Source organism: Gorilla gorilla, chromosome 7 (genome assembly GCF_029281585.2).
Source record: "Gorilla gorilla gorilla isolate KB3781 chromosome 7, NHGRI_mGorGor1-v2.1_pri, whole genome shotgun sequence".
Classification (NCBI taxonomy): Eukaryota; Metazoa; Chordata; class Mammalia; order Primates; family Hominidae; genus Gorilla; species Gorilla gorilla.
The window spans coordinates 83,361,136-83,432,094 of record NC_073231.2 but is presented as its reverse complement, the minus strand read 5'-3'; the positions used below and the strand labels follow the sequence as shown (position 1 = coordinate 83,432,094).

The window sequence follows — 70,959 nt, the reverse complement described above, 5'->3', positions numbered from 1 at the left end:
TGTCCCAACATGGTTAACAAAGAGTAGGAAGTTAGGTCTTCCAATGCATACACTCTCTGTGTTCCTTATGGCATCAGCTAGAGGCCACTTTCCAAACTGCAGGTTAGAAGGCAAAGAATGGAGTGGACGGATTACACCTCCACATCAACATGACAGGACATTCCCACAGCTGGGTCCTCACCCCTGCTTACACAGTGGGGTCCGATCTTTTGGCTTCCTTGGACCACACTGGAAGAATTGTCTCGGGCTATGCATAAAATATACTAACACTGGCTAAGCGTGGTGGCTCAAGCCTGTAATCCCAGCATTTTGGGAGGCAGAGGTGGGTGGGTCACTTGAGGTCAGGAGTTAGAGACCAGCCTGGCCAACAAGGCAATATCCTGTCTCTACTAAAAATACAAAAATTAGCTGAGCGTGGTGGCGCGCACCTGTAATCCCAGCTACTCAAGAGGCTGAGGCAGAAGAATCGCTTGAACCTGGGAGGCAGAGGTTGTAGTGAGCCAAGATTGTGCCAGTGCACTCCAGTCTGGGCAACAGAGCAAGACTCCGTCTCAAAAAAAATAAAATAAAATAAAAATAAACAAAAATTTTTTAAAAATACACTAACACTAACGATAGCTGATGAGCTAAAAAAAAAAACCACAAAAAAACTCACAATGTTTTAAGAAAGTTTATAAATTTGTGGTGGGCCACGTTCAAAGCTGTCCTGGGCCACATGCAGCCCACAGGCTGCAGGTTGGACAAGCTTGGCTTACGGTGTAGGCCGACAGAATGTTCAGAGATGGATATATTATGTATATATCTGCACTGTCCAGTGAGATAGCCGCTAATCATGTGGGTATCGAACACTGGAAATATGAATAGTGCAACTAAGGAACTGAATTTTACATTTGATTTAATTATAATTAGGTTTTGTTTGTTTGTTTTGAGACAAGGTCTGGCTCTGTCACTCAGGGTGGAGTGCAGTGACATGACCTCAGCTCACTGCAACTTCCACCTCCCAGGCTCAAGTGATCCTCCCACCTCAGCCTCTAGAGTGGCTGGGACACAGGTGCATGCCACCATGCCTAGCTAATTTTTTATATTTTGTAGAGACAGGGTTTTGTCATGTTGCCCAGGCTGGTCTCAAACTCCTGAACTCAAGTGATCCGCCTCCTGCAGCCTCCCAAAGTACAGGATTACAGGCGTGAGCCACTGTGCCTGGCCTAATTTAATTACAATAAGTTTAAATATAAAAAACTGTAAGTGACTAGTGGTTACTGGATTAGAAAATGCAGGCTAGGAGAATCCCTGGAAGTGGTCATTGCACTCATAAACAAACCTAAAAAGCATATGAAAATCAGAATAAAGGCCAGGCGTGGTGGCTTACGCCTGTAATCCCAGCACTTTGGGAGGCCAAGGTGGGCGGATCACCTGAGGTCAGGAGCTCGAGACCAGCCTGGTCAACATGGTGAAACCACGTCTCAACTAAAAATACAAAAATTAGTTGGGCATGATGTCGGGTGCCTGTAATCCCAGCTACTCAGGAGGCTGAGGAGGGAGAATCATTTGAACCTCGGAGGCAGAGGTTGCAGTGATCTGAGATCACGCCACTGCATTCCAGCCTGGGCAACAAATCAAGACTCCGTCTCAAAAAAAAAAAAAAAAAAAAAAAAAAAAAAAAAAAAAAACAATAAAAATCTATAGTAAAGAAAAAAAAATCACTAAGACACAATAATTTGCTTAAAATTGAGCCAAGGTCAGGAGCAGTAGCTCATATCTGTAATCCTAACACTTTACGAGGCTGAGGCAGGAGAATCACTTGAAGCCAGGAGTTCAAGACCAGTCTGGGCAACATAGTGAGACCCCTATCTCTACAAAGAAAACAAAAAAAATTAAAAATTAGTTGGGTGTGGTGATGTGCACCTGTGGTCTTAGCTACTCAGGAGGCTGAGGTGGGAGGATTGCTTGAGCCCAGGAGTTCAAGGCTGCAGTGAGCCATGATTGTGCTACTGAAATCCAGACAGGTTGACAGAATACCCTGTCTCTAAAAAAAACAAACAAATTAAGATAAAATAAAATTGAGCCAAAAGCCTTCATCCTCAAATTTGCACCAATATGACAAAATGCTCTGGTTTCATTTTATTTGGACTCTGTGTGTGATAGTGTAAACGTATAGAGTGAATGAAAAGACAGACTGATGGACCAACTGTGAAATGAACTGGTTCTATTTAAAAGAAAAAAAGGTCGGGTATGGTGGCTCATGCCTGTAACCCCAGCACTTTAGGAGGCTGAGACAGGCAGATCACCTGAGTTGAGGAGTTCAAGACCAGCCTGGCCAACGTAGTGAAACCCCATCTCTACTAAAAATACAAAAATTAGCCTGGCATAGTGGCATATGCCTGTAATCCCGCTACTAGGGAGGCTGAGGCGGGAGAATTGCTTGAACCCTGGAGGCAGAGGTTGCAGTGAGCCGAGATCACGCCACTGCACTCCAGCCTGGGCGACAGAGCCAGATTCTGTCTAAAAAAAAAAATACGTATTCACAAATCAAACCCTACAGTCTCACCAAGAGTGCCACTAGAGGGAGCTGCGGCGCAGCGTTCACCCCATGGGAGCGCCCTGGGGCTCCCCCAGCACTTTCCACGCTCTGGGGTGGCTTTCGAGGACATTCCGGCTACCCCTTCCCATCACACCCCCATGTCTTTTGTTGACCCGCATGTTTTCTCATGTACGTGCCAACCCAGAGGTTAGGGACAGAGGCGAGTCCATGGGCAGAACTGGTCCCCAGTGCGCTGGGACACTTAATAAATGTCACATTTTGTGTCTCCAATAAAGGAAACTGAGGGCCTGCTGGCAGAAGCCCAGCCTGGGAACCAGGAGGCGGCTGCTCAACGGCGCTGGGCATTCCCTGTGAGTTCACCACGGTTCCCAACATGACGCCTTAGGTTTTACACGGGGAAGTAGTGCTTCCTCCATTTCACTCGTGGAAAAAAAAAAAATGGAATTTCAGAGTGATTTGTAAAGGGTGCATAGGAAGTTAGTGGACTTTGAACCCAGAACTTTTTATCCACAAAACTCATGGAATTAACACTGCACCATCGGCTTTGAGTTTTCAAATATGTCCATACTGAGAGGGTTGCTTTCTGTGAGATCCAGTGAGGCTAGAAGACTGAGTCCAGGGTTCCGTTGGAGTCCGCAGAAGGGAAAAGGAAGGCAGTTACCCTGGAGTCCTTCCCGGGGGCCGGAGGCCGGCCAGTGTCACCACTCCGAAGCGCAGTGTGGACCCACCCCAGGCAACAGTCCTCAAGGTTCCTGTCTGTAATGGATTGAATGTTCGTGGCTTCCCCAAATTCACGTGTTGAAGCCCTAACCCCAATGTAATGGGATTGGGAGGTAGGGCCTTTGGGAGGTAAGGAGGTTTAGATGAGATCATTAGGGTGGAGCGCTCATGATGGGATTAGTGTTCTTATGAGAAAAGACACCACAGGCTCTTGCGCTCTTGCAGGGGGTGCTGGGTTGTGCTCTCTCTCTCTCTCTCTTGCCCCCCTCCCCTTGCAGGCTCTCTCTCTCTCCCGCCCCCTTTCTCCCTTTCTCTCTCTCTCTCCTTCCCCCACTAATTCTCTCTCTCTTCTCCAGTTCTCTCTCTCTCCCTTTCTCCCTGTCTCTCCCTCTCTTCTCCCATCCTCTCCCTCTCTCTCCCTTTCTCCCTCTCTCTCCCTCTCTTCTCCCATCCTTTCCCTCTCTCTCCCTTTCTCCCTCCCTCTCTCTCTCCTCCTTTCTCTCTCCCCCCTTCTCTCCCATTCTCCCTCTGTCTCTCTCTCCCTCGCCCCCTTTTTCCCTTTCTCTCTCTCTCTCCCTCTACCACTTCTCTCTCTCCCTCTCCCCTTCCCCTCTCCTTGCCTGCTTCCCTTTCTCTTTCTCTCTCTCTCCTCCTTTCCCTCTCCCTTTTTCCCTCTCCCTTTCTCCCTATCTCCCTTTCTTTCTCTTCCTTTCCATCGCTCTCTCTCTGTCCTCTGAGTTCACAGTGAGAAGGCAGCAATCTACAAACCAAGCAGAGGGCCCTCGCCAGCAACCAAATCAGCCAGCACCTTAATCTTGGACTTCTAAACTCCAGAACTGTGAAAAATACATGTCTGTTGCCTAAGCCGCTGAGTTTATGCTATTTTGTTTGTTATAGCGGCCCAAGCAGACAAACACACTGTCCTCACCTCTTTCTTCTTTAAGATGGTTTTCCCCTTCTCCCAGTAAAACCTGCTCTCAGCTAAAGATTTCACCTATTTCACAAACTCCTCAGCTGATGTGATACACTCTGAAGTGCGGGAATCATTGGTAGAGTGGTTAAGTGTATGGGTTTTGGATTAAATACGTTATGCAAATACTTAAATTTGGAGCCTGGGCAACATAATGAGACGCAGTCTCTACAAGAAGTAAAATAAACAAACAAACAAACAAACGATGAGGTGGGCATGGTGGTGCACAACTGTAGTTGGCTACTCCAGAGGCTGAGGTGGCAGGATCACTTGAGCCCAGGAGTTGGAGGCTGCAGGGGGCTATCATTACACCACTGCACCCCAGCCTGGGCCATAGAGCAAGACCTTGTCTCAAAAAAAAAAAATGGGCTTTGGGTATGGGCAGGCTATCCCCCCACCCCCGCCGACCCCAAACCTCCTTTCCCTCTTGTGTGAAATGAAGATACTAATACTTTTCTTATAAGGTCGTGGGGACATTTCAGTGATTCCATCCATGTGCAACTTTGTGTAGTGCAGGCACTGGGTAAGAGCTCCATAACGTTTGTTTCCTCTCTTCCTTGTACAGTCTCGGATTCCAAGGACATGTTTACAGTTTTGCAGAAATTTTAGTGAAAAGAAAAAAGGAGCCAGGGCTGGGCGCTGCGGCTCACACCCATAATCCCAGCACTTTGGGAGACTGAGGCAGGTGGATCACGAGGTCAGGAGTTCAAGACCAGTCTGGCCAATATGGTGAAACCCCATCTCTACTAAAAATACAACAATTAGCCGGGCATGGTGGCAAGTGCCTATAGTCCCAGCTACTCAGGCGGCTGAGGCAGAAGAATTGCCTGAACCGGGGAGGCAGAGGTTGCAGTAAGCCAAGATAGCGCCACTGTACTCCAGCCTGGGCAACAGAGTGAGCCTCTGTCTCAAAAAAAGAAAGAAAGAAAAAAAGCAGCCAGGCTTAGTGGCTCACACCTGTAATTCCAGCACATTGAGAGGCCAAGGCAGGAGGATCACTTGAGCCCAGGAGTTCAAGGCCAGTCTGGGGAACACAGTGGGACCCCCATCTCTACAAAATTTAAAAAATTATCTGGGTGTGGTGGTATATGCCTGTGGTCCCAGCTTACTCTGGAGGCTGAGGTGGGAGGATGGCTTAAGCCTGGGATGTCAAGGCTGCAGTGAGAGTGAGCCATGGTCATGGCACTGCACTCCAGCTTGGGTGACAAGGCAAGACTCTGTCTCAAAAAAAAGAAAAAAGCTAAAATGGGAAAATTCTAGGCATCAACCTGTGAATGGAAGAAGTATTTGGGGTGGGGAGGAACATTTAGAGATTGTGGACCTTGAATCCTCACCCTGTGCACAACGGAATTGTGGACTTGGGTCCACAATTGGGGACTCGCCCCCAGTGCAAGAAGAGTGCATCATGATACTCCACACACACGCATCCACACGTACACACAGACACATACACACACAAACACACACACACACAGGCACAGGCACACACACACACACACATTTGTTCAGGATCAGGATTTGCTTTCTGGTTCTTGTTTTGGTTTGGTTTTTTTCGGTTTTGGTTTTTTGTTTTGTTGAGACAGAGCCTCACTATGTTGTCCAGGCTGGAGTGCAGTGGTACGATCTCAGCTCCCTGCAACCTCCGCCTCCCGGGTTCAAGCGATTCTCCTGCCTCAGCCTCCTGAGTAGCTGGGATTACAGGTGCCCGCCATCACGCCTGGCTAATTTTTGTATTTATAGTAGAGATGAGGCTTCGCCATGTTGGTCAGGCTGGTCTCAAACTCCTGACCTCGTGATCTGCCCGCCTCGGCCTCGTAAAGTGCTGGGATTACAGACATGAGCCACCGCACCCGACCGGGATTTGCTTTCTTGACTGCTCTGCACATCCCTTCCCTGTTTGTCCTCTACTCCACTGTGCTGGAATCTTCTGTTACCCTTTTGAGGTTTACTCTCCACTCTTTTCCACCCTGCTCTGAGCCCCAGGATGTTGACCTAAGGGACATGTCAATGGGCTCCCTTGTCCTTTGTCTCCCAGCTGGATTAGGGAACTGGCGGGATATCTGAGGGCAGGAGGCAGTGAGGTATGACGGCCTATGTCCCAGCTCCCTCCCTATACCCGGCCCAGGCCTGAAGGTGGTAGCCACTGTGTGGCTCCCTCACTCTCTGGATTCCAGTAATCACTTCCTTTCCCTTGCTGGGATTCTAGCCTGGCTGTTGCAGTTTCCCTTCTGTTTCCCCTATCTCCAGCCCACCCCATTGTAAATCATCCCTTAATTAAACTCTCCTTAGATGACCCAGTTTGGGTGACCCTGACTGATACATCCCTGAAGACCTCTAGGTCCACATGGCCAGTCCCCTCCTGGTCCCCCACTGTCACTGAAGACCACAGTGTCACTGTTCTTCAGCTGCAGCCAAGGGCTCTCCCTGCTATGTCAGCTCTCCTGCCCAACACACAATGTCTCTAAGCCTGAACCAGCTCAGAGGGACACACCCAAATCCATTGCAGGAGAAAAACCCCAGGCAGACCTCCCCGTGGCCACTTCCTCCACTCTCCAAAACCATGGTGTGGTTTTGTTAGGATGGCAAAACCAGGTATCCAAAGGCAAAAGTATCCAACCATGCCCAGGAAGGAAAGGAGTTGTTGCTTTGTAGAAGGGGTTGGGGTTTGAAAGATCAGCCAGGGAGAGCACGTGTGTTTTCATGAAGAATTATGGCAAGGTAGGTAACGGATGGAGAAGAAATTTGAGCTTTGGAGGGGGATACCTGATATCCCTTGGAGAATAAATATTGAAGGAGCAGGAGGGTGTCTTGTTGAGAAGATTCAAAGGAGGGGCTACAAAGTAGAAGGTCATCAATATATTGAATAAAGTGAGAAGCAGAGGGGTGGAAAGAAAGTAAATCATGAGAAAGAGCTTGGCTGAAGTAATGAGGTCTGTCCCTGAAACCTTGTGGCAGTACAGCCCAGGTAAGCTGCTAGGACTGATGGGTGTCCAGGTCACTCCAGGTAAAAGCAAAGAGAGGCTGGGACGAGGGGTGCAGGGGAATAGTGAAAAAAGCATCTTTAAGATCAAGAATGGAATAGTGAGTTGTGGAGGAAGGTATTGAGGACAAAAGAGTGTACGGGTTGGGCACTACAGGGTGGATAGGCAAAACAATTTGGTTGATAAGGCACAGATCCTGAACTAACCTGTAAGACTTGTCCGGTTTTTGGACAGGTAAAATGGGAGTTGTAAGGAGAGTTTATAGGCTTTAGAAGCCCATGCTGTAGCAGGCGAGTGATAACAGGCTTTAGTCCCCTTAAATCCTGTTGTGGGATGGGATACTGACATTGAGCCGGGTAAGGATGATTAGGTTTTAATGGGATAGTAATGGGCATGTGATCAGTTGCCAGGGAGGGAGTAGAGGTGTCCCATACTTGTGGGTTAAGTTGGGGGGGATACAAGAGGAAGACGTGAAGGAGGCTTTGGGTTGGGGAGAAGGGCAATAGTGAGATATGGCTGTAGTCCAGGAATAGTCAGGGTAGCAGATAATCTTGTTAAAACATCTCAACCTAATAGGGGAACTGGGCAGGTGGGGATAACTAAAAAGGGAGTGCGTAAAAGAATGTTGTCCAAGTTGGCACCAAAGTTGGAGAGTTTTGAGAGGTTTAGAAGCCTGGCCGTCAATACCCACAACAGTTATGGAGGCAAGGGAAACAGGCCCTTGAAAAGAAGGTAATGTGGAGTGAGTAGCCTCCATATTGATTAAGAAGGGGACGGACTTACCCTCCACTGTAAGAGTTACCAAAGCATCTGCGATGGTCCAGGAGGTTTCCATGGCAATCGAGCAGCATCAGTCTTCAGCCACTAAGCCGAGAAGATCTAGAAAGGAGTCAGTCAGAGAGCCTTGGGCCAGAGTTCCAGGGGCTCTGGGAGTGGCTGCCAGGCAAGTTTGGACAGTCTGACTTCCAGTGGGGCCCCGCACAGATGGGACACGGCTTAGGAGGAATCCCAGGCTGTGGGCATTTCTTGGCCCAGTGGCCAGATTTCCAGCACTTGAAGCAAGATCCTGGGAGAGGAGGTTCTGAAGGAACGCTTGACCGCTGAGGTTTAGGTGTTCTGAAGTTCTTTTGTGCTGGAGATGTGGCTGGGATTTCTCTCACAGCAGAGGCAAGTAATTGCAACTCAGAAATAAGTTGCTGCTTGGCTACCTCTTTTCTATTATTGTACACCTTGAAGACAAGGTTAATTAAGTCCTCTTGTAGAGTTTGAGGGCCGGAATCTGCTTTTTGGAGCTTTTCCTAATGTTGGGAGTGGATTGGGTAATAAAATATATAGAGAGAATAAGACGGCCTTCGGCCCCTCTGGGTCTAGGGCAGTCAAGTGTTAAGGGTTGTTGCCAAATGGGCCATGGACTGGGCTGGGTTTTTTTATTTGATGAAAAGGAGCCTAAACGCTAACTGATCTGGGAGAGGTCGGCTAAAGAAAGGGGAGCATTAACCTTGACTATGCCTTCAGCTCCAGCCACCTCTCTAGGAGGAAATTGTTGGGCAGGTGGGGGAGGGCTAGTCGTGGAATGAAACTGTAAGCTGGACCACGTGTGAGGAGGTGAGGTGATAGAAGGATTATGGGGTAGGGGAGTGAAGGCTAAGGAAGAATTGGGACCTGGCTCGGCCTGGTGAGGAGCAGCCTGGGGAGGAGGGGAAAGGTCAGATGGGTTCATAGAAAAGGAGAATTCAAAGGACTCAGAGCTTGGGGTGGAGACTAAAGGAACAGACAGGAGAGAAAGAAGAAAGATTTGAGATGAGCCGCACTGGGAGCAGAGACTAGGGAGGGACTGATGTGTAAAAGAATGCCTGGACGTCAGGCACCACAGACCATTTGCCCATTGTTCGACAAAAATTATCTAAATCTTGTAGGATAGAGAAATCAAAAATGCTGTTTTCTGGCCATTTAGAACCATTGTCAAGTTTGTATTGGGGCCAAGCGGTTTTGCAGAAGAAAATAAGATGCTTAGGTTTTAGGTCTGGCAAGAGTTGAAGAGGTTTTAAGTTTTTTAGAACACAGCCTAAGGGAGAAGAAGGAGGAATGGAGGGCGGAAGATTGCCCATAGTAAAAAGGTAAGTTTAGAGAAAAGAGAGGGTAGAGACACAGAGAGAGTTGGGGGGTGGTACTTGCCACCCAGGGGAGGTGGTACTTGCCACCAAGGTGAAAGATCAAGGCAGGCGTCCCCGCAGTGATCAGACACCTCTGAAATGTGGGTGAATAATCAGGCAGGCATCCCCACAGTAATTAGACACCAAGGGAAGACTGTCTTCCCGAGTCCATGACCGGCACCAGAGTTTTGAGTTCATGGATAAAACATGTCTCCTCCGTCTCTAACAAATAGGGAAATGAACCAAATTAAGGAAGGGAGAGATTGAAGGGTGGAGAAATAGCAAGAGAGGTTGGAGAAGAGAATAAAAAGAGGCTGCTTACCCAATTTAAAATTGGTGAGATGTTCCTTGGGTTGGTCTGAGGACCCAAGGTTGTAGGTGGATCTCCTCACGGAGTGAGGGCAAGGACAGGGGACCAGTCTCCCAAAGAAGTCCCCCTGTCCCGGGTCTTTGGCACCAAATGTCATGCGAGTCCATGTGAAGAGAGACCACCAACAGGCTCTGTGTGAGTAACAAGGCTGTTTATTCACCTGGGTGCAAGTGGGCTGAGTCTGAGAAAGGAGTCAGCAAAGGGAGATAGGGGTGGGGTAGTTTTATAGGATTTGGGTAGATAGTGGAAAATTACAGTTAAAGATGGTTATCTCTTGTGGGCAGGGGTGGGGATCACAAGGTGCAGGGTGGGGAGGTCATGAGACTCATTGTCCAGGAGAAGGAATGTCACAAGGCCAATTGATCAGTGGGGCAGGAACAAATCACAATGGTGGAATGTCATCAGTTAAGGCAGGAACCACTTCTTTTGTGGTTCTTCAGTTGCTTCAGGCCATCTGGATGTGTAAGTGCAGGTCACAGGGGATATGATGGCTTAGCTTGGGCTCAGAGGCCTGACACAGCCCAGGTGCGGTGAGTTACACCTGTAATCCCAGCAATTTGGGAGGCCGAGGTGGGCAGATCACTTGAGGTCAGGAATTTGAGACCAACCTAACCAACAGGATGAAAGTCTGTCTCTACTAAAAATACAAAAATTAGCCTGATGTGGTGGTGGGTGTCAGGCCTCTAAGCCCAAGCTAAGCCATCATATCCCCTGTGACCTGCACAAATCCATCCAGATGGCCTGAAGCAACTGAAGATCCACAAAAGAAGTGAAAATAGCCTTAACTGATGACATTCCACCATTGTGATGTTTCTGCCCCACCCTAACTCATCAATGTACTTTGTAATCTCTGCCACCCTTAAGAAGGTTCTTTGTAATTCTCCCCACCCTTGAGCATGTACTTTGTGAGATCCATCCCCTGCCCGCAAAACATTGCTCCTAACTCCACTGCCTATCCCAAAACCTATAAGAACTAATGACAATCAGACCACCCTTTGCTGACTCTCTTTTCAGACTCAGCCCGCCTGCACCCAGGTGAAATAAACAGCCTTGTTGTTCACACAAAGTCTGGTGGTCTCTTCACATGGACGCACATGAGACAGTGGGCACCTGTAATCCCAGCTGCTCGAGGGGCTGACACAGGAGAATAGCTTGAACCTGGGAGGTGGAGGCTGCAGTGAACCGAGATTGCACCACTGCACTCCTGGCTGGGCAACAGAGAAAGACTCTGTCTCCAGAAAAAAAAAAAAAGAATGGCTACTCCATCGACAGAGTGGCCCCAAGGGCTGCTGGTTGCCCACTTTTATGGTTATTTCTTGATGATATGCTAAACAAGGGGTGGGTTATTCATGCCTCCCCTTTTTAGGCCATATACAGTAACTTCCTGACATTGCCATGGCATTTGTAAACTGTCATGGCGCTGGTGGGAGTGTAGCAGTGAGGACGACCAGAGGTCACTCTCATCGCCATCTTGGTTTTGGTGGGTTTTGGCCAGCTTCTTTACAGCAAGCTGTTTTATCCGCAAGGTCTTTATGACCTGTATTTTGTGCCAACCTCCTATCTCATCCTGTGACTTAGAATGCCTTAACCATCTGGGAACGCAGCCCGGTAAGTCTCAGCCTCATTTTACCCAGCCCCTATTCAAGATGAGTTGCTGTGGTTCATACGCCTCTGACAAGACTCGCCTCTTTTTTTGTGTTTTATTTTACAAACATAGCCAGGTGCGGTGGCTCATGCCCATAATCCCAGTACTTTGGGAGGCCAAGGCTGGCCTCAAACTTGAGCCCCACTTGAACCCAGGAGCTCAAGCTCAGCCTGGGCAATATAGGGAGACCCTAATATGGTTTGACTCTGTGTCCCCACCCAAATCTCATATTGAATTGTAATTCCTAGTGTTGGAGGTGGAGCCTGGTGGGAGATGATTGGATCATGAGGGTGGTTTCTAATGGTTTCTAATGGTCTAGCACCATTCCCCCCGAGTGCTGTATCCTGATAGAGTTCTCATGAGATCTAGTTGTTTAAAAGTGTGTAGCGTCTCCCCCACCCTGCTCTCTCTTCCTCCTGCACCAGCCATGCAGGACATGCCTGCTTCCCCTTTGCCTTCCATCATGATTGTAAGTTTCCTGAGGCCTCCTCAGCCATGCTTCCTGTACAGCCTGCAGAACCATGAGCCAATTAAACCCTCTTTTCTTTTTTTTTTTTTTGAGACGGAGTCTTGCACTCTTGTTGCCCAGGCTGGAGTGCAGTGGCGCAATCTCAGCTCACTGCAACCTCTGCCTCCCTGGTTCAAGCAATTCTCCTGCCTCAGCCTCCCAAGTAGCTGGGATTACAGGCACCCGCCATCACCCCCAGCTAATTTTTTTTTTTTTTGGATTTTTAGTAGAGACGGGATTTCACCATTTTGGCCAGGCTGGTCTCGAACTCCTGACGTCATGTTTCGCCCGCCTTGGCCTCCCAAAGTGCTGGGTTAACAGGCATGAGCCACCACGCCCAGCCTAAACCCTCTTTTCTTTACACATTACCCAGTCTCTGGTAGTTCTTTATAGCAATGTGAGAACGAGCTAAACACAGACCCCATCTCTACCAAAAATAAAAAATTTAGCCAGGTGTGGTGGCACATGACTGTAGTCTCAGCTACTTGGGAGGCTGAGGCAGGAGGGTTGCTTGAGCCCAGGAGTTCGGGACCAGCCTGAGCAATACAGCAAGACCTTATCTCTTCAAAAAATAGAAAAAATTAGCCAGGCATGGTGGTGCGCACCCATAGTCCCAGATACTCAGGAGGTTGAGGTGGGAGGATCGCTTGAGCCTGGGAAGTCAAGGTTGCAGTGAGCTGTAATTGTGCTACTGCACTCCAGCCTGGGTGACAAAGCGAGACCCTGTAGCAAAAAAAAAAAAAAAAAAATCAGATACACGTTGGATACACACACACACATATACTTGAGACCAAGTCTCACTCTGTCACCCAGGCTAGAGTGCAGTGGCAGGATCTTGGCTCACTGCAACCTCTACCTCCCGAGTTCAAGCAATTTCTGTGCCTCAGCCTCCCAATCAGCTGGTATTACAGGCATGCACCACCATGCCTGGTTAATGTTTGTATTTTTAGTAGAGACAGGGTTTCACCATGTTGGCCAGGCTGGCCTCGAACTCCTAACCTTAGGTGATCTGCCCACCTCAGCCTCCCAAATTGCTGGGATTACAGGTGTCAGCCACCACGCCTGGCCTGGATCCATATATTAATGTGTGGCTGGGCAGATCCAAGGGTCTGGCTTCTCTTGTTTCTGCAACTCCATAGACTTGAGGTCTCATCCTGTGCCGATATTGCATATCATCTTGTTACACCACTCCGCTGATGACCATGAAGCAAAGAAAACTGTTTATGTGCAAACGCACTGCACACAAGAGCACAGTAAAGTTATTTAATATTTGCATGCATTCCAATGTTACAGTTAATTCCTGCAACAGGTATTGATTGAGCAGGTATGCTGATCTAAAGGAAGAAGACAAGGCACAAAACATAATTTTATAGAGCTTTCTTGGCCGGGCGTGGTGGTTCACACCTTTATTCCCAGCACTTTGGGAGGCCGAGGTGGGCGGATCATTTGAGGTCAGGAGTTTGAGACCAGCCTGGCCAAAATGGGGAAACTCCGTCTCTACTAAAAATACAAAAATTAGCCAGGCGTGGTGGTGAGCACCTGTATTCCAGCTACTCAGGAGGCTGAGGCAGAAGAATCACTTGAACCCGGGAGGCGGAGGTTGCAGTGAGCCGAGATCGAGCCATTGCACTCCAGCCTGGGTGACAGAGCAAGACGCTGTCTCAAAAAAAAAAAAAAAAAAAAAAAAGTTTTCTTGAGCCAAAGTGAGAACAGCTGCCCAGAAAACACTTCCAAGTTGCTTTAGGAAAGTGCTCTGTTTGGCTTTTGTTACAAGTAAGTTGTTGTTTTTGTTTTTTATTTTTATTAGACACAGGTCTCACTCTGTCACTCAGGCTGGACTGCAATGGTGGGATCATAGCTCACTGTGGTCTCCTGGACTCAAGTGATCCTCTTGGGCTTCAACCTCCCAAGCAGCTGGGATTACAGGCATGTGCCACCATGGCATGTGCTTTTTTTTTTTTTAGAGATGAGATCTTGCTATGTTGCACAGACTTGTCTCAAACTCCTGAGCTCAAGCGATCCTCCTGCTTCAGTCTCCCAAAGTGCTGGCATTACAGGTGTGAGCCACTGTGCCCAGCCACAAGTAGATTTTTAAAGTCAAAAGGGAAGGAGTGAGGCTGATACAGAGTTGTTTAACAGGAATTCTTATTTGTGTACAGAAATAACATTAGTTAGTGACTGGTTGTACATTGCGGAGCTATAGGGTATGTGTTAAGGTGTCCAGCATATGGCACTCTTAGGTTAATTTTATGGTTGCTTGGTGTCAGCCAGTCTAGAGCTCACATAGCCAGTGGCTCAAAGAGGTAGTTACTCAGCTCATGGGGTGGAGGGAGGCTGTTGTTGGATTTCAGTGCCTCTCTGGGCCTGATCATTTAAAGAGGCATTCCTCAAATTTAAAAAGTTTCTTTTCTTTCTTTCATTCTTTTTTTTTTTTTTTGACAGGGTCTCATTCTGTTGCCCAGGCTGGAATGCAGTGGCACAATGACAGCCTCGACCTCCTTGCGCTCAGGTGATCCTCCTGGCTCAGCCTCCTTAGTAGCTGGGACTACAGGCATGCACCACCATACCCACATAATTTTTTTGTAGTTTTTGTAGTGGCAGGATCTTACTATATTGCCCAGGCTGGTCTTGAACTCCAGGGCTCAAGCAATCTGCCCACCTCGGCCTCCCAAAGTGCTGGGATTACAGGCATGACCCACCGCGCCCAACCAAAAAGTTTCATTTATTTCTCAGGTACTATGTGCCAAGAGCTGTTCTACCCTTTGGAGATACAGAAGACAAAGTCCCTGCTCATGTGGAATGGGTCTTCTATTGGAGGAGATGAAAAAATTCCTAGAGTAGTTGGTAGTCGTCCAACCTATTGCAATGGGAAGGAGATGATTCAAAGAATATTAAAGGCCAGGTGTGGTGGCTCACCCCTGTAATCCCAGCACTTTGGGAGGCCGAGGCGGGTGGATCACCTGAAGTCAGGAGTTCGAGACCAGCCTGGTCAACATGGTGAAACCCCATCTCTACTAAAAATACAAAAAATTAGCCAGGTGTGGTGGTGGGTGCCTGTAGTCCCAGCTACTCAGGAGGCTGAGACAGGAGAATCACTTGTACCCAGGAGGCAGAGGTTGCAGTAAGCTGAGATTGTGTCATTGCACTCCAGCCTGGGCAACAAGGGTGAAACTCCATCTCAAAAAAAAAAAAAAAAAAAAAAAGAACATTAACCCTAGGATGTGGTAAAGATTGTAGACCCTGTTCTAAGCCACTAGGATTTTTATGTAAAGCTTTGAGCCCATGGAGCTGTTACAGGTAGTTAGACAGGCATGAGTGGGGCAGGAGAGGGCTCTCTCTTCTCCTACCCACTAGGAATGTCAGGTGATGGTTTGGCAATTATCACATTGCCTCTCTAGAGTGATAAATTGGCAGCCAGCAACAGGGAGAGGCCATTTCCTAATGGTCCACACCTGTGGCGCTAAAGTGTTACTCGAATGCAGACGCCAGGGAAAAGCAACTTCCTGGATATGCACATTAAGAGAAAAAAATGATGGAGTATGACCTTCTGGGGCACTCCACCAGAAAAGGGAAGAAAGCCTCAGATGGACATGTGTATAACTGCCTAAACACACTGCGCATGCTCACTTCCAAGGGTAAGGAAGGCACTGCGCATGCAGGCAGCCCACCGCAAGGGAAGAATCATGGGAAAGGGGCCAGCCTATAAAGTCCTAGGATCGATCAAGGTTAAACACCATGCTTGTTCTTCAAGTCACCCACCTGAGTCTCTCCCAAGCATACTTTCTTTCCTGTTCTAAAGCCGCTTTAAATAAACTTCCACTCCTGCTCTGAAACTTGCCTTGGTCTCTTTTTCTACCTTATGCCCCTCAGTCGAATTCTTTCCTTTTTTTTTATGACTTTATATCCCTTTTTTTTCAGCTTTGATTTTAAGTTCAGGGGTACATGAACAGGATGTGAAGTTTTGTTACATAGGTAAGCATGTGCCGTGGTGGTTTGCTACACAGGTCATCCCATCACCCAGGTACAAAGCCCAGCATCCATTAGGTATTCTTCTTGAATACCCCCTGAATTCCTTCTTCTGAGGAGTGTCTACTAAAAAATGCAAAAAATTAGCCGGGCATGGTGGCACATAATCTCAGCTACCCAGGAGGCTGAGGAATGAAGTTCGTGGTTGGTGTTCACTTATCGAGCAAAAAAATGTGGAGGTTGCAGTGAGCCAAGATCACCCCACTGCACTCCAGCCTGGGCGACAGAGCGAGACTCCATCTCAAAAAAAAAAAAAAAAAAAGAATTGTAATCCCCAATGCTGGAGGTGGAGCCTGGTGGGAGGTGACTGGATCATCGGGGTAGTTTCTCACGGTTTAACACCATTCCCCCTTGGTGCCATCATCGCAATAGGAAGTTTTCATGAGATCTGGTTGTCCAAAGGGGTATGGCCCCCCCTCTCTCTCTTCCTCCTGCTCCGGCCATGCAAAGTACTGGCTCACTCTTTGCTTCCACCATGATTGTAAGTTTCCTGAGGCCTCCACAGAAGCAGAAGCCATTATGCTTCCTGTATGGCCTGCAGAACCATGAGTCAATGAAACCTCTCTTCTTTATAAATTACTCAGACTCAGGTTTTTTGTTTTGTTTTGTTTCATTTTGAGATGGAGTCTCGCTCTGTCGCCCAAGCTGGAGTGCAGTGGTACAATCTCGGCTCACTGCAACCTCTACCTTCTGGGTTCAAGTGATTCTCCTGCCTCAGCCTCCCTAGAATAGCTTTGATTACAGGCACGTGACACCACACCCGGCTAATTTTTGTGTTTTAGTAGAGACGTGGCTTTGCCATGTTGGCCAGGCTGGTCTCGAGCTCCTAACCTCAAGTGATCCACCCACCTAGGCCTCCAAAAGTGCTAGGATTACAGGCGTGGGCCACCACACCCGACCTTCAGGTATTTCTTTATAGCACTATGCAAGATTAGGTGGAGAAAAGGCATACACATTCATTTCAGCATGCATAGCACCAGGGAATTGTAGGAGAGTTACCCAATAAGTCAATGGGGTACAGATAGTCATACAGCTTTTTTATTAGGGGAAAGGGAGGCGGGGAAGTGCAGATTATTTTAGGGGGGTTCTAAAAGATGTTTAAGAAAATTCAATGGACTTGAAGAACATACTGTGAAAGGAAAATAAAAAACATGAGACCCCAATTCACTATGCGAAAAGGAAAAAATTAAACCAAAAGCCGAATCATGCAAGAAGCTGCTTTGTTCCAGTCGGGCGCAGTGGCTCATGCCTGTAATCCCAGCACTTTGGGAGGCCGAGGTGGGTGGATCATGAGGTCAGGAGATCGATACCATCCTGGCTAACATGGTGAAACCCCATCTCTACTAAAAATACAAAAAATTAGCCGGGTGTGGTTGTGGGCACCTGTAGTCCCAGCTACTTGGGAGGCTGAGGCATGAGAATGGCGTGAACCCGGGAGGCGGAGCTTGCAGTGAGCCAAGATGGCACCACTGCACTCCAGCCTGGGCAACAGAGGGAGACTCCGTCTCAAAAAAAAAAAAAAAAAAAAAGAAGCTGCTTTGTTCCTAAGCAGATAGCTACTGATGAAAGGTTAAATATCTCCACAGGTAGCTACTCTATGTTCACCTTATGTAAAGTGCCAGTTTACTGAGCAGGAGACAAATCCATAACTGACTATTCCCTCCCTGCTCCTTTTCTCTTGTAATGTGGATGACCACACTCTCCCTCTTTCCCTGCCAGCCTGCTTTTCCCTTTAAATATTTTTTCTCATTTAATATATATATTTAGATATGATATATATTTTATATTTATATTATATATATATTTTTTTAATTTAGAGGGAGTCTCACTCTGTCACCCAGGCTGGAGTGCAGTAACAGATCTCCACTCACTGCAACCTCCACCTCCCGGGTTCAAGCCATTCTCCCTCCTCAGCCTCCTGAGTAGCTGGGATTATAGACATGCACCACCACGCCTGGATGACTTTTGTATTTTTAGTAGGGACAGGGTTTACACCATGTTGGCCAGGCTGGTCTCGAACTCTTGACCTCAGGTGATTCGTCCACCTCAGCCTCCCAAGTTCTGGGATTACAAGTGTGAGCCACTGTGCCCAGCTTTAGTTTTAATTTTTTTGAGACGGGGTCTCACCTTGTTGCCCAGGCTGGAGTGTAGTCGTACAATCTCGGCTCACTGCTGCTTCAACCTCCCCCTTTCAAGCGATTCTTGTGCCTCAGCTGCCCAAATAGCTGGGATTACAGGCGTGCGCCACCACAACTGGCTAATTTTTGTATTTTTAGTAGAGACTAGGTTTCCCCATGTTGCCCAGGCTGGCCTCAAACTCCTGGGCTCAAGCAATCCTCCTGCCTCAGCCTCCTAAAGGGCTAGGATTACAGGCATGAGTCACCGAGCCTGGCCTAGATATATATTTAAAAGGTCTTCATGCATTTTTTCTCTCCTAGGATCTTGTTTTTTGAGAAAAAAATGCTTTTTTTCTTCTCAGTGGACTGAATTCTATTGTCTCCATATACTTCTCTCTGTCTCTCCTTCCTCATGCCATCCTCTGCTGCATGAAGGACCTTAAATAATTTCTAACAGCCTGGGATTCCTTAAAGAAAACAGAGAAGGGCTGGGCGCGGTGGCTCACGCCTGTAATCCCAGCACTTTGGGAGGCCAAGGTGGGTGGATCACGAGGTCAGGAGATGGAGACCATCCTGGCTAACACGGTGAAACCCCGTCTCTACTAAAAATACAAAAAAAAAAATTAGCCTGGCGTGGTGGCGGGCGCCTACAGTCCCAGCTACTGGCGAGGCTGAGGCGAGAGAATGGCGTGAACCCGAGAGGCGGAGCTTGCAGTGAGCCAAGATCGCGCCACTGCACTCCAGCCTGGGCAACAGAGGGAGACTCCGTCTCAAAAAAAAACAAAGAAAGAAAGAAAACAGAGAAGACGCCAGACTCCTTTTTTGGGAGAAGCCCCTGTTTTTCCTTATGAAATCCCAAAGGGTAAACAGACAAGTTCCTCTCAGATCTTAATCTGCTGGCTTTTGTATTGAGTTACCTAATTTATTTTATTTTATTTTATTTTATTCTTCATCGAAATAGTTATTGCTACAGGGGCTACTCTTACGTGTTGAAGATAAGAACGGGTGTGGTTTAAACACTTAAAACACAATGTAATAGCTTTGTAACAAAGTGCACTGTAAAAGCATTACGTGGCCTACTCTCATGATGTCTCTCTTTCTGGAGACCCAGGATTCAGTGTGGGCTCTACCCAGAGCCCAGAAGTACAGTTAATAGAGACTAAATTTAAAATTATCTGTCTAGGCAGGGCGCGGTGGCTCGTGCCATTGGGGGATCAGGAAGACCAGAGAGAGATCTTGGGGTGTATACAGGATATCTTTATTGAGTGCACTCAGATGACCCAGCGGACATAATATCTAAAGTCTGGGCCCAGAACAAAGACAGCACTTGACTTTTACACACACTTCAAAAAGGGGGTGGGCTAGCTTGAAGCAGGCTTACAGTTACAGTGGCGTGAAAGCAAGGATATAGAGTCAGAACAGTTAATCAAATTGTGACAGGTTCATAACTCAGGACTACACATGACCATTGCCAAGCAACCTAGATGTCTGTTATCTAGGTTTTACTCTAAAGAGCCTTGCACTGGTTTATCTCATAACCTTTACTATGGTGCCCAGACAGCTGTAGTTCAGGCCTGCTCAGGCTTCTCATGACCTTTGCTGTACTTCTTAGATAAAACAGAATACTTGAAGTTACTAGTTACAGAGAACAAGAATCTATAAACTCATACCATAAAACAAAGGAAAATTTGTTTCTCTTCTCCCTATGTTGAGGAAGTGCTGGGAGAGCCTCCAGAGCACATTCCTTTGTGTCCTGGCTTCTTAGATAGTATTATCAAGGCTTTCCCTGGGTCTGCGCTGTGCCCATTGCTGCCTCTGGGACAAGTCAGCCTAATACAGGAAAGCTTATTTCTTTCTCCTTTTAATTTTATTTTTCTTTCTTTCTTTAATTTCCCGCCTCAATGCCTATAATCTCAACACTTTGGGAGGCCAGGGTGGGCGGATCACCTGAGTTCAGGAGTTCGAAACCAGCCTGGCCAACATGGTGAAACCCTGTCTCTACTAAAAATACAAAAATTAGCTGGGCATGTTGGCACACACCTGTAATCCCAGCTACTAGTGAGGCTGAGGCAGGAGAATCGCTTGAACCAGGGAGGTGGAGGTTGCAGTGAGCCAAGATCACGCCACTTCACTCCAGCCTGGATGACAGAGTGAGACTCCGTCTCAAAAAAAAAAAAAAAAAAAAAAAAAGGCAGTGGCTCACACCTGTAATCCCAGCACCAGCACTTTGGGAGGCCAAGGCAGGTGGATCACCAGGTCAGAAGTTCAAGACCAGCCTGGCCAACATGGTGAAACCCCATCTCTACTAAAGACACAAAAAATTAGCCAGGCGTGGTGGTACATGCCTATAATCCTAGCTACTCGAGAGGCTGAGGCAGGAAAATCACTTGAACCCGGGAGGCAGAGGTTGCAGTGAACCAAGGTCGTGCCATTGTACTCCAGCCTGGGCGACAGGGTGAAACTCTGTCTCAGAAAAAAAAAAAAAAAGTATCTAAATTATAAAATCCTGTGGTAGATTTTAACAATTATATGTTTGGCTTGGTATTCATTTTTAATCTCCATCTAACACACCCAGATTCTCTTTCTTTCTCCCTCTCTGTACTCTGAAAAGTAAATTTCACTCTCTGATTTTAATGTGAGTTGTTCCTTTACTATGCAAATTTAGGGCTATCAAGCTGACAATTGACTAAAGTAATGAAACAGGTTATCAATGTGAACCCAAAATACCTGAAACAGGTCTCAATCAATTTAGAAAGTTTACTTTGCCAAGGTTAAGGATGTGCCTGTGAAACAGCCTCAGGGGGTCCTGTCAACCATGTGCCCAAGGTGGTTGAGGTACAGCTGGATTTTACATATTTTAGGGAGACATGAGACATCAGTCAACATGGGTAAGACATACATTGGTTTGGTGCTGAAAGGCAGGACAACTCGAAGTGGAATGGAGGAGCTTCTAAGTCATAGGCAGATAAAAGACAAAAGGTTGTATTCTTTGGTTTGTTTGTTTTGAGACAGAGTCTCACTCTGTCGCCCAGGCTGGAGTGCAGTAGCTCAATCTAGGTTCACTGCAACCTCCGCCTCCCAGGTTCAAGCAATTCTTCTGCATCAGCCTCCTGAGTAGCTGGGATTATAGGTGCCCACCATCATGCATAGCTAATCTTTGTATTTTTAGTAGAGATGGGGTTTCACCATGTTGACCAGGCTGGTCTCGAACTCCTGACCTCAAGTAGTCCGCCCACCTCAGCCTCCCAAAGTGCTGGGATTACAGGCATGAGCCACCACACTCAGCCTGTTTGTTTGTTTTTTGAGATAGGGTCTCACTCTTGTCTCCCAGGCAAGTGGAGTGCAGTGGCACCATCATCACAGCTCACTGCAGCCCCGAACTCTTAGGCTCAAGCGATCCTCAGACCTCAGCCTCCCAAGTAACTGGGACTACAGGTGTGCACCACCACACCCAGCTAATTTTTGTATTTTTTGTAGCGACGTAGTTTTGCCATGTTGCTCAGTCTGGTCTCCAACTCCTGGGCTCAAACAATCCACCCACCTAGGCCTCCGAAAATGCTGGGATTACAGGTGTAAGCCAGCGTGCCCAGCCTGGTTGCATTCTTTTGAGTCCTTGACCAGTCTTTCACTGAATACACAATTTAGTCTGACTCAGTGAATCTGCGTTTTTACTTAAACATAGAGCAGAGGAAGCAATCAGATATGCATTTGTCTCAAGTGAGGAAAGGGATGACTTTCTGTTCTGCACCTGGGAAGATAAGCTATCAGTTTACAATGCCAGGGTGAAAGTCAACAGAACTGTTTTAAGGTAAAGATCTTGGGGCCCACAAGCAAATTGTGAGGGAGGTATGTAGCTTTCTTTTTACTTTTGAAACAGAGTTTTGCTCCTGTTGTCCAGGCTGGAGTGCAATGGCACAATCTCAGCTCACTGCAACCTCCCCCTGCCAGGTTCCAGTATTTCTCCTGTCAAGTAGCTGGGATTACAGGCATGCACCATCACACCCGGGTAATTTTGTATTTTTAGTAGAGACAGGATTTCACCATGTTGGCCAGGCTGGTCTCAAACTCCTGACCTCCGGTGATACACCCACCTTCGCCTCCCAAAGTGCTGGGATTACAGGCGTGTAAAATTTAAGTAAAATTTACTTAAATTAAACACTTTATAGAAAAGTAGAAACTTTAAGCCTAATTGCCTTTTTAAGTTCGTGTGACAAGTAAATCTTTAATAAATAACCTGGTTTTAAAAGTATTTGTAAAATAAAATTAGAAATGTCTTCAGAATTGTCAACATACATTATTGTTTAGATTTATTAGTCAAGTGGTTTTATATTATCTCTGCTAGATATTATAAGTTGTCAAAATGTGGCATGAGGGTTATAAAGCTATAAATGTAGCCCAAAAGAGAATTATCATTGTTTGTGTAATTTTTAAATAAATAAGGTATTTAATGTTGGCTTAATGGAAACAGCTAAATCCTGAGTTATTGGCAAAATAAAATAAAACAAAACAAACATTTATTTAACCTTAAGTTTCTTACTTTGGTAAACATCTGAAATTCATAAGATATAAAAATGTTTAACAGGAAAATAACTTTAAATGATGACTATCACAGTTTTCATAAGCTATCTAGGTAAACTATCTTTAAAAAATTAATTAGGCTGGGAGTGGTGGCTCATGCCTGTAATCCCAGCACTTTGGGAGGCTGAGGTGGGCGGATCACCTGAGGTCAAGAGTTCGAGACCACCCTGGCCAACATGATGGAACCAGGTCTCTACTAAAAACACAAAAAAATTAGCAAGGCATGGTGGTGGGTGACTATAATCCCAGCTACTCGGGAGGCTGAGGCAGGAGAATCACTTGAACCCGGGAAGAGGAGGTTGCAGTGAGCCAAGATCACGCCACTGCACTCCAGCCTGGGCAACAAGAGCAAAACTCCCTCAAAAAAAAAAAAAATTGATTAACTAGGTAAATTTAATAAAACAAATGCTTGTAAATAAACTTATATAATTTAGAATCTAAAGTTATATTAAATTGGCCAGGCGCAGTAGTTCACGCCTATAATCCCAGCACTTTGGGAGGCCAAGACAGGTGGATCACCTGAGGTCGGGAGTTCGAGACCACCCTGGCCAACATGGTGAAACCCTGACTCTACTGAAAATACAAAAATTAGCTGGGCATGGTGGTGCATGCCTGTAATTCGAGCTACTTGAGGGATTGAGGCAGGAGCATCACTTGAACCTGGGAGGTGGAGGTTGCAGTTTGCTGGATTGCGCCACTGCACTTCAACCTGGGCAACAGAATGAGACTGTGTAAAAAATAAAAATAAAAATAGAGCACTTATATGGCAAATAATTATTCTTGTTGCATTTATGCAAATAATCAAGCCAACTATAATAAGACTAAAACTTATTTTACAAATAAATTGATCCTACTATGATTTCGTCTTTAATAAAACTGAGGAGTTGGAGAGAGAAAAATTGTTTCACAATAAACTATAGTACACCAGTTATTAGCTTCTAGCCTTGTCCAATGCTTTTCCATTTTATTATGTCTTAAAATTTGAACTGAATCCTGAAATGTTTCCTGGCTACAAGTCTCCAAAATAATGTTTGCAGCTTTTTTCTTCTTTTTCTTTTCCCCCCATTTATCCTGATTTGAAATCCCTAAAAATTAAGCTATGCTTTTCTTAAAGTGCTGTGAACTGAAGCTAGACAACTTAAATTTCAGATGAAAATAAGAGAAACCTGTCTATATACATAAACCTTTGGTTTTTTATTTTATTGAGACGGAGTTTCCTTTTGTTGTCCAGGGTGGAATGCAGTGGCATGACCGCCACTCACTGCATCCTCCACCTCCCAGGCTAAAGCAATTCTCCCTCCTCAGCCACCTGAGTAGCTGGGACTACAGGCGTGCACTACCACACCCGGCTAATTTTTGTGTTTTTAGTAGAGATGGGGTTTTGCCATGTTGGCGAGGCTGGTCTTGAACTCCTGCCCTCAAATGATAGAAATCCTTGGCCTCCCAAAGTGGTGGGATTACAGGCATGAGCCACTGTGCCCAGTCCATAAACCATTTTTATACCTGCCTGCTGATGCATGGACTTCAGAGTCTTATGGCCTATATTGGTTTTCCAGGATTGCTCTCCCTTTTTTCTTTGTTTGCTATTTCTTCCTTTTCTTCCTCTGTTTTCCTTCTTTCTTCCTTTCCCTATTTTTAATTCGTGGGACATGATACTTCACAAACTACTGAAAATGGGCTTTTCTAACAGCATGGGACCTATCTAGGAATAAACCATCCTAACCATGACAGATCAAACAAACCAAAAACCAGAGACTCCTTTTCTTCTTAAATGCTTTCTCTTGGCCTGCCTTGGTGGCTCATGCCTGTAATCTCAGCACGTTGGGAGGCCAAGGCAGGCAGATCACCTGAGGTCAGGAGTTCAAGACCAACCTCGCCAACATGGCAAAATCCTAGCCCTACTAAAAATATAAAAATTAGCTGTGTGTGGTGGTGCACACCTGTAATCCCAGCTATTAGGGAGTCTGAGGCAGGAGAATAGCTTGAACCCGGGAGGTGGAGGTTGCAGTCAGTGGGATTGTGCCACTGCACTCCAGCCTGGGCAACAGAGCGAGACCGTCTCAAAAAAAAAAAAAAAAGTTTTGTTTGTTTGTTTTGTTTTTAGATGTCGCTCTGTCACCCAGTCTGGATTGCAGTGGCACAATCTCAGCTCACTGCAACCTCCGCCTCCCAGGTTCAAGCAATTCTCCTGCCTCAGCCTCCCAAGTAGCTGGGACTACAGGTGCCTGCCACCAAGCCCGGCTAATTTTGTTTTGTATTTTAGTAGAGACGGGCTTTCACCATGTTGCCCAGGCTAGTCTCAAACTCCTGACCTCAGGCAATCCACCTACCTTGGCCTCCAAAAGTGCTAGGATTACAGGTGTGAGCCACCGCGCCCGGCAAAGATTTTCAAAAGAAAAGGAGGGATAAATGTCAAAAGAAAATAAAACCTCGGGACCCCAACTCAAAATATCAAAAGGAAAAACCCCCTTAAGCTGAACACTGAATCATACAAGAAGCTGGCTTTCCTTTTGTTCCTAAGACATCTACTGATATAAAGTTAAACAGGCCCACAAGTAGCCGTGCTATGTTCACCTTATCTTATATAAAGTGCCAGTTTACTGAGCACCAGACAAATTTATAACTGACTGTTCCCTACCTGCTCTTTCTCTCTTTCTCTTGTAATGTGAATGACCACACCCTCCCTCTATCCCCACCCGCCTGCTTTTCCCCTTTAAATACTGAAGCCTCAGAATCTTCTTTGGAGAGAGGCACAGATCACAGACTGTTTCTGTGATTCTGTGTTCTTTTCTCCTGGGCATGTCCTTAATCCTGGCAAAATAACTTCTAAATTGATAGAATCCTGCCTCAAATACTTTTTGGTTTACAATACAATGGCCTAGGACAAAGTCTGTTGGTGTTGTAGAGCAGACAATGGTTTGTGACAAAATTCTGTCCAAGTGTGTTGACAAACTTCAGTCTTTCATCCTGTGGTCAGAGTTCCATTAATGAGAACGCATGGAAGGGACCAGAGGTGATTGTTTTCTTCTTTGGCAGATGTGGACTTTAGGGAGATAAGGAAACTTCAGAGAACTACTTCATCCTGTGCTTTGGGAGAGACAGAGGATTGAGAGATAGGGGGCCCAGGAAGTCAGAAAGACCTTGAGGCTTCTTCAGTTCAGCACATCAAAGTGCCATATTGGTTTCTGAGCTCCAGCGCTGGGATACCATGAATCTATCTGGAATGGAAACAGAGCTTTCTGAAGAAAGGCTGAATTTATATCTGGGGAAGGAAATTGAGAAGAGGCACTCTTGATGAAGAGTCAAACTCTGAAAAACATCTGAAGAGATTTATTCTGAGCCAAATATGAGGGACCAGTGGCCCATGACACAATCTTCAGGAGATCTTGAGAACATGTGACTGTGGTGGTTGGGCCACAATTTGGTTTTATATACTTTAGGGAGACATAAGGCATCAATGTATCCATGTAAGATGTACATTGGTTTGGTCTAGAAAGGCAGCACAACAGGAAAAATGGTGGGGGGGGGGCCTTCCAGGTCATAGGTGGATTCAAAGATTTTCTGATTGGCAATTGGTTGAAAGAGTTAAGTTATTGTCTAAAGACATAGAATCAATAGAACAGAATGTCTGGGTTAAGATAAGGGATTGTGGAGACCTAGGTTCTGATGCATATCAGCCTCCAGGTAGCAGGCTTCAGATAGAATAGATTGTAAATGTTTCAATTTTTTTTTTTCTTTGAGACATAGTCTCACTCTGTCACCCATGCTGGAGTGCAGTGGTGTGATCTTGGCTCACTGCAACCTCCACCTCCCAGGTTAAAATGATTCTCCTGTCTCAGTTTCCTGAGTAGCTGGGATTACAGGCATGTGCCACCATGCCTGACTAATTTTTGTATTTGTAGTACAGACCAGGTTTCACCATGTTGGCTGGGCTGGTCTTGAACTCCTGACCTCGTGATCTGCCCATCTCGGCCTCCCAAAGTGCTGGGATTACATGCGTGAGCCACTGTGCCTGGCCTGTAAATGTTTCTTATCAGACTTAGAGTCTCTTCTATCAGCAATTTTAAAAGGGACGAGGGTATAATAAGGCATATCCAGCTCCCCTTTCCCATCATAGCCTGAACTAGTTTTTCAGGTTAACTTTGGAATGCCCTTGGCCTAGAGGAGGGGTCCATTCAGATGACTGAGGGGCTTAGAATTTTATTTTTGGTTTACAAAGCCCAGAATCCCTTATTGTACAAGAAATAACAGGAGCCACGAAAGATCACTGGGGCCATGACAACAGGACAAGAAAGGATTCCCAGTGGTGAAGCAGGGAATGTCTTCAGTATCAAATAGTATTTGCATTAGACCAGGCGTGGTGACTCACAGAGGTTAGAAGTTCAAAACCAGTGTAGCCAACATGGTGAAACCTTGTCTGTACTAAAAATACAAAAATTAGCCAGGTATAGTGGCACATGCCTGTAATCCCAGCTGCTCGGGAGGCTGAGGCAGGAGAATTGCTTGAACACAGGAGGCAGAGGTTGCAGTGAGCCATGATTGTGCCGCTGCACTCCAGCCCGGGTGACAGAGAGAGACACCATTAAAAAAAAAATTTGCAATGGAGACACACACACACACACACACACACACACACACACACCCAGGACACTTCTCTCCCACTGTCTCCCAAGTCCCTTTCTAGCTTGAGCGGCTTCAGAAGTCAGCTCCACTACAGGTTTCTTTTTGCTTTTGTTTTTGAAGACAGAGTCTCACTCTGTTGCCCAGGCTGGAGTGCAGTGGCACAATCATGGCTCACTGCAGCCTCCTCAGCTTCAGCAATCCTGCCACCTCAGCCTCCTGAGTAGTTGGGACTACAGGCACATGCCACCACATCTGGCTAATTTTTCTATTTTTTGTAGAGACAGGGTTTCATCATGTTGCTCAAGCTGAGCGCAATATCCTAGGCTCAAGCAATCCTCCTGCCTTGGCCTCCCAAAATGCTGCAATTACAGGTGTGAACCACCACACCTGGCCTCCACTACAGTTTCCATTCAGCGAACTGGAAGCATCTCACTCTTGCAGCTCTTGCTGCTTCCTGGGACCATTCCTGGGGGCCCTCTCTTGACACGCCTGCCCCAGCTGGTCCAGATCAGCAGAGCCATGTTGAGATGAACACTGGAGGGTGCTGGTGCCTGCTCAGGGCTGTCCTTAATTTTCCATCAATATAATTTATGAACCTCAAAAAGCATTTCAAACCAGAAGGATGGGGCCATTGTGCCTGTTTAGGTTACCAAGATGAATTCCACCCACTTAAAGTAACATCTGTCCCTGCCCCTCCCTGCCTGTTGGTCAAGTAGAGCAAGGTGTGATGGAACCTCTTCTCGGACCCTGCATCCCTCACCCTATCTTTCTTTCTTCCTTTTTTTTTTTTTAAATATGGAGGCTTGCTCTGTTGCCCAGGCTGGAGTGCAGTGGCACAATCTCAGCTCACTGTAGCCTCCGCCTCCCAGGTTCAAGCAATTTTCCCGCTTCAGCCTCCTGAGTAGCTGGGATTACAAGTGCACCCACTACACCCAGCTATTTTTTTTGTATTTTCAGTGGAAACAGGGTTTCACTGTGTTGGTCAGGCTGGTCTCAAACTCCTGACCTCAAGTGATTCACCCACCTCGGCCTCCCAAAGTGCTGGGATTACAGGCATGAGCCGCTATTGGGCAAACCCGCCCCCAGTAGTTCAACGTAGGTTCTTTCTATTTTCCATAAGTGTCGGCCAGTCTGAGAAATAAACAGAAACAGTACAAAGAGAGGAATTTTACAGCTGGGCCTCTGGGGGTGACATCACATATCGGTAGGACCGTGATGCCCACCTGAGCCTTAAAGCCAGCAAGTTTTATTAAGGATTTCAAAAGGGGAGGGGGTGCAAGGACAGGGAGTAGGTCATAAGATAACGTGCTTCAAAGGGCAAAAAGGAGAATAAAGATCACATGCTTCTGAGCAAACAGGACAAGGGCAAATTCAGAACTATTGATAAGGGTCTATGTTCAGCTGTGCACGTATTGTCTTGATAAACATCTTAAACAACAAAAAACAGGGTTCGAGAGCAGAGAACTGGTCTGACCTCAAATTTACCAGGGTGGGGTTTCCCAATCCTAGTCAGCCTGAAGGTACTGCAGGAGACCAGGGCGTACGTATTTCAGTCCTTATCTCAACCGCATAAGACAGACACTCCCAGAGCGGCCATTTATAGACCTCCCCCCAGGAATGCATTCCTTTCCCAGGGTCTTAATTATTAATATTCCTTGCTAGGAAAAGAATTTAGCAATATCTTCTTTATTTGCAAGTCCGTTTATACGCTCTCTGCAAGAAGAAAAATATGGCTCTACTCTGCCTGACCCTGCAGGCAGTCAGACCTTATGGTTGTCTTCCCTTGTTCCCTGAAAATCGCTGCTATTCTGTTCTTTTTCAAGGTGCACTGGTTTCATATTGTTCAAACACACGTTTTACAATCAATTTGTACAGTTAACACAATAGTGGTCCTGAGGTGACGTACATTCTCAGTTTACGAAGAAAATAGGATTAAGAGATTAAAGTAAACACAGGCATAAGAAATTATAAAAGTATTAATTTGGGAACTGATAAATGTCCATATTAAAATGAAATCTTCACAATTTGTGTTCAGAGATTGAAGTAAAGACATAAAGACAGATGTAAGAAATTATAAAAGTATTATTTGAGAACTGATATATGTCCATATTAAAATGAAATCTTCACAATTTATGTTCCTCTGCCGCAACTCCAACTGGTCCCTCCGTTTGGGGTCCCTGACTTCCCGCAACAAGCCACTGTGCCCAGCCTCCCACCCTAACTTTCTTTACTGGTTCTAGAAAACATTCCTCAGCTCGTTCCAACTTTTTTTGTTTTTTGTTTTGAGACAGCATCTCACTCTGTTGCCCAGGCCAAAGTGCAGTGGCACCAACACAGCTCACTGTAACCTTGACCTCCCAGGCTTGAGCAATCCTCCCACCTCAACCTCCCAAGTAGCTGGGACTACAGGCATATACCACACCCCACTAAGTTTTGTTGTGGTGGTGATTAATATAGGGGTCTCCCTATGTTGCCCAGGCTGGTCACAAACTCCTGGGCTTAAGCCATCCTCTCACCTTGGCCTCCCAAAGTACTAGGATTAGAGGCATGAGCCACCATGCCTGGCCCTCCTTTTCTTTGACCTCCAGCTGTAACAGTTGTGAGCTTAAGTAATAGACTTAAATGAGCCTGGAAGAAAAGTCAGAAACAAGTTTGGCTTTTGGCAGCAGCAGCACCCAAAAGTATTATCAGTGGCCTCTCTTGGGTAAGTGCTGAGGAGAGTGAGAGTAAGTAAACACATGGCCCCTGCCCTGTGTTGATACTCTGTGACAACATGGATGTCCATATGACAGGAGCTGATACTCTGTGACATGGTGAAATATTCGGCCCTCCATATCCAAGGGCTGCTCATCTGTGGACTTAACCAAGCTTGCATAGAAAAATATTTAGAAAGGCTGGGTGTGGTGGCTTATGCCTGTAATCCCAGCATTTTGGGAGGCCGAGGCTGGTGGATCACAAGGTCAGGAGTTCAAGACCAGCCCAGCCAACATGATGAAACCCTGTCTCTACTAAAAATACAAAAATTAGCTGGGCGTAGTGGCATATGCCTGTAATCCCAGCTGCTTGGGAGGCTGAGGCAGGAGAATCACTTGAACCCAGGAGGCAGAGGTGGCAGTGAGCCGAGATTGCACCACTGCACTCCAGTCTGGGTGACAAAGCGAGACTCTGTCTCACAAAAAAAGAAAAAGTATTCAGAAAAAAGAATTGCATCTGTACTGAACATGTACACCATAGATGTCCAACCTTTGGCCTCCCTGGGCCACACTGGAAGAATTGTCTTAGGCCACACATAAAATACACTAATGACAACTGATGAGCTAAACAACAACAACTAAAAAGGTCCATGTACAACTTTTGTGATATCTGCCACCACAGATAAGCAAAAAAGTCCTCACATTTAAAGGGTTGGACACAGCTGATGTACTTTTTTTTTCTTGTCATTATTCTCTAAACAATACAACAACTATTTAAATAGCATTTATATTGTATTAGGTATTATAAATAATCTAGGGATGATTTAAACTATACTGGAAGATGTGCATAGGTTATATGTGTAAACCAAAAATAAAAGTCTAAGTCCCCCCACAACCATCTGAATGGACCCCTCCTCTAGGCCAAGAGCATTCCAATGTTAACCTGAAAAACTAGTTTGGGGCCATGATGGGAAGGGGGAGCCAGAAATGCCTCATTATACCTTCCTCCTTTTTGAATTGCTGATAGAAGAGACTCTTTAAGTCTGATAAGTAACATTTACAATCTATTCTCTGTAAAGCCTGCTACCCGGAGGCTTCATCTACATGATAAAAATCTTGGTCTCCAAAACCCCTTATCTTAACCCAAACATTCCTTTCTATTGAAAATAACTCTTTCAACCAATTGACAATCAGAAAATCTTTAAATCTGCCCATTACTTGGAAGCTCCCACTTCCAGCTGTCCCACCTTTTGGGACCAAACCAATGTACATCTTACATGTATTGATTGATGTCTCATGTCTCCCTAAAATGTATAAAACCAAGCTCTACCCCAACCACCTTGGGCACATGTCCTCAGGATCTCCTGAGGATGCGTCATGAGCCATTGGTCACTCATATTTGGCTCAGAATACATCTCTTTAGATATTTTACAGAGTTTGACTCTTTTGTCGACATATGCAAATACTACCCATTTTATATCAGGGACTTGAGGATATCCTCAAGAGGTCCTGGAGCCACTCCTCCGCAGATACCGAGGGAGGGCTATATTTGGTCTTCATCCTGTTTCCTGACACAGAGCTCCTAAAACACTTAGAATCTCCAGAGAGATAACAGCATCTTTTGTGTGCTCTTGAACTCAAGAGGTAGAGGTTGCAGTGAGCTGAGATCAAGCCACTGTACTCCAACCTGAGCAACACAGTGAGAATGTGTCTCAAACAATAATAATAATAATAATTTAAAAATCGCTAGATTATTTATTTATACTTAGAGATGAAGCCTCACTATGTTGCCCAGGCTGGCCTCAAACTCCTGAGCTCAAGTGATTCTCCCACCTCAGCCTCTCGAATAGCTAGGACTACAGGTGCGTACGTGCCTGTGCCTTGCTTCTTTGTAATATTCTTTATAAAATACCGGGAAACCTACGTGTTTCCCTGAGTTTTGTGAGCCACTCTAGCAAATGAATCAAACCCAAGGCCTGGGTTGTCAGAAGCACAGACCACAGGCTGTACTTTTGACTGACATCTCAAGTGGGGGGCAGTCTTGTAGGACTGAGCCCTTAACCTGTGGGATCTTGCACTATCTCCAGGCAGACAGTGTCAGAATTCGACTGAATTAGAGGACATCGAGCTGGTGTCCCCTGGAGAATCTACCTTGGCCAAATTGCTCGGTTGCTGTGTAGGGAGGAAACCTCACCCAGCTGGTGTCTGAGTGTGGAGTTGGACATGTGAGAAGAGGAAGAAGAATTTGGGTTTTTTTCCTATGTCCTTTTCTACTCAATTACAAGACTTGATATTGTCAACCTAAGGAAGAAGCTGAGGCAAAATTAATATAAGTAGGGAGTTTATTTGGGCTAAACTTGAGGACTGCAACCCAGGAGCATAGATTCATGTCCTGAATATACACTCCAATTAACAGGAATTACAAGTTTACAAGTTACAAGTTTAAGGCAGTAGGTTCTGATACAAAGTGGTCTGTCAAGAAATCTCATTGGTTTACAGAAATAGTATCAATTAATGATTCTCTATACATTGATTTTTAATTTTTAATTTTATTTTATTTTTGAGATGAGGCACTCTGTCACCTAGGCTGGAGTGCAGTGGCGTGATCTTGGCTCAGTGCAACCTCTGCCACCCAGGTTCAAGCGATTCTCCTGTCTCAGCTTCCCTAGTAGCTGGGACTACAGGCGCATACCACCACACCTGGCTACTTTTTGCATTTTTAGTAGAGACGGGGTTTCACCATGTTGGCCAGACTGGTCTCAAACTCCTGACCTCAGGTGATCCACCTGCCTTGGCCTCGCAAAGTGCTAGGATTATAGGCGTGAGCTACAACTCCCGGCCACATTTTAAAAATTTTTTTGTAGAGATGAAGGGGGAGGGTCTCTCTGTTGCCCAGGCTGGTCTCAAACTCCTGGCCTCAAGCCATCCTCTCACCTTGGCTTGCCAAAGTGTGGAAATCACAGGAGTAAGCCACTGCACCCAGCCTTGGCTATACACTGTTAAGTTATAGGGTCCACACCCTATATAGTCTTTAGTGCAGCATTATTATTAATAGGTTAATTTATGGCTACTTGTGACGATAGCAAGCAGTTTCAAGAGATGAATACATAGCTCAAAAGGGGGTAGTGGGACGTGATTGCTGTCTCATTTTAATGTCTAGGTCTGATAATTTAAAAGGATTCCCATTCCTCAGATAAAAGCTGTTTTTTCCATATGAAGAGTTCCTGCTCTAGAAAAAGGTAGAGGGGCCAGTCACAGTGGCTCATGCCTGTAATCCCAAAACTTTAAGAGGCTGAGGAGGGAAGATCACTTGAGGCCAGGAGTTTGAGACCAACCTGGGTAACATAGCAAGATCTCATTTCTACAAATTTTTTTTTTTTTTTTTTTTTTTGAGATGGAGTCTTGCTGTTGCCCAGGCTGAAGTGTAGTGGCAGGATCTTGGCTCACTGCAACCTATGCCTCCTGGGTTCAAGTGATTCTCCTGCCTCAGCCTCCTGAGTAGCTGGGATTACAGGCACACACCACCATGCCTGGCTAATTTTTGTATTTTCAGTAGAGACAGGGTTTCACCATGTTGGCCAGGTGGTCTCCTGACCTCAGGTGATCTGTCTGCCTCGGCTTCCCAAAGTGCTGGTTTTACAGGCATGAGCCACCTCGCCCGGCCAAAAAATTCTTTTCTTTAATTAGCCAAGTGCAGTGGCACGCACCTGTAATCCCAGCCACTGGGGAGGCTGAGGTGGGAGGATGGCTTGAGCCCAGGAGTTGGAAGCTGCACTGAGTTATGATTGTGCCTATAATTAACCACTGCACTCCAGCCCAGGCAACAGAGTGAAACTCTCTCTTTTTTTTTTGAGATGGAGTCTCGCTCTGTCACTCAGGATGGGTGCAGCGGCGCGATCTCAGCCCACTGCAACTTCTGCCTCCCAGTTTCAACCGATTATCCTGCCTTAGCCTCCCGAGTAGCTGGGACTACAAGCGTCTGCCATCATGCCCGGGTAATTTTTTTCTTCGTATTTTTAGTAGAGACGGGGTTTCACCGTGTTAGCCAGGATGGTCTCGATCTCCTGACCTCGTGATCTGCCCCCCTCGGCCTCCCAAAGTGTTGGGATTACAGGCATGAGCCACCACACCCAGCCTGAAACTCTCTCTTTTTTGAAGTAAGGTCTTACTATGTTGCCCAGGCTGGTCTCTGAACTCCCGGCCTCAAGCAATCCTCTGGCCTTGTAATCCCAGCTAGGGCTGGGATTACAAGTGCACATCGCTGCAACCAGCAAGGCCTGGTCTATTTTTATCTTATATTATTTATTTATTTTTTGAGCCCCGGCTGGAGTGCAGTGGTGCAATCTTGGCTCATGGCAACCTCCACCTCTGGGGCTCAGGTCATCTTCCTACCTCATCCTTGAAAGTAGCTGGGACCACAGGTGTGAGCCACAACACTGGGCTAATTTTTAAATTTTTTTGTAGAGACAGAGTTTCACCATGTTGCCCAGGCTTGTCTCAAACTCCTGAGCCCAAGCAGTCTGCTCACCTCGGCCTCCAAATGTGCTGGTATTACAGGTGTGATCCACAGCACCTGGACGAAATTAAATTTTTTTTTTTTTTTTTGAGACGGACTCTCACTCTGTCACCCAGGCTGGAGTGCAGTGGCAGATCTCGGCTCACTACAACCTCTGCCTCCCAGGTTCAAGCAATTCTCCACCTCAGCCTCCCGAGTAGCTGGGATTACAGGCGCCTGCCACCGTGCCCGGTCTGTTTTTTTTGTTTGTTTGTTTTGTTTTTATGTATTTTTAGTAGAGACAGGGTTTCACCATCTTGGCCAGGCTGGTCTTGAACTCCTGACCTCATGATCCACCCGCCTAGGCCTCCCAAAGTGGTGGGATTACAGGCGTGAGCCACTGCACCCAGCCGAAATTTATTTTTTTTTCTTTTGAGACAGAGTCTTGCTCTGACGCCAGGCTGGAGTGCAGTGACATGATTTCGGCTCACTGCAACCTCTGCCTCCCAGGTTCAAGCGATTCTCCTGCCTCAGCCTCCCGAGTAGCTGGGACTACAGGCATGCGCCACCATGCCCAGCTAATTTTTTTTGTATTTTTAGTAGAGACAGGGTTTCACCATGTTGTCCAGGATGGTCTCGATCTCTTGACCTCGTGATCCGCCTGCCTCAGCCTCCCAACGTGTTGGGATTACAGGCGTGAGCCACTGCGCCTGGCCCAAAATCAATTTTTATAATGTATTTTTCTTAACCCAGTATACTCAAAATATTATCGGTTCAACATACAATCAATATAGAAACAAATTATTCAGGTATTTTACATGATTTTTTTCACACTAAGTCTTTGAAATATGGTGTGTATGTCAAACTTGTGACAGTTTGGACTGGTCACATTTGGAGTGCTCAATGTGCACCTGTAGCTGGTGGCTACTGTCTTAGCCACTGTAGGCCTAAAGTTTCCCTCAAAAGTGAGACCAAACTCAACAGGTCTCCCTATCTCAGGCCTTGCCCTCCTTGGCCCATTCTGAAACTCCACTGGCTACTAGTTATCCTTCCAAAAAACAAATCATGTCATCCCCCTGCTTAAAAGATCTCTGATATCTCCTGCCCTTCTAAGACAAAGTCCAAGCACTTTGGCATAATTTGAAAAACTCAATGACCTGACCCCAATTTCTTTTTTAAAAAATTATTATATATTTTTTTAGAGATAGGGTCTCTGTCACAAACGGTGGAGTGCAGTGGTGTGATCACAGCTCACTGGAGCCTCAAACCCCTGGGCTCAAGCATCCTCCAACCTCAGCTTCCCGAGTAGCTGGGATTACAGGTGCACCACCCAATTTCCCTTTTAAACTGCCCTCCCCTCTTCACCCTCTTCCCCACAATATGTGCCCATAATGCTAAGAACTTCTCAAACCCAACAAGCTTTTCCATCCTCCGTCCTTCTTGCATTTTTCTCTCTCCCCTTGAACATCCATCCATCCATCCATCCATCCATCCATCCATCCAAGGAGTACCTACTAAACCTCAGGTGGACGTTGGACTCAATTCAGGGGCTATCGGGAAACCTCTTCGACAAACTCTTACTCCTCCCCTACGCCCTTCCCCACCCCCCACCTCCGCGCCCCCAGCTCTAAATTTAGCTCCCAGGGCGCCGCTGGTTGGTTCACTCCTCCCACACCCTCTCTAAAGGCCGGGAACGGAATTGTTAGCCCCTCCACCCCCACCCCCATCAAGGTCAAGAAATTGAAGCGGGGCGGGGGGCGGTGAGCATAACTACTCAATCCCCATTTTCTCATCTGAGGAACTAAGGCACGAAACAGGGAGTGCCGAAGGGTACACCAGGCCTGATGTCCTAATGCAGAAACCAGGCCTTCCTGCAGTGGGCCGGGTCAGCTCGGATCTCCGCGCGGTCCTGAGTCGCCGCCCCCAACCCAGCCAAGGATTAATTTAGGCGAGCTATCCCGCCCGCCATCCCCATATCCGTCCCTGCCAGCGTGGCGGGGAGGGACCCCGGACGGAGGGGCAGTCGCTGCGGGGCGGCGCCAGCGCCCGTGCGGAAGAGCCCGGTGAGCAGACGGGAGTGGGTCGGGGGGCGGCGGGGGATCCCACGAGGAAGCAGCGTCCTGGAGCTGGGTGGGGCTGCGGCGCGGACTACAAATCCCAGGGGCGTGGGGCGGGAGAGGCGGAAGGGGCGTCCTGGGGCGGGGCGGGGCGAGGCGGAGCGAGGCTGGAGGCGCGGGAGGGCAGCGAGAGGTTCGCGGGTGCAGCGCACAGGAGACCATGTCCGGGGGCAGCAGCTGCAGCCAGACCCCAAGCCGGGCCATCCCCGCCACTCGCCGGGTGGTGCTCGGCGACGGCGTGCAGCTCCCGCCCGGGGACTACAGCACGACCCCCGGCGGCACGCTCTTCAGCACCACCCCGGGAGGTAGGCGCGGGCTTGGCGACGCCGCTTGCCGGCTCCTGGGCGGGCGGGAGGATCGGGAATCGCGGATTGGACCGGGTGTCCAGGCTCAAGGGCGCCGTGATTGGAAAGAACGGAAAAGGGGCATCGGAGAGACAGCGAGGGTCATGGAAGTGGCCGCCCGCTTCCCCTCTGAGTGGGTCTTCCAGACCCGAGTTACAAACTGCCCCGTTTGTTTCCTCTTTCTGTTAGGTGTCAGACAGCTGACACCTAACAAACACGCACGCCTCCAGGACAGCCACATGCCGAGCTGTGCTGCCCCTTGTGGGTGTTGGGGGCGCTCCCGAAGCGGGAGAGGGCGGAGTTAGGGTGGCCCACGATCCAGGAGAGGCCTGGCCTGGTGTTTTTATGGGATGGGTATTATCTGTTGGGATAAACAATTCCTGCAGGGCCCTTTTTCCTTCCCGAAGCACGCCTAGTTTTGTGTTGGACTCGCGCGCTGTGGCGGATGTTCGGATCTGGGGGTGCTCGCCTGCTCCAGCAGCGCCTCCCGGGCACCTGTGGCACGTTCCCCATTTACGCGAGTGGGATCTCCGCGGGGGGACCCTGGCGCCACGGGCAGGGCTGTGCAGAAAAACACGTTCTTCTGTCCGGGGAGAGGAGGAGGCACCGTGTGACCTCCCTGGGAGAGGATGAGGAAGAGGAAGCTGAGCTGGCACGGGTGGGGGGGCCAGCCTCGGGCTGCCCTCAGGAACCTGGCATTCCCTCCCAGCCCCGGAGCCCCAGCGCACAGACGCTGATGAAACCTACGCGCCTGTTTGCATGATGAAATAAATCCTCGTGGCTCTCCACTCCCCTCCCCTTGTCGCACTGCCCCCACCCCTTTTTGCTCCTCTCCCTTCATCCTCCTCCACGCTGCTTTCCATACTACTAGAAAACGCGACAGATCCTGGCGCTTGGCTCGGTGGCGGGCGGGGGCCACATGCTTATTTTCTCAGGCAGCTGTCCCGCCAGCAGTGAGCGCCGCCAGATCCGAGGTCCTCTGCTGTTTGATCCAAAACATACACTGTTAGAACGGTTAGGGATCTTGTCCAGCCCTGCCGTCTTATTCTACAGAGCCCGGCATTGAGGCCCCAGAGCTTGAACACGTGTCTGTTGCCCATTGTCACACCGTTTTCCCAGATTGGACAAGAAATAGCAACCAGGCAGAGAAGGGAGAAATGCTTCCTTTTCTATTAGAAATGAGCCAAGGAAAAGCTCGCAGGGGCTCTTGTTGCCACTCCCGACTCATCCTCTTTCCCCTGCTGGGTCTTTTGTAGTCCATGCTGTTCTCCTTTGTCTCTGTCACAGTGGTCTACCAGGACAATTCCTGACAATTTTGGAGTTCTTTCAAATGAGGGTGTAAGTGTCTGCTGGATTTGTTCAGGGTGGGCCCTGAGGCCGGCCTGAAGGCACAGGTAGCCCTTTTTTGCACCCTTTATTGCTGGATTGTTGGGTCAAATTGGAAGCCACGGAGTGTTTATAGTGTTTATAGGCACTTCTGGCCCGGGTACCAAGGTTCACACCTGTAATCCCAGCATTTTGGGGAGCCGAGGCAGGAGAATTGCTTGAGGCCAGGAGTTCAAGACCAGCCTGGGCAACATAGTGAGACTCCATCTCTACAAAGAAACAAACAAAACAACAACAACAACAACAAAATGTTGTCCTAGCTACTACAGAGGCTGAGGCCAGAGGATCGCTTGAGCCCAGGAGTTGGAGGCTGTAGTGAGCTATGATTGACCACTGCACTCCAGCCTGGGTGACAGAGCGAGACCCTATGTCTAAAATAAATAATAAATATAAAATATAGGAACTTCAAATCCACTTTTCACTTTGGGTTGGGAAGTGGGGAGTGGGCAGGGGGCTGACAGACCACAGCAAATCCCCCTCCCTTTGAAGGTCTTTAGCAGTAGGGGGAGTGGGGAAGGGACTTCTGCATCAGGGCATAGCATATGTTTCTGAGATCACTGGAAGCAGCTAGCAGTGCCAGGAGCCTAAAGCCAGCTCACTGTTTGGTCGTCCAGTGGAGCAGGTACAGCTCACAGTCCCTAAGCCAGGGAAACCTGGCTGACTTCCACTAAAGTCAAGCAAGCCTGGTTGGCCTCGATTAGCCAAGGTGTGGACTCTTCCTCCAAAGCCCACCTCAGCCCACCTCTGCCAGGGCAGAGAAGCCGAAATGGTCACATCGCAGCCGAAATGGTCACACCGTTTTGCTCCAGAGCAGAATACTGCCTCTCAGTCTTCCAGGTGCTTGAGGATAACTGGGGGCTTCATTTAAGTGCATATTCTGATTCTGTAGGTGGGGGTGGGAACTAGATTCAGCATTTCGTTTTTTTTCTTTCTTTTTTTTCTTTTCTTTTTTTTTTTTTTGAGACAGGGTCTCACTCTATCACCCAGGCTGGAGTGCAGTGGCGCAATCTCAGCTCACAGCAACCTCCACCTCCTGGGTTCAAGCAATCCTCCCACCCCAGCCTCCCCAATAACTGGGACAACAGGCATGCACCACCCATGCCCAGCTGATTTTTGTATTTTTTGGTAGAGACGGGGGTTTCACCATGTTGGCCAGGCTGGTCTCAAACTCCTGGCCTCAAGTGATCTGCCTGCCTCGCTCGGCCTTCCAGAATGCTGGGATTACAGGCGTGAGTCACCATGCCCAGCCTAGATTCAGCATTTCTAACTAGCTCTGACTGATTGGTGCACATACCACACTCTGAGTACTCAGGAATTAGTGAAACATAACTTCCCTCACCTTTCAGATCTCTGGAGTCTAGCAAAAAAAAAAAAAGATGGCTCCATCCAGGTAAACTTTGATCTCTAAATCGTGGTGTGGAGAGCCAGGCTTTTGATAGAGTGTCTGCATGGCTGTCTGCACCTGCTTACTTATAGGGACTGTCAGCTTCTCAGGAAAAACCACTGGAGTAAGTACCCCCCAGTCACTCCTGCTGGGAATGGCCCTCAAGTGATTGTCCCTGGAGGGAAAGAAGCAGTGGTTGGGTTGCACTATCTCCATTCCTATGACTCCAGTTTGCTTTCCTTTTTTTTTTTTTTTTTTTTTGGGACGGAGTTTCCCTCTGTCGCCCAAGCTGGAGTGCAATGGTGAGATCTTGGCTCACTGCAAGCTCTGCCTCCCGGGTTCACGCCATTCTCTTGCCTCAGCCTCCCGAGTAGCTGGGGCTACAGGCGCCCGCGACCACGCCTGGCTAATTTTTTGTGTTTTTAGTAGAGACGGGGTTTCACCGTGTTAGCCAGGATGGTCTCGATCTCCTGACCTCATGATCCGCCTGCCTTGGCCTCCCAAAGTACTGGGATTACAGGCGTGAGCCACTGCACCCGGCCCTTTTTTTTTTTTTTTTTTTCCTGAGACAGGGTCTCATGGTGTCACCCAGGCTGGAGTACAGTGGCACAAACATAGCTCACTGCAGTCTCAAACTCCTGGGCTCAAGTGATCCTCCTGCCTCAGCCTTGCAAGTAGCTGGGACTATAGGCACGTGCCACCATGCCCTGCTAATTTTTTTTATTTTTTTGTAGAGGCAGGGTCTCTATGTATTACCCAGGCTGGCCTCAAACTCCTGGGTTCAAGCAGTCCTCCCACCTCGGCCTCCCAAACTGCTGGGATTGTAGGCATGAGTCACCTCACCTGGCCTCCAGTTTGCTTTCCATGGTCATTAACCATTTGCACACTGAGGCTCTGCTCTGAGGTTAGCTGTCCAGAGTACTTAAGATAATTTAATTTAATTGCCGAAGGGAGTGTCGTGTATGAATATTTGAGTCTGTGGAGTCTTAAAAATATCCAGCGACACCATAAACAGCTCATTAGCCAGCAGAACCTTTGAGTGGGTCAGAAAGAAACTTTCCCTCATCAATCTCCACATTCCCAGCTCCGTGTTGCATGTTTGACTCTGAAGCCTATATACAGGCTTGGATGGCAGTTGTGCCAAAGACCCGTACCTGGATAAGGTAAATCCGAGGTGAGCAGGTAGGGCTGCAGGTGTTAATGGCACCCTGTTTGGTTAAGCAAACAAGGTCTGTGCCCAGGAAGCTTACCTTGGAGCAGCTCCCAAGTCTTTGGACATGAAACAGGCAGTGCTGGGAAGAAGGGGACGTAGGCTGGGCACCAAAGCCAGAGCACAGCCCATGTCCTGAGGCCTTAGTCACATGGAGGGAAGAAATTATTAAGGATGGGTTAAAAGAGCTTGGACATTAATGCAGTGAGGGAGAAACAGTGGACCTTCTTCTCACATTTACTTGAGCTTCCTTTTAAAGTGTTTGAAGGAGCTGGGTGCGGTGGCTCACTCCTGTAATCCCAGCTATTAGGAAGGCTGAGACAGGAAAATTACTTGAGGCCAGGAGTTCAAGACCAGCCTGAGCAACATAGTGAGACTCTGTCGGTATAAATTAAATAAATAAAATTTTTTAAAGTGTTGGAAGCATTCCACACTGTGTCCCTTATTAAAGATTTGGTGGGGGGTTCCTGGTGTAGAGCACTCCAAAATCCCTCCAATCCCCAGACTCCTTTTTATTATTATTATTATTTTGAGACGGAGTTTCGCTCTTGTTGCCCAGGCTGGAGTGCAGTGGTGCGATCTTGGCTCACTGCAGCCTACGCCTCCTGGGTTCAAGCGATTCTCCTGCCTCAGCCTCCCAAGTAGCTGGGATTACAGGCATGTGCCACCACACCCGGCTAATTTTTGTATTTTTATTCGAGACAGGGTTTCACCATGTTAGGCTGGTCTCAAACTCCTGACCTCAGGTGATCCACCCGCCTCAGCCTCCCAAAGTGCTGGGATTACAGGCATGAGCCACCACACCCGGCCTTATTATTTTATTTTATTTTATTTTATTTTTGAGGCAGTCTAACTCTGTCGCCCAGGCTAGAGTGCAGTGGCATGATCTCAGCTCACTGCAGCCTCCACCTGCCAGGTTCAGGCTGAGACAGGAGAATCCCGGGTAGCTGGGATGACAGGCACGCACCACCATGCCCAGCTAATTGTTTATTTATTTATTTATTTATTATTATTTTCCTCAAGATGGAGCCTTGCTCTGTCGCCCAGGCTGGAGTGCAACGGTGCGATCTCGGCTCACTGCAACCTCCGCCTCCTGGGTTCAAGCAATTCTCCTGCCTCAGCCTCCCGAATAGCTGGGTTTACAGGCGCGCTACCACGCCCGGCTAATTTTTTGTATTTTTAGTAGAGACGGGGTTTCACCACGTTGGCCAGGCTGGTCTCGAACTCCTGACCTCTTGATCCGCCCGCCTCAGCCTCCCAAAGTGCTGACATTACAGCCATGAGTCACCGCGCCCGGCCTATTTTATTTTATTTTTGAGGCAGAGTCTCATTCTGTCACCCAGGCTGGAGTGCAGTGGCACCGTCTCAGCTCACTGCAGCATCCGCCTCCTGAGTTGAAGCAATTCTCCTGCCTCGGCCTCCCGAGTAGCTGGGACCACAAACCCGACTATTTATTTTTGTAGAGACAGGGTCATGCTTTGTTTCTGAGTCTGACCCTCTAGTTTTTTACTATTTGAAAGGAGAGGCCAGGTGCGATGGCTCACACCTGTAATCCCAGCACTTTGGGAGGCTAAGCAGATCACCTGAGGTCAGGAGTTCAAGACCAGCTTGGCCAACATGGTGAAACCCCATCTCTAATAAAAATACAAAAAAAAATTAGCCGGGCCTGGTGGCAGGCGCCTGTAATCCCAGCTACACAGGAGGCTGAGGCACGAGACTCACTCGAACGATTCTGGGTGACAAGAGTGAAACTCCGTCTCAAAGAAAAAAGAGAGAGAGTTTGATTTTTTTTCTTCCTAAAAGAGCAAAAAAGTCCTTCATTGCCAAATCTGAGGAAAAAGGGTCAGCAGAGCAATACCATATTTATCCATTGACATAAAGTAGCAAGGCATTTTCTCATATAGACCTTTATTTTCATGTTCTGGAAGATGAGTTAGGAAGGCACAGCAATATTGTTTCTTCTTTTTTTTTTTTTTCTTTTTTTTTTAATTTGAAACAGGGTCTCACTTTGTCACCCAGGCTGGAGTGCAGTTGCAGCCTCAACGTCCTGGGCTCAAGCAATCCTCCCATCTCAGCCTCCCAAGTAGCTGGGACTACAGGCATGCACCACCACGACCGGCTAATTTTTGTATTTTTTGGTAGAGATGAGGTTTCGCCGTGTTGCCCAGGCTGGCCTCAAACTCCTGAGCTCAAGTAATCCACCTGCCTTGACCTCCCAAAGTTCTGGGATTAGAGGCATGCTCCACTGTGCCTGGCCTGGGAAGGCACAGCAATATTGAAAAAAAGGAACATTGCTTTCTAAGGTGAGTTTTTAAAAAAAAAAAAATTCAGTTGTGCACATAGATTCTTGCCTGTGCCAACAAACCCATGAAAAACCTGTTTCTTTCTGGTCTGACTTAGACCCATGCCTGGGGTCTCTCTCCATTATGATTCATAGCGAATGAATCACACGTTTTTGTTTACGTGTTTGTTCCCTAGGTTAGCCAGGAAATTTTTTCTGAGCAGTCTTACTAATCTTTGTATCCACATGACCTAATGCCAGGTCTAGTGTCTGGAAGGTGAAGAGTTGAAAAGAATGCTGGAATGAAAGCGTTCCCCTCAGGATAACCTAGTTTTCTTATTTTATTTATTTATTTATTTTTGAGACTGAGTCTTGCTCTGTCGCCCAGGCTGGAGTGCAGTGGCACGATCTCAGCTCACTGCAACCTCCACCTCCCTGGTTCAAGTGACTCTCCTGCCTCGCCTCCTGAGTAGCTGGGATTACAGGCACGCACCACCACACCCAGCTAATTTTTGTATTTTCAGTAGAGACGGGGTTTACCATGTTGGCCAGGATGGTCTCAATCTCCTGACCTTGTGATCCGCCCGCCTCGACCTCCCAAAGTGCTGGGATTACAGGCGTGAGCTACCGTGCCTGGTCAGGATAACCTAGTTTTCTTACTATCAGGCCTGAGTCTCTGCTGGCTTAATGATGACGTTTAAATTTCCTTTTCTGTCCTTTCAGTTGCAGGGTATAAGTGTTTATCTCAGAATGTCCCAGGGGCAGAAACTAACTTTTTCTGTTTTGATGATGTTGTCTGTTTTTTGTTTGTTTGTTTGTTTTTTGAGACAAAGTCTTACTCTGTTGCAGGTTGGAGTACAGTGGCACGATCATGCCTCGCTGCAGTCTCGACCCCCTGAGCTCAGGTGATCCTTTTGCCTCAGCCTCCCCAGTAGCTGGGACTACAGGCACACACCACCACGCCTGGCTAAGCTAATCTTTAAATTTTTAGTAGTGACAGAGTTTTGTCATGTTGCCCAGGCTGGTCTGGAACTCCTGGGCTCAAGAGATCCACCACCTCAGTCTCCCAAAACACTGGGATTACAGGCGTGAGCCACTGGACCGGCCAGAGAATAACCTTCTCTGAACCCTCCTACTTATCCTCATACAGATAGTCCCCGATTATGATGGTGTGACTACAATTTTTGACTTTACGATGGTATGAAAGTGATATGTGTTCAGTAGGAATTGTACTTTTAAAAATTGTTTTAAGACAGATTCTTGGCCGGGCACGGTGGCTCATGCCTGTAATCCCAGCACTTTGGGAGACTGAGGCGGGTGGATCACGAGGTCAAGAGATAGAGACCATCCTGGCTAACATGGTGAAACCCCGTCTCTACTAAAAGTACAAAAAATTAGCCAGGTGTGGTGGCACACGCCTGTACTCCCAGCTACTCAGGAGGCTGAGGCAGAAGAATCGCTTGAACCCGGGAGACAGAGGTTGCAGTGAGCCGAGATCACGCCACTGCACTCCAGCCTGGGAGACAGAGCAAGACTCCATCTCAAAAAAAAAAAAAAAAAAGGCAGAGTCTTGTTCTATTACCCACGTTAGAGTGCATTGGCATGATATCGGCTCACTGCAACCTCCGCCTCTTGGGCTCAAGCAATCCTCCCACCTCAGTCTCTCAAGTAGCTGGGATTACAGGTGTGCGCCACCACGCCCAGCCTAGAAATTGTACATTGAATTGTGAATTTTGATCTGTTTCTGGGCCAGTGATACGAGGTACATGCTCTCAAGACGCTCAGCAGGGACAGTGAGCTGCAGCTCCCATTTAGCCCCACAAACATGAGGACAAATGGCCAGTCACAAGCTTGTCCAACCCGAGCCCCTCAGGCCACATGCACTCTGGACAGCTTTGAATGAGGCCCAATACAAGTCCGTAAACTTCCTTAAAACATTATGAAATTTCTTTCTTTTTTTTTTTTTAAGCTCAGCTGGAGTGCAATGGCACAATCTCGGCTCACTGCAACCTCTGCCTCCCGGGTTCAAGTGATTCTCCTGCCTCAGCCTACTGAGTAGCTGGGATTACAGGCATGCGCAGCCACACCCAGCTAATTTTGTATTTTTAGTAGAAATGGTGTTTCTCTATATTGGTCAGGCTGGTCACGAACTCCCAAGCTCTGGTGATCCACCCACCTCGTCCTCCCAAAGTGTTGTGATTACAGGCGTGAGCCACCGCACCCAGCCAGTGTTAGTGTATTTTATGTGTAGTCCAAGATAATTCTTCTTCCAGTGTGGCCCAGGGAAGCCAGAAGATTGGACAGCCCACTATAGAGTCTATAGTGTGCTGCGTTGCCAGGTGGTTTTGTCCAACTGTAGGCTAATGTAAGTGTTCTGAGCACATTTAAAGTAGGGAAGGCTAAGCTATAATGTTCAGTAGGTTAGGTGTACTAAATGCTTTTTTTTTTTGAGTTGGAGTGTTGCTCTATCGCCCAGGCTGGAGTGCAGTGGTGCAATCTCTACTCACTACAGCCTCTGCCTCCCAGGTTCAAGCCATTCTCCTGCCTCAGCCTCTTGAGTAGCTGGGATTATAGGCATGTGCCACCACACCCAGCTAATTTGTATTTTTAGTAGAGATGGGGTTTCACCATGTTGGCCAGGCTGGTCTCAAACTCCTGACCTCAAGTGATCTGCCCGCCTCAGCCTCCCAAAGTGCTGGAATTACAGACGTGAGCCACCGCACCTGGCCCTAAATGCATTTTTGACTTAAGATATTTTCTATGTATGGTGGATTTATTGGGACATACTTCATTTTAAGTCAAGGAACATTTGTATTAAACAGTATTGCTGGTATTTCTTGTCCCAATATTACCGAACAGGGAGTGGATGTGACTTTTTCTTTTCTTTTTTTTAAAAAGCAAAAACAAAAAACTTTTAACAGATAGGGCCTCACCTCTGTGGCCCAGGCTGGAGTGTCTATGGGCTGAAGTACAGTGGCGTGATCACCACTCACTGTAACTTTGAGCTCCTGGGCTCAAGCAATCTTCTGCCTCAGCTTCCCGAGTAGCTGGGACCACAGGCACACGCTACCACACCTGGCTAATTTTTATTTTTTGTAGAGATGAGGTCTATGTTGCCCAGGCTGGTCTTGAACTCCTGGCCTCAGGCAATCCTCCTGCCTCAACCTCCCAAAGCATTGGGATTACAGATGTGAGCCACTGCACCTGGCAACTTTTTCTTACACTGAACAAGCCAGTATTGGGGCCAGGGTCTCAGACACTGTGACTGATGCTCTTTATTTACCTGTTTGCATCCAGCATTGCTGACAAGGCAAGAGTAGGTAACTGCTGCTCACTGGCATTTGGGCATGCACAGCAAAGGGCTCCATGTAATCTGATGGTTATGCCCATGAAAGCTCATTAAGAGAGCTCAGATACTAGGCCCAGAGGATCAGGGCTTCTTAGGTGTGCAGGGACACTTGGTGAAAATGGTTGTATCAGTTAGCTATTGCTGTATAACAAGCCATCCCCAAACAGTAACTAAACAGCAGCGATTTGTTATTGTTCTCCATCTTTTGGGCTCGTTGGGTTCTTTGTAGATCTTGCTGAGCTTACTCGTATGGCTGCATACAGTGTACAGCTGGATTGTCCTGGGGTGGAAGCTCCAAGATGGTCTTACCCATACATCTGGGGCATTGCTGGGGACAGCTGGAAGCCTGGGAGTTCCCTCTGTCCTCTTGGTCTCCCAACATTCTGATCACTCAGTAGTCTAGCTTGAGTTTTATTTACATGGTAGTTTCCAAGGCCACTTAAGGCCTAGGCTCAGAAGTCCCATAACATCACTTACCAAGTATTCTATCAGTCAAAGCAAGTCACAGGGCCAGCCCAGATTCAGGGAGAGGGGAAATACATGCCTGTTGTTGTTGTTGTTGTTGTTGTTGTTGTTGTTGTTGTTGTTGTTGTTTTGAGATGGAGTCTCTCTCTGTTGCCTGAGTAGCTGGGATTACAAGCGTGCGCCACCATGCCCAGCTAATTTTTGTATTTTTAGTAGAGACAGTGTTTTACCATGTTGCCCATGCTGGTCTTGAACTCCTGAGCTCAAGTCATCCGCCCGCCTCGGCCTCCCAAAGTGCTGGGATTACAGGCGTGAGCCATCGCGCCTGGCCTTTTTTGTTTTCTTGTTTGTTTGACAGAATCTGGCTCTGTTGCCCAGGCCAGAGTGCAGTGGCACGATCTCAGCTCACTGCAACCTCCACCTCCCAGGTTCAAGTGATTCTTTTGCCTCAGCCTCCCAAGTAGCTGGGATTACAGGCACCTGCCACCGCGCCCGGCTAATTTTTCTATTTTTAGTAGAGACGGGGGTCTCACCATGTTGGCCAGGCTGGTCTCGAACTTCTAACCTCAGGCGATCTGCCTGCCTTGGCCTCCCAAATCACTGGGATTACAGGCATGAGCCACCACACCTGGCAGGAAATATATGCCTTTTAATGAGAGAAGCTACATGTGCAAACAGGAATGGGAGGAGTGGTAGGAGCCACATTTTCGAATAATCCTCCACAAGGGCCAGACCTCAAAGAATGGGTCTTAGAGGGAACGTGCTGCCTGTCCTGATGTGTGGCCAGCAGAGCCAGGACCAGGTGCAGAAGCCGACTGGAATCACAACCCTGTGAATCAGGATTAAAGAACAAAGGACACCTTCCTAAAGGTACTGACTCATAGATCCCATACCCTGTTCTCACGGCCTTATGTTCACTTCCACAAAGCAGACCACACAAGGTCGGGTGCAGTAGCTCATGCCTGTGATCCCAGCACTGTGGGAAGCCAAGGCAGGTGGATTGCTTGAGGCCAGGAGTTCGAGACCAGCTTGGGCAACATAGTGAGACCCTGTCTTAACAAAAAAATTTTAAAACTAGCCAGGCGTAGCAGCATGCACCTCTAGTCCTAGTTACTTGGGAAGCTGAGGCAGGAGGATCTCTGGAGCCCAGGAATTTGAGGTTACGGTGAGCTATGATCACGCCACTGCACTTCAGCCTGTGTAACAGAGTGAGACCCTGTCTCAGAAGAAAAAAAAAAAAAGCAAACCACACAGGTGGCCATGATGCTGGACCGCTAAGCAATCTATTCCTCTTTGTGTTGAGCCTTCATTGTAGGCCATCACCCAAACCATCTCCTCTTCCCCCTCCAAGTGTCCTGCAGACCAGGCTTTGGGAACGCTCTTCAGAGGAGCCCACACCTGCCCTGCCCTACCCAGCACTACCATGTGAATATCCTTAATTTTCTGTAGTACTTGCAATAGGATGGACTCATGTGTCTGTGCCCAGCAGTACAAAACCAGGCAGGAATGAGAATAGCAGAGGGTACAGTCGGGCTCAGTACTCCCTTTGGTTTGGAAGTGGACAGTGTGGAGGTCTCTTGCCTTAAGGAGCATGTGTGTGAGTGTGTGGTGTAAACAGATTTCTCTCTTCTGCCCTTCTGAACACAAGGGTAGAGTGGGCCTGCCTTAGTTTACTATGGCTGCCATAACAAAATACCACAGATTGGGTGCTTTAAACAAAATGAATTATCTCCCAGTTCTGGAGGCTGGAAGTCCAAGATCAAAGTGCCAGCAGGGCTGGGTTCTGAGGCCCTTCTCCTTGGCTTGCAGATGGCCACCTTCTCCCTGTATCTGCACATGGGCTTTCCTCTGTCTGCATCCAAATCTCTTCTCATAAGGACCCCAGTCAGACTGGATTAGGGCGCCACCCTAACAGCCTCATTTTAATTTAATCATTCCCTTGAAGACTTTATCTCCAAATACAGTTGCATTCCGAGGTACTGGGGTTGGACTTCAACATAAGAGTTTTGGGGGCAGGCCGAGCATGGTGGCTCATGCCTGTAATCCCAGCACTTTGGGAGGTCAAGGCGGGCAGATCGCTTGAGGTCAGGAGTTCAAGACCAGCCTGGCCAACATGGCAAAACTCTGTCTCTACTGAAAATACAAAAAATTACCCAGGCGTGGTGGCAGGTGCCTGTAATCTCAGCTACCAGGAGGAGGCTGAGGCAGGAGAATCTCTGGAACCGGGGAGGCGGAGGCTGCAGTGAGTTAAGATCATGCCACTGAACTCCAGTCTGGGTGACAGAGTGAGACCCCATCTCATACACATGAAAAAAAGTTTTTGGGAGAGATGCTATTCAACTATTCAGCTCATAACAGGGCCATTCCCCTTTCCAACTGGGACAGCAATCACTACTGTTTGTAATGGGAGGCATTTCAGAAGGTCATTCCCTATTGGTAATGAATTTCAGGGACAGCTTCACCCATAGGGTGCATTTGAAGTGTTTGGGAGGAGGTTAAGGAAGTGGAGGAGCTTGGCCAGCAATCAGAATAATCAGCTCAGCTATTTTGTTCTGAAAGTCTCTGTCAAAGCCAATTTTCTTTTCTTTTCTTTTTCTTTCTTTTTTTTTTTTTTTTTTTGAGATGGAGTCTTGCTCTGTTGCCCAGGCTGGAGTGCAGTGGTGCGATCTTGGCTCACTGCAACCTCTGCCTCCTGGATTCAAGCGATTCTCCTGCCTCAGCCTCCTGAGTAGCTGGGACCACCCGGCTAGTTTTTGTATTTTTAGTAGAGACAGAGTTTCAATACGTTGGCATGCTGGTCTCAAACTCCTGACCTCAGGCGATCCACCTGCCTCGGCCTCCCAAAGTGCTGGGATAACAGGTGTGAGCTATCACACCTGGCCTGAAGCCAATTTTCAAAGAAACTGACCTATTCCCTCCCATGCCAGGGCCTCAGAGGGAGAGGCTGCCGATCGTCCCCATCTGGTATCCAGCAGCTTCATAAGACCCCTGGCCCCTGAGAAATGTTGGGATCTTGGTTCTCTTTGTGGAGGTCAGCGGTTGCGGGGCAGAGGTAAAGAAAAGTCTTGGACTGAGCGTGCTCTGCATCTCTCACCAGGATTTCCACCCCAGCAGTTCTGTCCTGCTTGTTAAATAGACCATCCAGCCAGAAAAGCCACCCAGACATGCGATTCCTCCCTGGACTGTGTGGCGAGGAGGGAGGGAAGACCGAGATTCTGGCATGTCGGCGTATTTACCTGCAGGTTAAGAGGGAGCTGCTGCCTCAGAGCTGGAGTTCAGATTGTCCAGGGTGTTTTGCTCACTGGCTGTTGGCTTGGATCTGAGCAGAAGCATTTGGACCTCCCCCACCCCGGCCCTGTTGTGAAATGCTCTCCCTCTCCCTGGAATGGGAACAGCAGTTCTAGGAATTCCATCCTCGTACTCTCACTAAGCCTCACGTCCCCACATCCAATGGAAGAATGCTTCTGCCAAAGGAACCCCAGGGGAAAGTGAGGGCCATGCGCGGCTCAGTTTACAGAAGTCCTATCCAGCCGCAGAGTATGAGCACTGGAGGGCTATGGGGAAGCGCTCAAGGCGGGGAACATCCTGTTCTGACAAGCACCCAGAAGTCTAAGACCTCCTAATTTTTCCAGCTGAGAGTGTTAGCTAAGGGGTGGTAGCCTGGTCTGCCTTACTAATTTTATTTTATTTTGTAGAGACAGGGTCTCACTCTGTCACCCAGGCTAGAGTACAGTAGCATGATCCCAGCTCACTGCAGCCTCAAACCCCTGGGCTAAAGCGATCCTCCTGCCTCAGCCTCTGGAGTAGCTGGGACCATAGGCGCACGCCATCATGCCAGGCTACTTTTTTAATTTTTTGTAGAGATGGGGGTCTCACTGTGTTGCCCAGGCTGGTCTCAAACTCCTGGCCTCAAGCAATCCTCATGCCTTGGCCTCCCAAAGCACTGTGATTGCAGGCATGATCCAGCCTTGCTAATTTTAAACAATAGGAGGCATTTAGGATTGGAGTCGAGGTGGGTTAGGTTGGCCTCTGGACGGCTGTGAGGGGACAGCCTTTCTGGGCCTCAGTTTCCTCTTCTGCAAGGTGAAGCTCCTGCGTGGGGAGTTGTAAGGGGGAATGAGACCTAGCATGTCAGGCTGTGAGCACAGACCGGAGGGGATGACAGATGGCAACGATTGCTGTATGCACCTCGCCCGAAAATCTAAGCCTTCATTCATGCAGCACTCCGATGCTCCTTGGCCTCCAAAAATGCTTCCTGTTCCCGGCTCGTGACATCTTTCTTTGGTTGCGTATGTTCTCCCAAGTGATTTTCTCTTTAACAGCAATTATGTGAGTGTCACTTTATTCTCACACAAAGAATCTTGATGTTCTTTATTTTATTTAATCTTCACGATACTCCTCTGAGGTGTGGATTTTGTTATTCCCTCCCTCTTATAACTGAGGAATGAAAGTGCAACTTGGAGTTCAGGGACTGATATGTGGCAAGCTCAGGTTTGAGCCCAGAACATCTGCCTCCAAGCACTATGCTATTTGTACATTAAGTACCTGCCAACAAGGAGATCCTAAAAATAAATGGCACATGCCTGGTGCTTTCAAAATAGTTTGAATGAGCATAGTACAATGCCGTTGTTTTACAGGTGAGGAAACTAGAACCTAAGGGAATGTCTCTGTGGCTTTATTTATTGTAATCCGAGAACTTTGGGAGGCCGAGGTGGGGGGATTGCTTGAGCCCACAAGTTCAAGACCAGTCAAGACAACATGACAAAACCTTGTCTACAAAAAAAAAAAAAAAAAAAAATTAGCTGGGCATGGTGGTGCATGCCTGTAGTCCCAGCTACTTGGGAGGCTGAGGCAAGAGGATCACTTGAGCCCAGGAGGCAGAAGTTGCAGTAAGCCAAGATCACACTATTGTTCTCCAGCCTGGGCAGCAGAGCGAGACTCTATCTCAAAAAATAATTATAATGATAATTAATTAATAGAAATATTTCCTTACTTTTTTTAGAGACAGATCTTGTTCTGTCTCCCAGACTACCGTGCAGTGGTAAAATTGTAGTTCCCTACAACCTTGAATTCTGGGTTCAAGCCATCCTCCTGCCTCAGCCTCCTAAGTAGCTGGGACTGCAGACATGCACCACAACACCTGACTAATTTTTTTTTGTTTGTTTGAGACGGAGTCTTGCTCTGTCACCCAAGCTGGAGTGCAATGGTGCGATTTTGGCTCACTGCAACCTCTGCCTGGGTTCAAGCAATTCTCCTGCCTCAGCCTCCCGAGTAGCTGGGATTACAGGCGTCTGCCACCACGCCCAGCTAATTTTTGTATTTTTAATAGAGACAGGGTTTCACCATGTTGGTCAGGCTGGTCTCAAACTCCTGACCTCAAGTGATCCACCTGCCTTGGCCTCCCAGTGTGGTGGGATTACAGGCGTGAGCTTCCCCACCCGGCCTACACCTGGCTAATTTTTAACTTCTTTTGTAGAGATGGGATCGTGCTTTGTTACCCATGCTGGTCTTGAACCCCTCCATTGCTTTATATATTGAAAGCAAACTACTGTCACCACAAAGCATGCCTTGAAAGAAAAATATCATTCCTATATTTGGTGCACATTTGGAGTTTAAAATCCTGAAGGATACTGGCTAACAAACATGCTGAAGTTTATAATGGTTCTTGGTTTCCGTGGGCCTAAAAAGGAGGGAGAACACCCTCACCCTGTCCCTTCCAAGTGTCTCTCCTGAGTTGCTTACCTGTCCTCTGATTTATCCCTGCTTTGACTGATAATTGGTTGCTGGTATGGATGGAACTGAATAAATGGTGAAATATGTCACCTGGACCCTGCAGGTCATGATAATAACTAGAATTGTATGGGGCTTACATTGTGTCAGCCACTGTTCAAATCCACACAGTAATCCTATGAAGTTGGCCCTATCATCATCATCATCATCATCATTGTCGTCGCCAATCTGGAGAAGCAGAAACTGAGGCACAAAGATTTTAAGTCATAACTTGCCCAGAGTCATGAGAGCTAGCAAGTGGAATGACAGAGCTGGGTTTCCAAAGTATTTCAGGTAGAATGAGCCTCAGTTATTGTCCCCAGATAGTTCAAGACCGAACCTTGAACTCTACCCCCAGCACACAACGGGCTGGATCCCAGCTACACAAATGGTTTGAGGTGTAGGGGTGCTCCTCTCTTCTTCCCTTGCCCTGCTGGGAGGCAGGGTTCTGGGTTTCCCTGCTCTGCATCTCTGGGTTGGCAATCAAGGTCAGCCTTAGCTCACCTCCCTCACCCCTCGGGCACTGGAGAACTGGGGTGAGATGGATGTTTCTCTGGGCCGGGGGTTTAGGGTCAGGCTGCTTGGAAGCAGGAAGATGGAGGACTTGGGATCTGTGTCCCTTGGTGATCTCCTCTTATGCCTGTCTGTGGACTTCACACACTTGGCTGTAATCACTTGTTTACGGGTCTTTCTCGACTAAATTACATAAGGTTTGGATCTAGGCACTTTCACTACATCTGACTTTTTTAAATCCCTAGCACCTCGCATGGTGCTAGTACAAAGTAGAGGTTCAGTGAGTAAATAAATGAGACCAGCACACCTACTTTCAGGAAAAAAGGATTGAGCAAAGACCGGCAAATATGTGGGTAAGGATTAACATTTTTGTCCCTGGATTGCAGTAGTCTCTATACTTGAATACAGTTCATGGGAGTTAAGGTGTAGTATAGGGTTTTGGGTTTTTTGTTTTTTTTTTTTTGAGACAGAGTCTCACTCTCTTGCCCAGGGTGGAATGCAGTGATGCGATCTCAACTCACTGCAACATCTGCCTCCCGGGTTCAAGCAGTTTTCCTGCCTCAGCCTCCCAAGCAACTGGGATTACAGGCACATGCCACCACGCCCAGCTAATTTTTGTATTTTTAGTAAAGACAGGGTTTTGCCATGTTGGCCAGGCTGGTCTCGAACTCCTGACCTCAGGTGATCCACCCACCTTGGCCTCCCAAAGCACTGAGATTACAGGCATGAGCCACTGCGCCCAGCCTGAATCACTTTTTTGATAAATGAGGTTTTTTTTACTTCTGTATTTTCTCTCTTCCTCTCCCCTCATTGTCCCAATAAAATTACATTTCAAAGTTTTAAAAATCCAGCCAGGTGCAGTGGCACACACCTGTAATCCCAGCTCCTCAGGAGGCTGAGGCGGGAGGATCACTTGAGCCCAGAAGTTTGAGTCTAGCCTGGGCAACATAGCAAGATTCTGTCTTTAAGGAAAACAAAAAACAAAAACAGGCTGGGTGCAGTGGATCACTTGAGCCCAGGAGTTCCAGCCCACCCTAGGCAACATGGTAAAACCCTGTCTCTACAAAAAAGTATATACAAAAATTAGCTGGGTGTGGTGACACTTGCCTGTAGTCCCAGCTACTCAGGAAGCTGAGGTGGGAGGATCACCTGAGCCCAGGAGGTCCAAGGTTGCAGTGAGCCATGATGGCACCACTGCACTCCAGCCTGAGTGACAGAGCAAGACCCTGTTTCAAAGAAAAAAATTTAAACTAAAATTAAAAGTAAACATTTGTTGTTTTTATTATGATGATTCTTGAGCCAAGTACTGTCTATAATAATAGCATTTCCACTTTTATATATATATATTTTTTTCTTAAAAAAGCAGAGTTAATAATTGCTTTGTTTTAAAAATGTGCTTAGTTTTCATTTAGGTTTTCCCAAACCTTCCAGAAGCTCTCTAAAATGCCTCACAGTAAGGTCTTGCACACAGTTGGACTTCTAGATTTATCTGCCCATTTTTTCCCTCTCTCCTAAACTAAGACAAGATTTGGAGTAACAGTTTGGCTGCTCCAGCCCTGCCACACAACTGTCAATGTGGGGTTCCCTGAAGCCCTAGTCTTTCTATAATTTTGGCAGAACACATCTTACTGTATTCTTTCTGAAATGTCTCTATGGCCAGGTGCGGTGGCTCACACCTGTAATCCCAGCACTTTGGGAGGCTGAGGCAGGAGGATCATTTGAAACCAGGGGTTTGAGACCAGCCTGGGTAACATAGCGAGACCCTGTCTCCAAAAATAAAATTTGATTTAATTTAAAGAAAAAAGAGAGGCCGGGTACGGTGGCTCATGCCTGTAATCCCAGTACTTTGGGAGGCCGAGACGGGCGGATCACCTGAGGTCAGGAGTTCAAGACCAGCCTCAACATGTAGAAACCCCATCTCTACTAAAAATACAAAATTAGCCGGGCTTGGTGGTGCAGGCCTGTAATCCCAGCTACTTGGGAGGCTGAGGCAGGAGAATTGCTTGAATCTGGGAGGCGGAGGTTGCGGTGAGCCAAGATTGCGCCATTGCACTCCATCCTGGGCAACAAGAGCGAAACTCCGTCTCAAAAAAAAGAAAAAAGAGAAGTATCTCTGTTATACTCTTACTTGATTTGTGTTTGGCAGGGGATAAGATGCAGGTTGAAATGAATTTTCTGTCAGATTGTGAAGGCGTCGACGCACCGTTTGCAGGCTTCCAGTCTTGCCATATAAGACATTTTATGCCCTTCTCATTCCCTGTCCTTGTGTATACCTGAAAATCCTATAAAGGATTTTCTCTTTATCGCCAGTATTGTGAATTTCACAATGACGTTAACTGAGTGTTTTGAATTCATTGCACTACTTACTGAAAGGGGAGCTTCAATTTCAAGACATCTCTTTCAATTCAGGAAAATTTCCGTCTTCTTTTTTTTTTTTTCTTGAGACAGGGTCTCGCTCTGTCCCCCAGGCCAGAGTGCAGTAGCGTGATCTCAACTCACTGCAACCTCCACCTTGTGGGTTTAAGCAATCCTCCTGCCTCAGCCTCCCGAGTAGCTGGGATTATAGACACGCACCACCATGCCTGGCTAATTTGTGTATTTTTAGTAGAGATGGGTTTTCACCATGTTGTCTAGGCTGGTCTTAAACTCTTGATCTCAAGTGATCTACCCACCTCGGCCTCCCAAAGTGCTGGGATTACAGGTGTGAGCCACCACACCTGGCCTTTCTTCATATTTTTTAAGTAAATTCCCTTTTATTAGTTTCTCTTTTCTCCTTCTGGACTTCCTGCCATCCAATATTGGACCCCTAATTTATTATCTTTTTGCCTATTGTTCCTCTCTCTTTGTCCTTTTGTTTTTCTTTTTTCTTTTTTTTTTTTGAGATGGAATGTTTCTCTGTCCCCAGGCCGGAGTGCAGTGGCACAATCTCAGCTCACTGCAGCCTCCGCCTCCTGGGTTCAAGCAGTTCTCGTGCCTCAGCCTCCTGAATAGCTGGACTACAGGTGTGCACCACCACACCCAGCTAATGTTTTGTATTTTTAGTAGAGACGGGGTTTCACCATGTTGGCCAGGCTGGTCTTGATCTCCTGACCTCATGTGATCCACCCGCCTCAGCCTCCCAGAGTGTTGGGGTTGTATACGTGAACCACTGCACCTGGCCTCTTTTGTTTTTCTTTTAAGATTTTCTGCTTCCTTTATTACCTGTTTCCTCCTGTTGATTTGTTCAGATCTCGCCTTAAATGCTACAAGCCTTTCTCAGAAATGTGTGGGAACATTTGACTGGTTGGTTTTTTAAACTTTTTAAAATTTAGTTTTTGACACAGGGTTTTACTCTGTCAATCAAACTGGAGTATAGTGGCGCAGTCTTAGCTCACTGCAGCCTTGGACCTCCTGGGCTCTGGTGATCCTCCCACCTCTGCCTCCTGGGTAGCTGGAACGACAGACGTGTGCCACCACGCTTGGCTAATTTTTGTCTTTTTTGTAAAGACAGGGTTTTACCGTGTTGCTCAGGCTGGTCTCAAACTCCTGGGCTCAAGCAATCCGCCTGCCTCGGTCTTTTCTTTCTTTCTTTCTTTTTTGAAAGACAGGGTCTCGCTCTTTCGCTCAGGCTACGGTGCAATGTCATGATTATAGCTCACTGCAGCCTCAACTTCCTAGGCTCAACTGACCCTCCCACCTCAGCCTTCCAGAGTGTTGGGATTACTTATAGGTGTGAACCACTGCACTGGGCCTGGCTGTTTTTATTTAAGGGTGGGGAACTCAGGAGCTGACCAGGAGTCACTTGTGAGGCCCAGAGACTGATGGGTTCCATCTGGTGGCTAGCTGGTTTTATTCACTGTGGACCCCCATGCCACAATCAGTTTCTGTAGGTCTTTATCTTCACTCTTTATTCTGAAGCAGGGGAGAGGAGAGGGCTTAAGGCTCACCATTCAGGAGGTCAACTTTAATTTCTCTGTCACCCCTCTCCTTGGGGCAAGGGACACCTGGCACCCCTCTGGTAAGTTTGCTTAAGAGAGTAAACCTCAGGGCAGCTGCTAGATGCTGGTAAGAACCTGGAGTTTCCATTTTCCGTACAGACTTCCAAGCAGTCTCCCTGTTATCAGCCCCCATCCCCAGATTCCATGCTGTGCCTAATTCCTGAACCTTCCTGGGGTTCTCTGGGGCAAACGGAGAACTTGCTCCACCCCCACCTCCCTGCATTTCAGTGTCACCCGCTTCCTCCCCATGAGATCGTTGACCGCTCCTGTACTTGCCTCTGTCTTTACCTGTTGTGATTTGGGGTGACAGTTGGAGCTCTCCCTGCATCCAGGTTGGAGAACGTGCTTGTACTTCTCATTCTTGGTGTTTGGCATGACTTTTGAGAGGAGTAGGAGAAAAATGTCATGGCTCTGCCATCTTGAAGTCGCTTTGATCCTCAAAAGCACTTCATACTCTGTTTGTAGTGACCTAGTGGAAGTGGGTCATTTACCCCAGTGTAGAGAGGGGTCCAAGACAGGTCTGCTGATGACATAGGACCTCAGTTAAAGAGGTTTTGTTTTCCTTTTATTTATTTGTATATATTTTTTATTTTTTTGTGACAGAGTCGTGCTCTGTCTCCCAGGCTGGAGTGCAGTGGCACGATCTCGGCTCACTGCAACCTCCGCCTCCCAGGTTCAAGTGATTCTCCTGCCTCAGCCTCCTGAGTAGCTAGGATTAGGTGTGTGCCACCATGCCCGGCTAATTTTTGTGTTTTTAATAGAGGCGGGATTTCGCCATGGTGGCCAGGCTGGTCTCGAACTCCTGACCTCAGGTGATCTGCCTGCCTCGGCCTCCCAAAGTGCTGGGATTACAGGCGTGAGCCACTGCGCCCAGCCTGTTTTACTTTTAAAGATGAGGTCTCGCTGTGTTGGCCAAGCTGGTCTGGAACTCCCAGCCTCAAGTGATCCTCCAACCTTGGCCTCCCAAACTGTTGGGATTTACAGATGTGAGTCACTGCGCCCAGCCATAGCCCCCACCTTTGGCTAAAGAGTTTTATGTGGAGGCCACCCTAGCGTGATGCCACTCCACCTGCTGAACACACACACAGGTTTCTGTCAGACCACACCTGACCAGCAGCCCTGAAGTGACCTTGGCATCCATCCCACCCACTCGTGTTTCCATTTCCTGACCTTGTACATGGGCCAAGTGTCCCCAGCACCAAGTAGCTCTGCAGCAGGTGTCTTCAGCCAGGCTTTAAGGTTTGTCTTTTTTTTTTTTTTTTTTTTTTTTAGACAGGGTCTCGCTCTGTCTCCCAGACTGGAGTCCAGTGGTGCAACCACTACTCACCACAGCCTCAATCTCTCGGGCTCAAGCGATCCTCCCACCTCAGCCTCCCGTGTAGCTAGGACTCCAAGCACATGCCACCATGTCTGGTTAATTTTTAAAAATTTTAGTAGGCCAGGTGCAGTGGCTCATGCCTGTAATCCCAGCACTTTGGGAGGCCGAGGCAGGCGGATCACCTGAGGTCAGGAGCTCAAGACCAGCCTGGCCAACATGGCAAAACCCTGTCTCCACTAAAACTACAAAAATTAGCCAGGCACCTGTAATCCCAGCTACTTGGGAGGCTGAGGCAAGGAGAATTGCTTGAACCCAGGAGGCAGAGGTTACAGTGAGCCAAGATCGCACCACTGCACTCCAGCCTGGGCAGCAGAATGAGACTCCATCTCAAAAAAAAAAAAAAAAAATTGTAGATAAGGTCTTGCAATGTTGCCCAGGCTGGTCTCGAACTCCTGGGCTCAAGTGATCCTCCCACCTCAGCCTCCCAAAGTGCTGGGATTGCAGGTGCGAGCCACCTCACCGAGCCTTCGGCTGACTTTCTGAATGCTGCTGTTTACTCCTCACAGACCCCTCCCCAACTGAAATCTCTGCTTTTATTAGGTAAAATTAGGATTCTTATTTTTAAGTAACTGTGGTAGCCATAGAACAAAGGGCACAGAGGCTTTTTCTTTCATTTTTAAGTATAATTAATGATTTAATTAATTTATTTTTTTTTTTTTGAGGCAGAGTCTTGCTTGCTCTGTTGCCCAGGCTGGAGTGTAGTGGCATGATCTTGGCTCACTGCAACCTCCGCCTCCCAGGTTCAACAATTCTCCTGCCTCAACCTCCCAAGTAGCTGGGATTACAGGCGTGTGCCACCACGCCCAGCTAATTTTTGTATTTTTAGTAGAGACAGGGTTTCACCATGTTGACCAGGCTGGTCTTGAACTCCTGACCTCAGGTGATCTGCCTGCCTCGGCCTCCCAAAGTGCTAGGATTACAAGCATCAGCCACTGTACCTGGCCTGTTTTTTTGTTTTGTTTTGTTTTGAGACAGGGTCTTGCTCTGTCGCCCAGGCTGGAGGGCAGCGGCGCGATCTCAGCTTACTGGAGGGCAGCGGCGCGATCTCAGCTTACTGGAGCGCAGTGGCACCATCTCAGCTCACTGCAGCCTCTGCCTCCCAGGTTCAAGCGATTCTCCTGCCTCAGTCCAGAGTAGCTGGGATTACAAGTGTGTGCCACCACGCCTGGCTAATTTTTGTATTTTTGGTAGAGACGGGGTTTCACCATGCTGGCCAGGCTGGTGAAAGCAAGATCTTCAAGAAGTATTTGTACTCCCATGTTCATAGCAGCATTATTCACAATAACTGAGAAGTGGAAGCAACCCAGGCGTCCATCAGTCAGAGGAAAGGATAAGCAAAATGCGCACACACTCTCGATGGGATATTATTCAGCCTTCAGCAGGAAGGAAATCCTATCACATACTACAGTGTGGAGGGACCTTGAGGACATTATGCTAAGTGAAATAAGCTGGTCATGAAAAAGCAAATCCTGTATGATTTCACTATAAGATACCTAGAGTAGTCAAATTCAGAGAGACAGAAAGTAGAACCCTGCTTGCCAGGGCCTAGAGGGAGCGGGGAAGGGGAGTTGTTGTAGAGTTTCAGTTTCACATGATGAAAACGTTTTGGAGATGATTTGCGGTGATGGTAGCACAACACCCTACCGAAAATGTTTAAGATGGTCAATGTTATGTGTATTTCACCACAATTTTTAAAAAGTCACCAGGGGCTGATGACCTTTAAAGAGGCTCTCCAGATGGTTGCTGGCCCCTGGGCTCTTCTTTGAGACTATTGAATCTTTAACTCTTAGGTTTCACGCTATGATAAACAAACCAACAACAACAAGAAAAGTGTGGCTCATGTCTGTAACCCCAGCACTTCGGGAGGCTGAGGCCAGTGGATCACTTGAGGTCAGGAGTTCAAGACCAGCTTGGCCAACATGGTGAAACCCCGTCTCTACCAAAAAATACAAAAATTAGCCGGGCGTGATAGCACATGCCTGTTGTCCCAGCTACTGGGGAGGCTGAGGTGGGAGGATTCCTAGAACCCAGGAGGCAGAGATTGCAGTGAGCCAAGATCGTGCCACTACATTCCAGCCTGGGTGACAGAGCGAGACTCCATCTCAAAACAAACAAAAAGCAAAGTTGGGGGGAAACAAGAAGGGGGGGACTCTTGCCGAGTCTCAAAGATTAAGAAACAACAGAAAAAAAGTGGTCACATCTGGAGCCAGGATGTCCAGCCACTTGTCCACTGAGTCCCCACCCCGCTGCCTGGGACCCTGGGGTCTCTGGGCTTCCCTCCCCTCTGGGGAGGAGAGATTGTACAACCCCAAGCCTTGCAGAGTGGAGCAGTGCCACATCTGGCCTCTAGAACCAAAACAAATCTGGGTCACTTTTTAAAAAAAAGAGTTAGAAATTGGTCTTCCCTTACCTCCCCTCACTGTCGCCCCAGCCCTGCAAAGAGAGGGCACCACTGCTCTCCATTTGTAATCTGGGCTCATAGGCACTCAGACCTAGAAGGTGCATGGGTCTTTATTTTACAGATGAGGAGATGGAGGCCCAAAACAGGGGGTGCAAGGAGCAAGGTGCATAGGGTCACACAGCTGACTGGGAACGGAGCCCAAATGCACCCTGGTTCTTTACACCCCTCCTCCTAAGAGACAGCTGTGTGCTGGAGTCCCATAGGCAATGAGCAGGGCTGTCAGCTTCAGTATCACTGCCTCTCCTGCAAGGGGACAGGAGAGTAAGACCAGTGACTGCCTGGAGGGGCCACAGCCAGACTAGAGGAACACAGCCAGCAGGTGAAGTTTATCTTTAGGTATCTCTCTGCATTCCTCTGCCCTTCAGCATCTCATGTCATCCTCAGCACAGAGCCCCGTTTCAGGAACTCACACTCAGACTCCAAGATGGAAATTGGTACCTTTCTAGGGGTTTACAGAGTCCAGTGCTGAGCATCAAGAAATGAATCTCAATATGTACAACTGTTATGGATCCATAAAAATTAAAAATCAAAAAAAGTAAAATAAAGTGTAAGAAATGAATCTCAGCTGTTGGAATGCTACTCATCATAGCCCCTAAGTGAAGGAGAGATTTCAAGGTTATTGCTAAGGAAGGGCATTCCCGAAGTCCTTAAATCATGATTCCCAAACTTGGGTTATTCATGTTTTATCTGCACAATTATTACCATACTTGCATTCCACTTGTACAGATATTTAATATTTCTTTATATCACCTTAGCTTTTGAATTTAATTTACATTATTTTATTATAGAATCTGTAATATATTATTATATTATTGTATATTAAAAGGAATTGCTATCACTACTATATATGGAACACCGGATTCACTTGCCATAAATAGAAGGTAGCTATAAAAAGATATAAAGGGGCCGGGCACAGTGGCTCACACCTGTAATCCCAGCACTTTGGGAGGCCGAGGCAGGCAGATCACGAGGTCAGGAGATCGAGACCAGCCCGGCCAACATGGTGAAATCCTGTCTCTACTAAAGATACAAAAAATTAGCTGGGCATGGTGGCACGCACCTATAATCCCAGCTACTTGGGAGGGTGGGGTAGAATTCCAAGGTCAGTGACACACTGGCAGGACACACTGGGGGCCTCACAAAGGAGGGGCTCAGCAGGAGAGCCCACCCTTCACTCCTGCCTCTGTCTCTTCTCGGCAAAGCCCAGGCATTTCTCTCTCTTTTTTTTGAACTCTCTTTTTGAGATAGGGTCTCACTGCAGCCTGGACCTCCTGGGCTCAAGCAATCCTCCTGTCTCAGCTTCCCGAGTAGCTGGGACTACAGGCACGTACCCATCATGCCCGACTCATTTTAACATTTTTGTAGAGATGAGGTCTCTCTAAGTTATCCAGGCTAGTCTCAAGCTCCTGGGCTCAAGCAGTTCTCCCACGGTGGCCTCCCAAAGTGCTGGGATTACAGGTGTGAGCTACCACACCTGGCGAAAGTTCTTATTTTTACTACTCTGGTTGAATCACAAATATTTTCTGTTTGGTCATTTGTAAAATGCAGCTATTCGGGTATCCCACAGGAGTGCTGTAAGGACAGGACTGAATAATGACTAGAAATGCATTTTTTCCACCGTGGTATGTGATTGTCATGGGTAATTAACACTGAGCCCTGGTGGGTGAGTGAGCTGAGGGGCTATAGGGACAGAGCACAGTGTGCACAGAGCTCTGGGAAGACACAGGTGCAGTCGGTGGCCTGCAGACCCCTTCCATTGGATCATTCCATGTGAAGGGGAGTCGGGGCCGTTTGGAGGTAGCAGAGTTCAGGGTGGCAGCCAGGCCCCCAAATAAGCCTCACTACTCTGGCTTTTTTTTTTTTTTTTTTTTTTTAATGAAAAGGAGTCTCGCTCTGTTACCCAGGCTGGTGTACAGTGGTGCAATCGGCTCACCGCAACCTCGGCCTCCCAGGTTCAAGTGATTCTCCTGCCCCAGCCTCCTGAGTAGCTGGGATTACAGGCTACCACCACCACGCTGGCTAATTTTTGTATTTTTAGTAGAGACGGGGTTTCACCATGTTAGCCAGGCTGGTCTCGAACTCCTGACCTCAGGTGATCCACCCATGTTGGTCTCCCAAAGTGCTGGGATTATGGGCATGAGCCACCGCACCCGGCCTCCTCTGGGTTTTTCAGGAGAATCTGCTGCCTCTACTGCAGCCACGCCTTTAAAAAGTGGGAAAACCAGCAGGCAAGAGGTTGCAGGTGGCTTGACCAACCTCCCTGTGCCCTTCTAGGTACCAGGATCATCTATGACCGGAAATTCCTGATGGAGTGTCGGAACTCACCTGTGACCAAAACACCCCCAAGGGATCTGCCCACCATTCCCGGGGTCACCAGCCCTTCCAGTGATGAGCCCCCCATGGAAGCCAGCCAGAGCCACCTGCGCAATAGCCCAGAAGATAAGCGGGCTGGCGGTGAGTGTCGGGGCTTGGCCAGGCTCTACCTTGGGAAAGGGAATGTATGAGGCTCCTGGAGTCCATCCACTGGGGGGAATTCCAGGGAGGAGGAACAACAGGGACTCTGCCCTACCCTCTAAGGAGCAGCTCAGAGCCCAGAGGGTGAGAGTAGGGGTGGGGAGGTTGAACTCTTCATTGGTAGCAACTTTCCCCCTGAAAGGGGCCCAGGCACCTCAGGAAAGGTGATCTGGCACCTTTGGGTCATGTAATTAGCGGGGAGTTTGTTTGAAATGGCAGCGGCTGCACATAGCAACTTAAGCATGTGCCTCTGTATAATTGTCTCTGAAGCATTTCCACTTGGAACACATCCATGATGTTTGTGGTGCAAGAGACAAGTTATCAAAGACACAGTGTACTTGTCCTTTGGGAAATTATATGTCTACAAGATAAGAAATACATCCGGGATGCCTCCTGTTGGGCTGTTGGTCCCCTAGTGGATCTTTATGAAGGCAGGTAGAAACAATGCAGCCAGTTGTCTCTGCCGATTTGACATTTGGTAGCTGGGTCCTTCCTGCTGTCCCCACCTCCCGAGTAATTAGAGCAGCCACTGTGGTAGTGGTGTAAGTGAATGCACTCTTTGTGGCATCCTGACTGGCTTGGCAGAGTGTTGGAGTTCTCTACTGCAAGATGATGCAGCGTAAGCACTTCCGGGCAACTATAATCAGATTGGAACCCGCCGACCCTTCACCCGGAAGGCCGTACCCCAGGCCCAGACAGGAAGCAGCAGGGACCTCAGCTGGGCTGGCTCTGCTGACAGCAGCAGAATTAATCTCCCCAGGGCCTGCAGGACATGATTCATAATTACCTTGGGAACCTCACAGTACAAGACAGACAATAGTTGCCTGTGTCTTAGTCTGTTTTTTTATGGCTGTAACTGAATGCCTGAGACTCGGTAATTTATGAAGAAAAATGGTTTATTTCTTACAGTTCTAGAGGCTGGGAAGGCCAAGGGCATGGTGCCAGCATCTGCTGGGCTTCTGGTGAGGGCCTCCTGCTGCATCATAACATGGCGGAAGGCATCACAGGGCAAGAGGGGCACATGAGAGAGAACCAAGCTGCCTTTTTATAACACTCTTGTGATAACTAGCCCACTCCTGTGGTAACCCATTAATCCAGGAATGGGCTAATCCATTCATGAGGACAGAGCCTTCATGACCCAGTTACCTCTTAACGGCCCCAACTCTTAATACTGTTACATTGGGGATTAAGTTTCTGTATGAATTTCAAACCATAGCATTCCAGCCCTGGACCCCCCAAACTCATGTCCTTCTCATATACACATATATTAATTTGGTCCCCATATCCCCAAAGACTTAACACGTTGCAGTCCTAGCTCAAAAGTTCAAAGTCCAGAATTTCATCTGAATCAGACAAGACTCACAGCATGATTCATCTCAAGCTTAATTTCCTTCCAGCTGTGAGCCTGTGAAACTAAACAAGTTATCCACTTTCAAAAAATAGGGGCTGTCCCTGGCCCCTAAAAACATCAGCTGGTGGCCAGGCACAGTGGCTCATGCCTGAAATCCCAGCACTCTGGGGGGCTGAGGCAGGATGAATACTTGAGGCCAGAAGTTCAATACCAGCCTGGGCAACAATGCAAGACCCCATCTCCACATAAAATTTTAAAATTAGCCAGGCATGGTGGTGCATGCCTGTAATCCCAACTACTTGGGAGGCTGAGGCCAGAGGATCATTTGAGCCCAGGAGGTCAAGGCTGCAGTGAGCTATGATTGTGTAACTGCACGCCAACCTGGCCAAGAGAGTGAGACCCTGTCTCTAAAGAAAAAAGCAAAAACAACAAAAGAGTCAGACGAAATGATATAGTCTGGATATTTGTCCCTGCCCAAATCTCATGTTAAATTGTAATCCCCAGTGTTGGAGGTAGGGCCTGGTGGGAGGTGTTTGGGTTGTGGGGACAGATCCCTCACAGCTTGGTGCTGTCCTCATGATAGTGAATGAGTTCTCTCGAGATCTGGTTGTTGTAAAGTGTGGGAGCGCCACTCCACCCTCTCTCTTGCTCCTGCTTCCTCCATGTGACATGCCTGCTCCCGCTTTGCTTTCTACCATGACGATAAGCTCCCTGAGGCCTCCCCAGAAGCCAAGCTGAGGCCGGCGTCATGCTTGTACAGCCTGCAGAACCGTGAGCCAGTTAAACCTCTTTTCTTGGCTGGGCACGGTGGCTCGCCCCTGTAATCCCAGCACTTTGGGAGGCTGAGGAGGGTGGATCATCTGAGATCAGGAGTTCGAGACCAGCCTGGCCAACATGGCAAAACCCCGGGTGTACTAAAAATACAAAAATTAGTTGGGTGTGGTGGTGGGTGCCTATAATCCCAGCTACTCTTTTGGGAGGCTTAGGTAGGAGAATCGCTTGAACCCAGGAGGCGGAGGTTGCAGTGAGCCGAAATTGGGCCACTGCACTCCAGCCTCGGAGACAGAGTGAGACTCCATCTCAAAAAAAACAAAACAAAACAAAAAAAAAAAAAACTTATTTTCTTTATAAATTACCCAACCTCAGGTATTTCTTTATAGCAATGAAAGAATGGCCTTATATACCAGGCATTCACCCATTGTTGACCTGGCCCTCTGTCCCCTCTCTCCCCAGGTGAAGAGTCACAGTTTGAGATGGACATTTAAAGCACCAGCCATCGCGTGGAGCGCTACCAAGGGGCCCCTCAGGGCCTTCCTGGGAGGAGTCCCACCAGCCAGGCCTTATGAAAGTGATCATACTGGGCAGGCGTTGGCGTGGGGTCGGACACCCCAGCCCTTTCTCCCTCACTCAGGGCGCCTGCCCCCTCCTCTTCGTGAACACCAGCAGATACCTCCTTGTGCCTCCATTGATGCAGGAGCTGCCACCCCAAGGGGAGTGACCCCTGCCAGCACACCCTGCAGCCAAGGGCCAGGAAGTGGACAAGAACGAACCCTTCCTTCCGAATGATCAGCAGTTCCAGCCCCTCGCTGCTGGGGGCGCAACCACCCCTTCCTTAGGTTGATGTGCTTGGGAAAGCTCCCTCCCCCTCCTTCCCCAAGAGAGGAAATAAAAGCCACCTTCGCCCTAGGGCCAAGAGTTGGGCCCCGTCTGAGCTTTTTTCAACTCTGTTTGGTAACTAACACCAGCTGCTATCTGTACAGTGCTGCTGCTTTTTTTTTTTTTTTTGAGACGGAGTTTCACTCTTGTGGCCCAGGCTGGAGTGCAATGGCGCAATCTCAGCTGATTGCAACCTCCACCTCCCGGGTTCAAGCAATTCTCCTGCCTCAGCCTCCCAAGTAGCTGGGATTACAGGTGCCCGCCACCACGCCCAGCTAGTATTTTTTTGTATTTTTGTAGAGACAGGGTTTCACCATGTTGGCCAGGCTGGTCTCAAACTCTTGACCTCAGGTGATCCACCCGCCTTGGCCTCCCAAAGTGCTGGGATTACAGGTGTAAGCCACCGTGCCCAGCCTTGTACAGTGCTTCTAAAGCGTGGGCCTGTCCTTATTTGATTCTGACTCTGATCCTGTGGGTAAGTAGAACAACTGTTATCCTCACTTTACAGCTGAGAAGACTGGCACAAGAACAGGTAAAATCGTGCAGCTGCTGAATGGCGCATGGGACTGGATTTGAGTCCTGCTACTCTTTTTTTTTTTTTTTTTTTTTTCTGAGACGAAGTCTTGCTCTGTCTCTCAGGCTGGAATGCAGTGGCACAGTCCTAGCTCACTGCAGCCTCAAACTCCTAGGTTCAAGCAATCCTCCTGCTTCAGCCTCCTGAGTAGCTGGGACTACAAGTTCACACCACCACCTGGCTAAGTTTTTTGTGAGTAGAGATAAGGTCTTGATATGTTGCCCAGGCTGGTCTTGAACTCCTGGTCTCAAGTGATCCTCCCACCTCAGCGTTCCAAAGTGTTGGGATGACAGATGTGAGCCACCACGCCCAGCCCATACCCTGGTATTCTTGATCTCTTGTTTTTCAGTAGCGAGGCAGCTGCCTCGCTTCTGGGCTTTCTCCCCCTTCTCTCAACCCCAAGCCTGTCGAGTTTGGCACCTTCCCGTCAGGGCCCATTCCATGCAAGAGTCAAAGGGAAGAGCCCCTGCCTTGGCCAGTGTGGCATCTGATCCACGAGCACTCGACCTTTGCCAATTGATCGCTTTGTGTGAGCTGTCATGTGTGGCACAAACACAGACAAGCTCTCTGCCTTGAAAATTTCATTGAAATGTAAGATTTGCCCGAAAGTAAAGGTAGCATAGGCTGGGCACAGTGGTTCAAGCCTGTAATCCCAGCATTTTGGGAGGCTGAGGTGGAAGGATTGATTGAGGCCAGGAGTGGGAGACCAGTCTGGGCAACGCAGTAAGACTCCGTCTCTACAGAAAATTTTTTAAGTAGCCAGACATGGTGGTGCACACCTGTGGTCCTAGCCACTCAGGAGGCTGAGGTGGGAGGAACACTTGAGCCCAGGAGTTCAAAGCTGTGGTGAGCCACGATTGTGCCACTGCACTCCAGTGACAGAGTAGAGGCTTCATGGAGATGATGCTACAGCTGGACCCTGGGAATGAGTGGGTTGGGGGAGGCAGGGGCCCATTGTTGCCAAGCTCAGATGGTCTTGGGGAGCTGGGGTGTTCAGGGAAGGGACATAGTAGCCTGCTTTGGTCAGAGCAGGCAGTTTGTATGGGTGAGAATGACTTTAACAAATGGCCAAAGAAGGGTGAGGTTTCTGAAGGTCTTGAATGCTAACTAGGCAGAGATCTTTGCTGAGAAGCAATAGGAATTTCTCATTACAGGGTATGCTGGTGGGTGGGTGGCCTATGAACAAGAGGCAGTGGCTGGCATTTACTTAACAAGCTCCGAGCACATAGCACTTGTCCACCTGCTGTTTGGAGAGCAGCAGACCTTCAGTGGCCAAGTTGCTTGCTTGGCCTTTTCTATAGCTGGGTTGCAGCCCCCTTCCCTCACAAGGACTGAAAGCAGCTGAGTCCAGGTGCATGGTGATGTGTGGCAGGCCTGGCCTTTGGCACGTTGCCTCCAAGCACGCAGCAAAGTCTGTCCGTATGGATGGAAAAGAGAGGCTAGGGATGGGCCACCACTGGTGCAAAGAATAATGACAGCTTCAAGTAGGCTCAAAGGAGAGATTGGGTCAGACTTCCCAATCCTGTAACTTTCCAATAAAAGCATCATGCTCCAAGGCCAGGCACAGTGGTTCCTGCCTATAATCCCAAAGGGAGGTCAAGGTGGGAGGATCACTTGAGGCCAGGAGTTCGAGACCAGCCTGGGCAACATAGTGAGACCCCATCTCTACTACCAAAAAAATTCACAAATTAGCTAGACATGGTGATGCACACCTGTAGTCCCAGCTGCTTGGGAAGCTGGGGAGGGAGGATCACTTTAGCTCAGGAGATCGAGGCTGCAGTGAGTTATGATCGCACTACTGCACTGCAGCCTAAGCAACAGAACAAGACCTTGTCTCTTAAAAAAAAAAATGTGGCCAGACGAGGTGGCTCATGCCTGTAATCCCAGCACTTTGGGAAGCCAAGGTGGGCAGATCACTTGAGGTCAAGAGTCTGAAACCAGCCTGCCCAACATGGCAAAACCCCATCTGTACTAAAAATACAAAACTTAGCCAGGCGTGGTGGTGCACGTATGTAATCCCAACTACTCGGGAGGCTGAGGCACGAGAATCGCTTGAACCTGGGAGGCGGAGGTTGCAGTGAGCCGAGATCGCACCACTGCACTCCAGCCTGGGTGACAGAGTGAGACACTGACTCACGGAAAAAAAAAAAAATCTCACTCTGACATCCCACCAGAGGTCTTGCCAGCCTACAGGTCCATTTCCCTTCTTGGTCTTACGTCTCAGGGTCTAAGAGACAGGTAAATAAGTCATTAAAAAATGATTTATCTGATAGTTCAGGGGCCATAGTAAGATAATTTTTCAGGCTGAGCATGGTGGCTCATGCCTGTAATCCAGCATTTTGGAAGGCCAAGATGAGGATCACTTGAGGCCAGGAGTTTGAGACCAGCCTGGGCAACATGGCAAGACCCCCATCTCTATGAAAAATAGAGATAAGAAGAAGAAATAGGTGGGCAACATGGCAAGACCCCCATCTCTATGAAAAATAGAGATAAAAAGAAGAAATAGAAGTGTGCCCCTTTCCCACTGAGCAAAAGCATCCTCCTGAGGACCCCAGGTGTGTTTTGAGTGTCAGTTCTGGCCGGGTGCTGTGATGTGGCCATGATCGACAACACAGTCCTTGTCCACAAGGAAGTTAGAATCTTAAGGAAAGCGAGACTGTTGTGGTCCAGCTGAATATGCCTGTGCATTGAGACCTAAAGCTCATAGAGATGCTCACTCTAGGGGACCATCACAGTTTGGCCCCTGCCACCCTCCAACATCACCAAAACCACTGTTGTTGCATTTGGGGAACACTCTGACAACTGTTGGACAGATACCACATGCCAAGACCCAGAAGAGACAAATGCATGTTTTTAGCTATGTTGTGTGTTCTCAAAGAGCTTACAAGCTGATCAGGAGACGAGAAGTATTCCAAGTAGTAAATGGTCATTGGAAATACAAAGCAATACTTATGTGCTTGTCCATTGAATGGAGGGGAGGCTGTGCATGTCCCAAGTTAGAGGAATCCGAGGTTTGAGAAGCCTTCACGGAGGAGATGTGGCTTGATAGGACTGATAGGATTCCTGTGTCATGAATGGCGTAAGGTACAGGAGCCCCCAGGAATAGGTCAACTGGAGAAATGTGGACGCTGTTAGGCTTTCTGTGCATGAATGAAGAGGCTGGCCTAGCAGTGGAGATGGGAATGGGCTGTATTGAGAAGAAAGACTGACACCCTTGGGTGAGGTAGAGGGAGGAGGGATGTGTTGAAGGTTTCTGTTCCAGGAGATCCAGGCAAGAGGTCAGAAAGGAATTGCTGGTTTAGGAATTAAGCAGAGTGAACAGCAAGGAGACCAAAGATGGAACTGTGGGGAATGTTCCCAGTGAGCATGAGTGGAGTGTGGGGAGCTGAACTGCTGGTGATTTTCCAACCTCCAGGCTGCTATTGACACAGCTGTGGGCATCGCTCCAACTCCCAGGTAGCCAGACAGGTATCGACCAGGCCGCCTTTTTCCTGGCGCCTTTCAGTGCGACATCTATCAAGATGACTCAAGGAAAAGCCTAAGGACATGTGGCCAATCAAGAAGGCTCATACTTGGCTGGGCACGGTGGTTCACGCCTGTAATCCCAGCACTTTGGGAGGCTGAGGCAGGCGGATCACCTGAGGTCAGGAGTTGCAGACCAGCCTGACCAACATGGAGAAACCCCATCTCTACTAAAAATACAAAATTAGCTGGGCGTGGTGGCGCATGCCTGTAATCCCAGCCACTTGGGAGGCTGAGGCAGGAGAATCGCTTGAACCCTGGAGGCGGAGTTTGCAGTGAGCCAAGAT

At 47.9% G+C, this 70,959-nt stretch overlaps 1 protein-coding gene and 1 long non-coding RNA gene across 2 annotated transcripts; both read left to right on the top strand.

Moving 5' to 3' along the window:
- The first annotated feature begins 36,606 nt into the window (after positions 1–36,606).
- EIF4EBP1 (eukaryotic translation initiation factor 4E binding protein 1) lies at positions 36,607–66,615 on the top strand. Its single transcript, XM_004046895.5, has 3 exons — positions 36,607–36,843; positions 63,330–63,509; positions 66,154–66,615. Exons 1-3 carry the CDS (start codon positions 36,699–36,701, stop codon positions 66,183–66,185), a joined length of 357 nt encoding a protein of 118 aa, XP_004046943.1. The 5' UTR covers positions 36,607–36,698; the 3' UTR covers positions 66,186–66,615.
- LOC134759100 (uncharacterized) lies at positions 36,850–54,563 on the top strand. The gene is made up of 3 exons (XR_010134999.1): positions 36,850–43,165; positions 43,993–44,048; positions 45,113–54,563. It is a non-coding gene; the product is annotated as an uncharacterized lncRNA (long non-coding RNA).
- Positions 66,616–70,959: the final 4,344 nt, after the last annotated feature.

Bases quoted from the DNA above. Each gene is read 5' to 3' on its own strand.
- EIF4EBP1 (XM_004046895.5), top strand. From the start codon at position 36,699: ATGTCCGGGGGCAGCAGCTGCAGCCAGACCCCAAGCCGGGCCATCCCC. The intron at 36,844-63,329 runs GTAGGCGCGGGC...GTGCCCTTCTAG, and splicing joins CTTCAGCACCACCCCGGGAG to GTACCAGGATCATCTATGAC. The intron at 63,510-66,153 runs GTGAGTGTCGGG...CTCTCTCCCCAG, and splicing joins AGAAGATAAGCGGGCTGGCG to GTGAAGAGTCACAGTTTGAG.